General features: G+C 37.4%; 1 protein-coding gene across 1 annotated transcript; it reads right to left on the bottom strand.

The window, feature by feature from the left end:
• Positions 1-20,273: 20,273 nt before the first annotated feature.
• Positions 20,274-51,643, bottom strand: mtnr1ba (melatonin receptor type 1Ba). The gene is made up of 2 exons (XM_067365250.1): positions 51,445-51,643; positions 20,274-21,142 (listed from the first exon to the last, which is right to left on the bottom strand). The coding sequence occupies exons 1-2, from the start codon at positions 51,641-51,643 to the stop codon at positions 20,274-20,276; spliced, it is 1,068 nt and encodes a 355-aa protein (XP_067221351.1).
• Positions 51,644-72,089: the final 20,446 nt, after the last annotated feature.

Raw genomic sequence — 72,089 nt, 5'->3', positions numbered from 1 at the left:
ATATAGAAAAATGATAGGCAGTACACAGTATATAGGCCTACTGTTTGATTTCAAATCCAGTAACTGTTTCCAGCACACTATGATTTGTGATGCACTAATCATAATCTCAAGCAATGTCATTTATGTCCAGGATGTTGCATCACATCTTTCACAGTCTAAATTAACAAAAGGGCTGATGCAATTACAATTGCTGTTAGAACATATATTACTTGAATGTGCCAACCTCTTTTGTTGGTGTAGCTCCATGTGAGACCAGTATTCATTTATATAACTGCACTTCGATAACTGGTGTCTCAAAGGACAAGATGAATGCATTCACAACCGCTCTATTTCCAGCACATGCATATGCTTGTATGCACGTTCTATAATAAAACATATACACTTTTTTTTCCTCTCACCAGTGTTATTCGGGTGAAGTGTCAGGTTTTCCCAAAGGCAGCCTTCAGGGAGCTAAGCTTAAGATCTGCAATGTCATCATGTTCCTCAAAGTTACTGCAACTCAGGTAAGAACTTCTAATATGACTTTTTTCTGACCATTTTTTCATTAGGGCTTTGATCACAGCTGTGCCGTTTTCAGACCTGCCAACAATTACGTCTGTCGCAGAGGTCACAGCTTTGGTTAAATTTAAGGCTGATCACAATCTCTGGTTTAATCAGGCAGGTCAGACATTTCCCCACTGTCAGAAGCCGTTTGTAATCACACACACCGCCAGAGTTCCTTCAATGCGCTTTTAAGAAGATTTAAGAAGATTTTCAGATGAAACCTCTGCTCAACTATTAATCAAGACTTTACATTTTGATTCTGCAAATTGAAGAACTGAGCTGATATTTAAACTTCCATTCACCACAGAGGAAGAAAACAACTTTGTATCCACCCAGAGCCTCAAAGCAGTAAGTTTTGCATATACAGTAATTAACCCTTCTACTATCTCTTATAGATCATAATGGAATTTAAAATGAAAGCTCATGAGAAGCTTGTTAATTTAGCATGTGTCAATCACAAACACAAATATATAAGTGGGCGCTTACCTCAATCCTGTGACAATTCTTCCATCTTGCATCCCGACACGTCGCCTTCATTTTTAATCGTAACTATCTTTAATTAAGTAGTCCTGGTGGAGCTCGAGTTGAATCTCCTGCTTGAGATGCTCCTTTGTGGACAGCATTTGTTTACTCTTTCCAATCTGTTTGCATTTACCACTTTCAAGGACTAGATTAGGACATGCAGACAAATGGAGCTAAGCCCAAGTTGATTTCTCAAACATTTGTTGATAATGACTATTGCATAGGGACTCTGCTTGAAAAAGCAAGCAGAAACAACATGAGGCTAGTAAACTGCTCATGCATTAGTGTGTGCATAAGAATGTGGTTATTTGCCATTGATTATTGAGTGTTAGTTTACCAAGCTAAATTCCCAAGTCTTAAGTCTAAAGTCAATGACAGGATAAAAATCCCAGCAGCCGCTGCAGCTCTGTTGTAGGGACCTTGGTGGTGAATCGAATAGAGTGCATCGAGCCCTTTGAGAGCACAGCCATTGTGTGTTCAGCAAATCACTTTACCTGAGCTTCTATTCAAACCTGAAGTCGGTGCGAGTCCTTTAAAGCTTTGAAGAGCAACAACAGAAGAATGCCTGATGTTTTATGCATTTTCGTACTTGAAAGCAATATTCGCCTTTTTTCCTGAGGTGTTTTGTCGATAAAGCGCATGTTCAACAATTTCTCAGAATTTTACAGAAGGTTTGTTACCTTGAGAAAACTTATTAGAGAATGAGTGAGGCATTTGCAGCACTGCACAGTTGGAAATAATGGGAAATCTTTAAACATTTAGTAGGTTTCTGACTTGCCATCCACAAAAGTTATGCAACAGACAGAGAAATTCAAAAGATATGCCAGGATTGTGTTAATATCCCAAATTTTCACAACAAACAACAAATAATAATCTATCTATCTATCTATCTATCTATCTATCTATCTATCTATCTATCTATCTATCTATCTATCTATCTATCTATCTATCTATCTATCTATCTATCTATCTATCTATCTATCTATCTATCTATCTATCTATCTATCTATCTATCTATCTGTCTGTCTGTCTGTCTGTCTGTCTGTCTGTCTATACACACATACAAATTTCATGAAAAAGTATGGGAACCACTTGCAGAATCTGTGAAAATGTGAATAATTTTAACAAAATAAGAGAGATGCATGTTATTTTTTTTATTTAGTACTGTCCTGGGTAAGATAGTTTACATAAAAGATGTTTACATATAGTCCACAAGACAAAATAACACCGTTCAAAAGTTTAATACTGTGTGTGGTTACCTGTATGATCCACAACTGTTTTTTTTTTTTTTTTTTTTGAGAAGGTTCTACATGAGTCTCTTGTTTGTTCTGAGCAGTTAAACTGAGCTCTGTTCTTCAGAAAAATCCTCCAGGTCCTGCAGATTCTTCAGTTTTCAAGGATTTTTTGCATATTTGAACCCTTTTCAGCAGTGACTGAATGATTTTGAGATCCATCTTTTCACACTGAGGATAATTAAGGGACTCAAAAACAAAGGGGGGGTGAAACCAACCATTGCAACCATATGTTATTGAGTTAACTCACAAACCAATTCAGTCAGACTCCATGTGATGTTTAAAGTATAGTTCTATGTATATTGTTGGCCAATGAGATTTAAAAATGGTCTGAAACAGATAGAAGCCAAGTGTCAATATGACACAAATTGTCGCTGCTAGTTAGAACAAAAGCAGATTTACATAAACAAGATTGTTTTATCACATCTGGATAGGATACAGCACTAGAGCCAGAGAAAAGAAAAAATAGACTGCTTACAAACATTGGCAAATTGTTAGATGAGGACAAATATCACCCTGCTGAAATGTTCCATAAGAATATATGACCAGAGGAGACATTTTTGCTTTCGCAGCAAAGGCGTCATCATTCACAGCACACACTGCAGACAGCCCATAATAACCACGTCACTACTGATGATGATACAGAGGTCACCATGGAACACACACACACACGGAATCTGAGACGAGACCTAGGGCATGAGACAGTGCGTTAAGCAAATAGAAGTCTGGAAGACTGTCATTTTTCACCCTCGAAATGGTTTGGAGTAAATGCTGAAGTTTAGTGTGGCACAGAGAAAGAGAGAGAGAGAGACGCACATACATCACTCATTCACCGGACGTGTGACAAACGGGCACATGTGAAGAGCAGGAACTTAAATTGCTTAAAATGCTTAAATCAACGATCTACAGGCAGGAAAATTCATTTGAAATGTATATTAGACACACATGGCATGTGTGACATGAAATAAGAAAAAGAGAATTAAATTTTACATTAAAACATTACATTTTACATCAAAATACATCATATTCAAATGTAATGGAAAAAAAAAAAACAAAAACAAAAAAAAACAAGTACACTGAAGCATTATCTACACTTCAGAAGTTGCTGTAGGCCTATAGACTATTATTGATTTTTGTGTTTTAGAATAGGATATTGGATAAAGTGTAGCGCATTTTAAGTTAGGCAGTGCTACACAAAGTGTAAAGAGCAATAGATGTTATTTACACTAAGTGAAAATATATTTTCTTAGCGATAAATGCTATTTACATTAAGTGAAAATATATTTTCTTAGCGATAGATGCTATTTACATTAAGTGCAAAGCTGTACATGCTATTTACACAAAGTGAAAATAGAGATAAATTCTATTTACACCATGTAAAAGTAGCAGTATCAGTTCTTTGCAATAAGAGTAAAAAGTAATTAGATGCTATCTATACTTTATATTGGCAGATACTCTTTGTGCCTCAATATTTTGTACATTAACAGGATGCAATAATATCATAGAGTGTAAATGATTATATTTCTTAAAATTATTAAATGGATACTGCCTTATTGGGAGAATAAAAACCCTCCCTACACCTTCCTCTAACCCTACTTAATAAACACTTTTAATATTATTTAACACTCATTCGCAGTTTATTCAAGCTCGGCAAAAGGCGATCGATCGCATTAAAAGCCAGAACTACTAGCCTTACTGGCTACTGCTGCGGCACTAAAGATGTTGAATTCTGTGCATCTTTTTTAAAACTTGAGTGGCCCAGCCAGACATTGGTGGGCAGAGATATAGTAAATAGCGCTTGCCAACAAGGGACGCTATTTGCATTAGTGTAAATAGACACTCTGTTTACATTATTCACAATGTGAGTACATTCTAGCATTTAACTTGAAGATCACATGTGCTTTAATTTCACAGTGTAAATTATTGCTTTAATGCTTATTATTGAATATTTGTAGCTGATTAATCTTGTATAGTGGTTCAGTTAATCAGCTCTCAGCTCAAGCTTTTATTTTTTGGTGTTTTTGCCTTTATTATGATAGGACAGTAAGTGAAGTGGGAGAGAGAGAGGGGAGCGGGATCGGGAAAGATCCATGAGCTGGGACTCGAACTTGGGTCGCCTAAGTGCAGTGGCGCTATATGTCGGCCTGCTGCCCACAAGGCTATCGCCACTGACCCAAAAGGGTGTTTTTGCAGTGATGCCATAGAAGAACCATTTTTGGTTCCCCAAAGAACCTTTCAGTGAACAGTTCTTTAAAGAAAAAAAAAAAATTTTTAGTGTGAAGAACATTTAAAACATGTAAAGAACCGTTTTCCACTTAAAGAACCTTTTGTTTAATGGAAAGATTCCATGGATGTTAAAAGTTCTTCAGGGAACTATCAATGCCAATAAAGAACCTTTATTTTTTAAGAATTCAGCATAATAGGATTATTTGCATGTATACATTCTAAAAAATGACTAATATCTTGTTACACAATTTTTCATTTTGCTTTGCCTATCCCCAAATCACTGTGATATTCTGGTCCCCATAAAAATCTGAGATTTTTTCACCTATTTTGTACATCTGAGTGATACTCAGAAATAAAATAGCAAACCTCTCCATGACAAGCCACCCAATTTGAGGCATCATTCATATCTGTAGTAAATGGTGCAGAATGACACACCGAAGTTTAATACTTAGGGTTAGGGATTTAAACAAACCTCTAATCCTAAGCATGAGCAATAATTTTAAAGTAACTATATGAGATTAACAGAATCACTTCCTGTCAGCGCCTGCTTTCAGAAAGTCAGTCTGACTCAGGAAGTTTGTGCAGCATCTAAAACTTCTGAAGGTGACTTACAAGAAAGCTCTGAGCAAAAAAAGAGCTTTATCCTTTCATTTATAGATCTGAGATTCATTTTCCATATAATTGTGGCAAGTCGTTCTCAGTCACGTTCATTCTTTCATGCATAAGCACACAAACATACGCAGCTCTCAATTGGAAGATATCAACTGTTGACAGATTTCATTTGCATTTAAATCAGACTGGGAAAATCAAGAGCTTTATTTCTGAATCAAAATCTGTCTGTCTGTCTGTCAGTACACCTTGGTTATCACATCACGCCTCTTTTTCTCCCTCTGCCTTCCTGTGATTGAATGGCTTTGGTTTTCTCTCCCACATACAAAATGGATTTGAATTCGGAAGATACTTCAGATCGTTAATATGCAGCCATGGTAACAATGAGTATTGTTGCTAGAACACCAAAGCATATTGTGCATTAACTAGCTACACATACTAGTGTGTTTTTTTAATAGGCCACGTTGGTTAGCATATATGTCTACTGTCAAAAGGGAAGAGGAAATATTTAAACACTTAGCTCAACAACCTTTCTCATTTGTAGCACTGGAAAACCCAGTTTATTTTAATTTATCTATTTATTTTAAACAGTTTCATCTGTAGTATTGGAATATTTGCATCATTCTAAAAAAATCCGTTTGTTCTAAACAGTTAAGTTCATTTTTTTCCTCATTAATGTACACACAGCACCCCATATTGACAGAAAAACACAGAATTGTTGACATTTTTGCAGATTTATTAAAAAAGAAAAACTGAAATATCACATGGTCCTAAGTATTCAGACCCTTTGCTGTGACACTCATATATTTAACTCATGTGCTGTCCATTTCTTCTGATCATCTTTGAGATGTTTTTTTTTTTTTCATTTGAGTCAAGCTGTGTTTGATTACACTGATTGGACTTGATTAGGAAAGCCACACACCTGTCTATGTAAGACCTTACAGCTCACAGTGCATGTCAGAGCAAATGAGAATCTTGAGGTCAAAGGAACTGCCTGAAGAGCTCAGAGACAGATTTGTGGCAAGGCACAGATCTGGCCAAGGTTACAAAAAAAAAAAAATCTGCTGCACTTAAGGTTCCTAAGAGCACAGTGGCCTCCATAATCCTTATATGGAAGATGTTTGGGACGACCAGAACCCTTCCTAGAGCTGGCCGTCCGGCCAAACTGAGCTATCGGGGGAGAAGAGCCTTGGTGAGAGAGGTAAAGAAGAACCAAAAGATCACTGTGGCTGAGCTCCAGAGATGCAGTCGGGAGATGGGAGAAAGTTGTAGAAAGTCAACCATCACTGCAGCCCTCCACCAGTCGGGGCTTTATGGCAGAGTGGCCCGACGGAAGCCTCTCCTCAGTGCAAGACACATGAAAGCCCGCATGGAGTTTGCTAAAAAAACACCTGAAGGACTCCAAGATTCTCTGGTCTGATTAGACCAAGATAGAACTTTTTGGCCTTAATTCTATGCGGTATGTGTGGAGAAAACCAGGCACTGCTCATCACCTGTCCAATACAGTCCCAACAGTGAAGCATGGTGGTGGCAGCATCATGCTGTGGGGGTGTTTTTCAGCTGCAGGGACAGGACGACTGGTTGCAATCGAGGGAAAGATGAATGCGGCCAAGTACAGGGATATCCTGGACGAAAAACTTCTCCAGAGTGCTCAGGACCACAGACTGGGCCGAAGGTTTACCTTCCAACAAGACAATGACCCTACGCACACAGCTAAAATAATGAAGGAGTTGCTTCACAACAACTCCGTGACTGCTCTTAAATGGCCCAGCCAGAGCCCTGACTTAAACCCAATTGAGCATCTTGGAGAGACCTAAAAATGGCTGTCCACCAACGTTTACCATCCAACCTGACAGAACTGGAGAGGATCTGCAAGGAGGAATGGCAGAGGATCCCCAAATCCAGGTGTGAAAAACTTGTTGCATCTTTCCCAAAAAGACTCATGGCTGTATTAGATCAAAAGGGTGCTTCTACTAAATACTGAGCAAAGAGTCTGAATACTTAGGACCATGTGATATTTCAGTTTTTCTTTTTTAATAAATCTGCAAAAATGTCAACAATTCTGTGTTTTTCTGTCAATATGGGGTGCTGTGTGTACATTAATGAGGAAAAAAATTAACTTAAATGATTTTAGCAAATGGCTGCAAAAAATTTAAGGGGGTCTGAATACTTTCCGTACCCACTGTATATATTAAAAAACAAATTGTCCCCTCAAGTAACTTATATGTAGTTAGCTACTTTTAGCTTAGTAGCTGACTACTTCTTTAAAGGGTAAATATTTTATTGAAACTGCTTGCAAATCTACAAGCTGCTTATAGTTTTAAAGTAGCTTCCCCAACAACAATGTCTCTTTGATATTCTAGTCCCTCTTTTCTCACCTTGGTGACTCTTTGCCCATTTATAATCTGCTAGATGAAAATCTGATTACTGTGGAAAGTAATTGCAATCCTCTCCTCAACAAACCACATAACTTTTGGTATCTTTCATGACCGTAGCACAAATGGTCTGGGATGAGTTATGCACCGATATTTGAGGTTATGGGTTTGTTTAAAGGGGTTGTGACACGAGAAATCAAATTTGCCTTGATCTTTTGACATATAAGCGGCCTTTAAATGTCCATAGATTAAAACGTCCTCCTCATTATAAACAAAGTATTTATTTTATAAAGCTCCAAAAACAGCTAGTTTGGATATTGTGGGATCTGTGACGTCACACGAGCAAATACATTTGCATATGACTTTCTCCAGAGCAAGACATCGTTACACCATAAACCCTGCCCACGGATATTCAGTTGCTTAGAGGCTGACACTTGCCTACACCAGATGCGAGTGCCGCATAGCGTCAAAAGTAATTTGAATCTATTATGATCACTGACGCTGTCTACACTGGATACAGTATGCAGATGCGCGTTCACTTTCTGATGCACGCATTGAGTCTGTTGACAGCAGAACAAATGGAAGAGTAAATGGAAGCATGAAGAACATTCGCTTTGACACGTCCACTTTAAACAGCTCATTTCCATTTCTGTACAGACTTCAGAAGCATCCCAGCATCAGGAACAAGTGGATGGTTTATTTTTAATGTCGGCATAGACTTTTGTAAACAAGGCACATTGTAATGGAGAGTTTGCAAAGAAACTTTTGTTGAAAGATGAAGCAGTCAATTGGAATGGATCTGACAGCAGTTACATCACAAACCGTAAGTAAATGATTTCATGATGCTTTGTCTGTAAATGACAATTTTATATGGGTAACGTTTTCAAAACACTTACTCATGTATAATAGCGAGTGGCCATTGATACTGTTTCCTATGGAATGACGTTAGCCAATCATAACAGAGGCAGTTTACTGACAAGCCTTAAAGTAGACGCCCCTTAAAAATGGATCATTCAGACAGAATAATTTTTCCACATATTGTTAAAAAAAACAAAACAAAAAAAACACTATATTGACATTATAAGTGCACTTCAGGGAACATATTAAAATTATAAAAAATGAAAGTCTGTACAGAGATGCAAACAAGCTGTTTGGTAACACTTTAGAATACTGATCATTAATGAACAACTACACAGGAACAAATGAGTAATGCATTATTAACACTATAGTAACTACTATTAAATAACAATAAACTCTGATGAATGAATTAGTAAGTAATAGAGCTCATTTGAAGGTGGTAGTTCACTATTAACTAATCAGTAACTACTGTTTTTTCATACCTCTAGGAGAACTACTAAGAACTACTATATACAGGTTCATAATTAACATGAATAATGCATAATGTATAATTAATTCTAAAGTAAAGGCCTTGGTAATCCACTAGTAATGACTGAAATATTACTAAATACTTAAGAAGGAATTACTAATTATTTGGATCAGTATTCTAAAGTGAGAAACATGATAACTCTCTAGTAACTACTGAAATCACTGTAAACTTTTGAGATTTTTTTTAAAGTATTGGATAGTAATAACTCAAGATTTACTATATAACTCTAAAGTAACTACTTCTTTTGTGGATCAGTATTCTAAAGTGAAGATCATAGTAACCCACTAGTAATTACTTAAGTGTTACTACATCCTTCTAAAGGAACTACTAATTATTTGGATCAGTATTCTAAAGTGAAGATCATGATAGCCCACTAGTAATTACTTAAGTGTTACCAAATATATCATAAGGAATTACTGTACAAAAACCTCAAAAGTTTACAGTGACTTCAGTAGTTATTAGAGAGTTATTCATGTTTTTCACTTCCTTCAATTCCTTCTTAAGTATTTAGTAATACTTCAGTCATTACTAGTGGATTACCAAGGCCTTTACTTTAGAATTAATTATACATTATGCATCATTCATGTTAATTATGAACCTGTATATAGTAGTTCTTAGTAGTTCTCTTAGAGGTATGAAAAAAACAGTTACTGATTAGTTAATAGTGAACTACCACCTTCAAATGAGCTCTATTACTTACTAATTCATTCATCAGAGTTTATTGTTAGTTAATAGTAGTTACTAGAGTGAGTGTTAATAATGCATTACTAATTTGTTCCTGTGTAGTTATTCATTAATGAAGGATCAGTATTCTAAAGTGTTACCAGCTGTTTAAACTGGATGCTGCTGTCACAATATCAGATTTTTCACTACACGATTATTGTGGCTAAAAGAATCTATAAAAAATCTATAGAATCTGTATCTATGGAAATCTTAAAAAATGCTATCAGTCAAATTAATCTTTACTTTGTTTATTTTATTTTATTTATTCATTTATTTTTTGAAGAATCACACCATTGCATACAAAAGGAACAATTACAGTTAATGGCATACAGTTTGAAATAACTTCCTTCTGGGAACTGATGTGGCTTCTTATCACAGAATGAGGCAGAAATTATATTATTTTATACTCTATACAGTGATAAAGGCTGTCGACTGGCATTGCACTATAAATATACATTATCCCCATTCTCTTCTCAGTCAAAATTTCTCTATCTGCATTTTATTCAGCTACAGCGATAGCTGGATGTCTTTGTCCATATATTAGGGATTATATTAGAGATTTCCTGGAACATCCCTTCAGCGTCAAGTATGAATGAAACATAAATTACATTTAGTATTCCATAATGCTTACATTGCGCTATTTTCAGGAAAAAGAAAAGAAAAACAATATTGCTCTCCAAAGATATTTTAAGTAAACATACTATAATCCATAAATTTTTATCAGAATGCTCACACTTTTGAACTAAAAGCCCTGAGGGATGTAAATAAAACACAGAAAGGCATCAGCAGTTAGCAGATTAATATAACATTTCCCATTTCAGGACTAGCAAAATAATTGCAAATTGATTTCTGTACAGTAGCCAAATTTTCAAGATAACGGAGGGGGAGGTGGGTGACGAGGTTGGTGCTATTGCCCCTTGTGCGCTCACTGTTGATCGGCAAATCCTGCAGACTGAGCTGATTGACGAGTAATTTTTGTCAAAAAAAAAAAAAAACGTTGACACTGTTAACTTTCTTGGAGTGTGGGTAGAGTGTCTCGTCTGTCATATCCGACGACATGCTTTTACGCGGCAGTAGCAGCTGCGCGCTGTGTCTGCTTGTCAAGTCAAGTCAAGTCAACCTTTATTTACAAAGCACATTTAAAAACAACAGAAGTTGACCCAAAGTGCTTTACAGAGCAAGCAAACTTAATTTTAAAATTAAATATGAAACATAATACAGTACATTAAAACATTTAAAAACAACATCATGTATTAATCCACTTCAACCTATTAATCTATTCAAAAGCCACAGAATAAATATATGTTTTTAAAGAAGATTCAAACATGGCTAATGATGAAGCTGACTTCACATGGAAAGGGAGAATATTCCATAATTTAGGACCTATCACAACAAAGTCACGGTCACTCTTTAATCTATAGCGGAACAAGGAACCTTTCAGTAGAAGTTGATCAGAAAACCTGAGCGCTCTGGTTGGAGAGTACGGATGTAGAAGGTCACTGATATATTGGGTTGTAGACAAAAATATCAGAAATTAATTTACCCTGAATTACACCAGGAGCCGGTGTAGAGATGCTATGACCAGGGAAATGTGATACCTCTTTCTTGACCCTGTTAAGAGCCTGGATGCTGTGTTTTGAACAGGCTGTAGATGGGATAATGCAGTATGGGGTGAAATAAGTGAGTGGATCACAATTTCCAAATCATAATGGGAAAGAAAATGTTTTATTTTAGCATTAGATCTCAGGTGGTAAAAGCTGCCCTTTACAACAGCACTGAGCTGCTTATTGAAATGTAATGACAAGTCAAAAATCACTCCAAGACTCCTCATGTGATCATGTACATTTGATGACAAAGGACCTAACTGGGCAACCAGGCCAGGTAAGTAGGACAGGAACCTAAAATCAGAAGTTTGCTCAGAATCAGGTTTGCTCTAAATTAATTTAAGATTTTTTTTATTAATTTTTTGCCAGACAATGTTTAATAACTTTGAAGCAGTTTAGGACATTCTCAGATGACCGGTTCTTGTTTACACTCACTGGGAATTAAATTTGGGAATCATCACCATAACAATAATAAGACATGTTGTATTTCTGCAAAATAAAGCTCAGAGGATGTACAGTACAGTGAAAATAACAAAGGTCCTAAGATTGACCCTTGAGGGACACCACACTATAATTGAGTCACCTAAATTTACAGAGAATGTCCTTTCTTTTATGTAGGGGGAGGGGGCTACAGGAATGTGGTTGGGAACTGTTAAAACTAAGACGACAGGTGAACATAAATCAATGAAGAGTAAAATATCATCAGTGACCTTCAATAATGCAGATTCAGTGCTATGGAAGTGTCTGAAATCAGACTGAATGTATCTAAAATGTTAAATTATAGGAGTAGAGCTGCGAAAAAACAACTCTGAAAATAGAATATGAAAAATAAAAATGTGAAAATAAATGAAAATAAAATCTTGAAAATAAAAGGCGAGATTGGTCTGTAATTATTGTATATTGCCAGATCCAATTTTATCAAAGGATGTTGAATTGCATGCTTAAAGGGTTAGTTCACCCAAAAAATGAAAATTCTGTCATTAATTACTCACCCTCATGTCGTTCCACAACCAGGTTCTTCTTCAGAACACAAATTAAGATATTTTTGATGAAATCCAATGGCTCAGTGAGGCCTGCGTTGCCAGCAAGACAATTAACATTGTCCAGAAAGGATGTATTTAAAACAGTTCATGTGACTGCAGTGGTTCAACCTTAATGTTATGAAGAGATGAGAATACTTTTTGTGCACCAAAAAAACAAAATAACGACTTTATTCAACAATATCTAGCGATGGGCGATTTCAAAACACTGCTTCATGAAGCTTCGAAGCTTTACAAATCTTATGTTTCTGCCAAAACTGCCAAAGTCACATGATTTCAGTAAACGAGGCTTCGTTACGTCATAAGTTTTGAAATTTCAATGGTTCACCATTGAGCCATTATTTTTAATCAAAGGAGACGTAGGCATATTATCCAAGCATTTATGGCAAGGAAAGCCCCTTATACTTGGGAGCAGCCAAGTATGAAGTGTTTCTGGGTGTTTCCCCCTATCTGCTTAGAGGACTTGATAAATTCAAATTGTGGCATTTCTTTGTTGTTTAGAATCCAGTAGTCCTATAATACTTTTGTCTTTTATGAGTTTAATGAAGAACTCTCAGCTTCTGTCCAAACATACCGCACCATCTTTACAGTTTTTTCAACTCCTTACACATATTTTCAAAACTTTGCCTCTTTTTTTCAAAACTTTACACACAAATCCAAGAATTGTGCACACAAAATGCGAAATGCCTCACATCTTTTGCAAGAAACACTGCATTCCAAATATCACAAACTCATCTCAAAAGCAAACATTTGTTTTATGTTGCAAACACCTTTGCCATAATATTGTATGTTTGGATATATCATATACACACAGTTATTCAAAACCTAAAGCTCTTCTTTCATGAGCTCCTATGTATATTTCTGTACAAAATTGAAAGTAATTGGCAGAGAGATCGAAACAAAAGCAAGACTGAAACCAAACTATTTTTTTTGCAGTAAGCTTGTGGTTGTGAATACAGTATTATACAGGATGAAAGAAAATAAATACATCAACCATGTGTAGTTGGACAGAAACAATGGTTGTGTTTAAAAAAGTAAATCAAGATACTTTCTGTTAGATTTTTGTGTGTTACATTGAGAATTTTGTGTTGTGTTTTGCAAAAAGTCGAAGGCTGAGAAATAGTGTATGGTTTTGCAGATTTGGTGTGTGGTTTTGCTGTTTGAATGTCAGGTTTCAGAGATTGTGTGACAAGTAAGGATTTTGTGTGAAAGCAGTTGAAAAACTGTAAAGAATGATAGACTTTTACATATGGAAGGTGACCTGTAAATGTGAAAAAACTGTTTCCGTTGCAGTTTTGCGAAATATTCCTTTTTTTCGAATTGCCTGAAAAACCACCTCATGTGAGCGTAAACTTTTTTTGCGATATATGGGAGTTTTCGCGAAAGTGATGTGTTTCCGTTGGGTGTTTTTTCAATTCACAATTTCAATTTGTGCAATTTGAAGGGTAATGGAAGGTTTGCTTTTGATGTGGCGCAACGCTCTCGTCCCGTGTAGGCAAACGTTTTAATGGTACAAAGATCTCTTATATGTCAAAAGATCAAGGCAAATTTGATTTCTCATGTCATGATCCCTTTAAAGAACCATAGGATCTGACAAAGGATGAGAGAAAGACATGAGACAAAGAGTGATTTGAATAGAGGAAGAAGTGATAAGGGAATGATTGTAAAAAGGTGTGACACTCCGAGAGATTGAGTGATGATGGAAAAAGACGTTTGACAAGAAAAGGGGTTTGAAGGGGAGAAGGAGCAGGAAGAAAATTTAAAAGCCCTTTACTTAAGAGATGTTTTCAGTCCACCGGTTATAATGGTGTTTTTACTCCTTCGCCACATGTGATTCTTTAAGTGGAGCAAAGAGTCAGAGTAAAGCACAAACCAGACATCTCTTAAAAATAAAAGTTTTATTAACATGTAAAATCCTACACCAGCAGTCTTCTGAAATCATTTTAAGATCATGTCACAATAATACATTATTTTTAGAGCCTCTTGGTCCTGTTCTCCATCGGTCCATTCCTCTTCTTAGCAATTTATCACTTATGCCTCATTTGTCCTAAGTCTGAAGATAAATGCCGTCTTGTTCCTTAAGCGCACAAATTCAAATAAAACAATCAACGTTCATGCACATTCATTTCGCAGTATGAAATATCACAAGTGTTTGGGGCTGTAACAGTTTGACCCGATTAATGCTTTGTTTTACTAAGTTAAGTTTTTACAAACGTAGTACATCAGTTCAAGTTCAACACTACAGCAGCATTACTAAAATAAGAGAACTTATCCGAGTACTAAGACACACTGATAAGATGCACCTGTTGGTTGAGATTACTTCAAGGGTTTATTCATTTATTGACTTAAAGTCAACTTAATTTAGTTCCATAACTTGAGGTAACACAATCTGCACAGTGTTTTTTTTTTTTTTTCTTTTTTTTTTTTCTGGGGATACACAATTTAATAAAATTGCAAGTAAATGAGGAAAGATAATCATTTGGCATAAACCATTTAAGTAAACTCAGTTAAGAAGACAGTTTAGTACTTTTAGTACTTTTGTACAATACAAAAAAAAAAAAAAAAAGAGAAAGAAATAAAAATGAAACTGGCCCAAATACAGTACAATTACAGTGTTTACTGTAGATCAAAATTGACACCCACAAACTGGGAAATGGTATCAAAGCACAGAAGGTTGCAATAACAACAAAACTATTCAAAAATAATTCATAAAAATAACAAATACATACATTAATAAATCGATTTCTTCACTCTCAGCAAAGCACATCATAATTATTCCACCATTGGGAATATCACTGGATAAAAGCTCTTCCTTAATTTTAAAGTAGGAGTACTCATCAAAAATTCCAAGACAAGAAACTGCAGATACAAAGAAGCCAGCACTCATCAGCTTTACCAAGACAAATAGATTACTGAACAAGCATTTGTCATAAATACAGAGATTATTCATCATAGTCATCAAAGGTACCAAGAAATGAGCATATGATCTCGCCATAGTAAGAAGGGGCGAGATACTCATTGAAGTTACTAAGATTATTCTACTCTCATCGTAAATACTAAGATCGGGTTACCCATGAGAGAAACCGATATAAAATAGGAATACCCATAGAAACAGTACATTATGCGAGCGCTCGGGCACTCGGCTGGAATACTAAGATACCGTGACTGATGGTGTGACGTGTTTTAAATGCATAGAGACACATGGAGTCATTCACTGTCGTGCGACAAACTCCATTATACTAAGATAACACTGGAACTGTAAACAGAACAAGTATGCCACTCTTTTCTCACGACATCTTTATTGTGCTTTTGAATCACCCTTTGGGGTGACTGCAGTCTATTGTGTTTGTAATATTCCAGGTAAAGATGTCAAAACCCCACCTCACGTGGTCTGATATGAACTCACAGTTAAAATAGATGATTGTTACTAAGAACTTGAAGTAGTCAGGTAAACTTGAACTTTTTTTTTTTTTAACACCCTGAGCACTCTCGGAGCATTTGGTGTTTGTTTGGATTTCACTAACTTTTTTTCCAATTTTACTAGGATGCAAAATGGAAACTATTTTTAACCATGTTAAATACGAATAATGTTATAGAAGCCAAAGTGCACTATGGTTTAGTAGATTATAAAATTAAATGACATGAGAAGTCGTACAATATTTAAAAATCGTAACATCCTTAAGATTTCAATAAGTGCATAAATGTCTTTCATTAAGTTTTATTACTCACTGCAATAAGAATTGAAGCTCCTTTGGTAAAGTTCTTCCCAATAAATCATTTAATCATTACTGCTACTGGTATTCATTATTTGAAGTATTCAACATTTGAGGCTTAAATTTGACCCTGAACTGGAAGATCCACTGACTAATGTGAATGAAAGTAAAGCCATGTCAATTAAAAAGCCAGCAATTAGCGCTAAATGTAATTTAAAAAATGCAATTCTTGACCATGTCAGTTGGTTTTGAGTGCTAGATGTGTGGTTAAACTGAATTGTGGGAGCTTATAATGAGGGATTTTGTGCTGAAATGTTTTGAGTATCTGTTCAGTGAATTCACTCCTCAGTTTTGTTTTTGGCAGATTCTAGTTCTTTCATTTTTGAGGCTTAAAGAGTTCACATACACTCAAACAATATACACATCTATTGTTTGACGCTAATTACATCCGTGGAAACTTAAAAGAAACTTAAAAGTATCTTAACAACATTCTTTTCAGAATAATGAGACAAGAAAAAAAAGATGTGAGCACAGGTGGTGGAGATTCACTTTTTTTTTCATGAATGTCAGGAATAAATTGGGGAAAACTGCTAAGGCATTTGTAATGCTAATATAAATATTCTATAGAAAAAGCTAAGAAGTTTTCAAAGGACAGAAGTCCTCAATTTTGCTGAATAGTTACCTCTTTGTATCAATGACGGTTTGTTGAAACCTGACAGTTCCACGTAACGGTCTGAACAGGTACTGTTCAACAGCTGGCTATATAAATATTGATGGGCTTTAAAACTGCGTTTAGCTGAATAAATGTGCAAGGGGCCATTTACACAGAAAGCTTTTTTGTTTTCAAGTACGCAAGACACAGCAAAGTATGATGGAAAAGAGCGCAGGGTCTCGAGAGACGTGTTTTTAAAAGTTGAACAACATTTAAATTGACGGCGATTTAAAAATGCTGCGCATAGGCGCGAGACACTGAAAAATTTGTGTTGAATGCGTCCGTCAAGAGCATAGAAAAGCAATTCAGAACGCAAACGTGCACTTTTTTTGAAACGATAATCTACACTGTAGAAGTTCTAAATAAAGATTATTGTAGTAAATTTGACGAGAAAATACTATTTCAGTCTTTCTACTTAATAAAAAAACATGTTTAATTCAATGTGTTACTTGTTTCTTTGTAATTATTTGTGAAATTTATTCAATTATTTGTGAATTTTTTCTCAGTGTTTGTATCACGGACAGACGGACTAGGCTACTACTGAGTAGTCAAAGTAAAAGCCATAAATCCTACATTATTTGTGAAGTGAAACGTGAGTGAATCTTTAAAAATATCAAATGCTTTGTATAATACATCACGGACAGCCACCCCCCTCCTCCCCATACTCAATGCCACTGATATATTTGAGATGGAAACTTTCCTCAGTAAAAGTATCCATAGCTTAAGTGAAGATGAATGCAGTTTTGACTTTCTTGACCTAAATGATTATATCAGTATGCTACCTCTATATCTGGTATTTAATGAAGAATTAGGTCCTCCTTAAGTATTGTGGTTTGACTGAGACCAGAAACTGGCACTTTGAAGTGTGTAAATGTCTACTGACACATGCTGGTATATTAATGAACTTTCTGTATAATAATAATTATTATTATTATTAATAGTAATGATAGAAATCGGCCTGTTAAGGAAGAAAAGATACTGACAAATAGTCTATTTATCATGTAACATATATGAAGCCCTATGCTCATGACATAATGTTTTATGTTATTAAATTGTGATGATCATTTGAACCCTGTTAATAAATCCAGTTATAAACTGGTGCATTACTTTCCTCATTTAAAGGGATAGTTCACCCATAAATGAAAATGATCCCATGATTTACTCACCCTCAAACCACCCTACACTGTAAAAAAAAATCCCAGTAAAATTTGCGGTAACAAAACTGGCAGCTGTGGTTGCCAGAACTTTACCGTAAAAAATACAGTAGCAACGTAAAAAAAAAATCTGTTAAATTTACAGTAAAATAACATATTTAATTAACTGATATAATGTTAATTTACCAACCTAATGAAGTATTAATATCTGTTTTGTACCTTTATAATACAGTGACAGTCACCAAACACAGTGGTGATATGAGTCACATGATGAATCGAAGTTTATCACAAGCAGATTTTCCACAAGCTGAGACAGACAACACTAACATATAGAAGGTGCACAGAGTGTCATTCACACACACACTAAACACCATCATGGTAACATGCATGAAATTTTAAATTGCATAAACATTAATTTAACAACATTACATGTAACATAAAACCCTAATGTACATAACTGATTAGAAAAAAATGAGAAAAACTAAGAAGAAACAGAGTGATTTCAACGAAAATATATCAAATGTGAAGTGTCACGCAGGGAATTGTGGGAATGTCAATTTACGGTTTTTCACTGTACATTTTTACAATGAATTGTTATTTTTCACTTCCAAAAACTGTGAATTTAATGGTATTTTACCGTAAAATTACATTAAATGTACCGTTAGATCTATTACAGTTATCCACCGTATATAGTACGGAAACTTTTTGTAAACCAATTGACAGTTTTTCACCGCAGCATTTTTACAGTCTTTTACTGTTAAAATCACGGTCATTTTTTACAGTGTAGGTGTATATGACTATCTTCTATCAGACAAACACAATTGGAGATATATTATTACAGTTGTCGGAAGCTAGTTATTTGAATTCATAAAGTTTTAATTATGGATAATTTTCTAAGATAAACACATCCTTTCTGGAGTCGTATGAATTACTTTGATTATGGATGGATTTTTATTTTTTAAATTTGGGCTGCCATTCACAACCATTATAAATCTTGGAGGAGCCTCGGCTGCCCAGCCAACAACGCTGTACTGTGCGTTCAAACTGCCGCCGGCGGGAGGGTCAAAGTAAATGACAATTTGTGTGAACCAATCGTAATGTAGAGGTCCGCTTGAGATGATTCCGATTGATTGCCACGCTGAACCACGTCATAGCTCATTACCATAAAGTTGACCTGACTTCAACTCTCCTCGACGCTCTCACCATCCAAGACGTGCCGCACCGCTCTCGCCGGAGTGCAGTGTGAGTGCACGGTAAGGATATTTTTAAATATATCTCCGATTGTGTTCATCTGAAAGGTGTCATATACACTTACGATGGCTTGAGGGTGAGTAAATCATGGGATAATTTTCATTTTTGGAGGTACTATCCCTTTAAGTAATGTTGTCTAAAGTTCATATAAGTCATGCCGTAACACGATAATATACGTGCAGATGTGTTCTGCTGGTGTACAGGCATAGGGAGCGTATGATGTTTGTTTAAACCTATAGAGAATATAAAAACGTGTTCTTGCAGCATTTGGGCATATTCCCACATGGCTGCATTCACAGACTTAATTGTGGAATGTTGTGGGAAGGTTACAGGAAGATTTCAACACTGGGAGTTGCTCATGTTGAGTTTGCATAGCAATAGGGGAGTTTTACAAGAATGTTGCTGCAGTGTTTTAGGGGAACGTTTGGATAACCTTTACTGCAAACCTAAGGGAGTCCTAGTTTTACACTTTCTCCATAGAGTTTAAAAATAATTGGTTGCATAGCACAAGGGGAGGCTCTAGTGTACTTACAGTGCCAAAAGTGCTAACGCTAATGGACAACTGGGAAAACGTATGTCAAGGTGCTGAACGGTCACAAATGTGTGAGCATTTGGGGAATGTTTCTTTAATGCTGTTATATCATTAGGGAAGCACTTGTGAAACTGTTGTGAGTCCTATGGGTGCAGCCTTCTTGTGAGAGATCTGTTTAGTGAGTATTTATGGATGGCTGGAGAAAACAGCCTCCAACTATCAGTGAGAAAAATAAGTTGTTTTCAAGGGGCGCATGTTTGGAGAAGACGAAAATGTTCTGCAGTCTTTGTCTTTCTCGAGCTTGCACCTTTTGTCTGGTTATGACTTATTGCACGGTTCTCAATCATTAGCATGCATTAATTGAATGTGATTGTAATGCATGTGAGATGCAATTATTTTTTGTAATACTGAAGATTATTATAATTTTATGGTTTTCCAACAAATGAGGTATTTTTTTTTTCTTTTTTTGCAGATGGTGGTATCTAAAGTGAGGCATAAAACGTTATTGTTAAAACATTTGTGGGTGCAGTTTAAAACCTTTTTGCAGCATTCTCTCTTTGATATCTGTGTATATATGTATTGTGAGTGAATTATATTGTGTTGGCTTTGGGCTGATCGTCGTTGTTGTTGTTGCCAGGTGACTGTTTGTTGCTGCGCTCAGTCCCACCTCTAGATGTCTCCTGCAGGAAGAGGCGTGGCTTACAAAGTGACAGAAGTATTCTGCGGTATTCTCTGCGGAAGTTCTGATTGAGCAGTCCGTACACTACGGCGTTCAGGCAGGAGTTAAAGTACGCCATGAAATAACTAACCACAAACAGCCAATCAGGGACCATGGGCGCAACACGGGGAGGGTCCACAGCTACAGCCAGTCCAATCAAATTCAGAGGCGCCCAGCAGACGGCGAACAGCACAAAGACGACGAACATGGTCAAGAAGTGGCGCAACTCACTCGGACGTAGGCGTGGCCTGACGTCGGTTTTGACCCGCCTCCTCACACGGAGCACCAGCACCCAAATCCTCAGATAACAAAACGTAACTACTGCGATAGGAAGCAGGAAATGCACGGTCACCACGGCGATGGTGTATCCCGCACTTGTCGTCTGACTAAAGGTGCATGAATAAACGCGGGGGTCGTACGTGAGTGACCCCAGCGCCAGGTTTGGAAGAATGGCTAGGACGGTGAGTACCCAGACTAACATCAATAGGGCCAGGGTTCCAGCACGGCCGTAGATCTTCTCGTAGGTGTTGGTCTGACAGATGAAACAGTAGCGGTTGATGGCAATGGCAGTGATGTTGAAGATGGAGCCGATGACGCTCGCTCCCATCAGGAAGCCGCTGACCTTACACTCCATTTCCCCCGGCAGCCAGCCTGCGTGCAGCATGGCGTGCAAGACCAGAGGGTAGGGATAGCAAACCACCAGAAGGTCAGCGAAAGCCAGACTCACTACAAAGGCATTACCTACAGGACACACACACAGAGAAGGATTTCAAATACAATGAACTTTTTTTCTGTCATTTGTTTCTGTGATGCAAAGCTTTTCAGCATCATTACTCCAGTCTTCAGTGTCACATGATCCTTCAGAAATCATTCTAATATGATGATTTGCTACTCAAGATAAATTTCACTGTTGAGAACTGTGGTGCTGCTTAATATTTTGTGGAAACCATGATACATTTTTTTTTTTTTTTCTGGATTCTTTGATGAATAGAAAGTCAGCATTTATTTGAAATAATTTGAAACAATGTAAATGTCTTAATTGTCAATTTGATCAATTTAATGCATCCTTGCGGAATAAATTATTAGTTTCTTTAAAAAAGTAAAATCTTACTGACCCCAAACAGCTTCACTGTTCACATATTATCATTTTAAAAGTATTTTATTATTAATATTATATATATATATATATATATATATATATATATATATATATATATATATATATATATATATATATATATATATATATATATATATATATAGCAATGAGGTACTCAAGGCTAGTGCTGTATCATGAATAAGTCACGGCTAAAGGGCATTGCTAGGCATGACGAGAAGCGGAGTACAAATATTAAACAATACAAATATTAAAGCCAGAAATATGTATCAATGCAACTTTCATGAAGTAAACTTTTTCTAAAAGCCTTCCTTCCGCCGGAAAAAATAGTCCCTGACTGTGAACAGCAACAGAAGTTATATTATTATGCCATTAGATGGCAGCAAAGACTGTCTTTATGAGTGTGTCAGTCAGTAGCAAAGACTTTTATATTGAAAAGACTGAATTGTTTTGAAAATGGAACAAGGCGCAACTGACAAATGCTTTAACTAGTGTTATCAGTCATGGGAAAACCCCTTAAATGTGAAAAGGACAAGATGATACATCGGACATTTAAACCAATTTTTTATTGTGAACATAGGACCCTTATAAACTTGCTCAGGTGCAACCAATCAACTTCCGGTCCCACTTTACATTAAGTGGCCTTAACTACTATGTACTTACATTTAAATTAATCATTTGATACAATGCACTTATTGTGTACATACATGTTTTTACATTGTACTTATATATTAAAAACACCTGCATGTAATTACATCTGTAATTAATTTCTGTAATTACATTTATAATTACACAGTTGACCAATCTCTTACACCTTACCCCTACCCTTAAACCTACCCATACCACCAAAGCTTTCCCTAACCTTACCCGTATTCCACCTCAATAGCAGCAAAAGTGTTTTGCAATTCAATATGAACCCAATAAGTACATTGTACTTATATTTTGATGTAAGTACATAGTAGTTAAGGCCACTTAATATAAAGTGGGACCCAGCTTCCAGATCAAACACCAGGCTAATTGCCCCACCTGACATCAATTGTAGTGGTTTTGATTACTTCAGAAAAAAAACAGCTGTTTCTTGAAGATTTCCACTTAGTAGTGCATTGTACTGCAAATAATTCACCTTGGTTGGGAAAGTGTTTTCGGAAGGCCTCCGGGATAAAGTTGTGGAAAGGCACAAATTAGGAGAAGGCTACAAAAACATTTTGAAGGCTTTAGCTATCCCCCTGAGTACTGTTCAGAGCATCATTAGGAAGTGGAAAGCTTATGGCACCACCAACACATTGCCTAGATCAGGCCGTCTGTCCAAACTGGATGACCGATCAAAGAGGTCATTGATCAGAGAAGCTACCAAGTGGCTTTATGGCTGGGACTAGTTGGTCTGTGCATGTGACAACTATCTCACAAGCTTTACACAAAGGTGGCCTGTATGGCAGGGTGGCAAGAAAGAAGGCTTTCCTGAAAAAGTGCCACATTCAGTCTCATTTGCACTATGCAAAAACACCCTTGGATGACTTTGATGCCATCAGGCAAAAGGTGCTATGGTCTGATGAGACAAAAATTGACATTTTTAGACTGAACTCCAAGTGCTATGTTTGTCGAAAAATAAATACAGCACACCACCCAAAACACACCATATTGTGAAGTATGGTGGTGGCAGCATTGTGCTGTGGGGGTGTTTCTCTTTAGCAGGGGGCGATTGGCGAGGATTAAAGTAAAATGGATGCCGCCAAGTACATCCAAATTCTTGAGGAAAACTTGCAACCCTCTGCTAAAAAGCTAAGGATGGGCAGGTCATTCAGCTTCCAACATGACAATGATCCTAAACATACCGCCAAAAGAACAACGCAATAGCTTAAGGATAGGAAGATGAATGTCCTTGAGTGGCCAAGCCAGAGCCCTGACTTAAAGGTGCCGTAGAACGTCTTTTCAAAAGATGTAATAGAAGTCTAAGGTGTCCCCTGAATGTGTCTGTGAAGTTTCAGCTCAAAATACCCCATAGATTTTTTCGTCATGCATGCTGCATGCATGGATCGGATCATGTAAGTATAGTATTTATTTGGATGTTTACATTTGATTCTGAATGAGTTTGATAGTGCTCTGTGGCTAAAGCTAACATTACACAGTGTTGGAGAGATTTATAAAGAATGAAGTTGTGTTTATGAATTATACAGACTGAAAGTGTTTAAAAATGAAAATGGCAACGGCTCTTGTCTCCGTGAATACAATAAGAAACGATGGTAACTTTAATCACATTTAACAGTACATTAGCAACATGCTAACGAAACATTTAAAAAGACAGTTTACAAATATCACTAAAAATATCATGTAATCATGAATCATTATTATTGCTCCATCTGCCATTTTTCGCTATTGTTCTTGCTTGCTTACCTAGTCTGATGATTCAGCTGTGCTGCTCCAGACGTTAATACTGGCTGTGTAATGTGTAATGCCTTGAACATGGGCTGGCATATGCAAATATTGGGGGCGTACATATTAATGATCCCGACTGTTACGTAACAGTCAGTGTTATGTTGAGATTCGCCTGTTATGTAAAGCTGGAAAAGTTTTTTTTTTTTTTTTTTTTGAATGGGTTTGATTTCAGGCTGTACGACAAATAAAGTAACTATTTCAAAGGTGTATGATGTTTTTCTATAGACACTGTGTAGAAAGTTGTAGAAAGGGAAGTTAGGAGAAGGCTACAAAAACATTTTGAAGGCTTTAGCTATCCCTCTGAGTACTGTTCAGAGCATCATTAAGAAGTGGAAAGCATATGGCACCACCAACACATTGCCTAGATCAGACCGCCCATCGAAACTGGATGACTGCGCAAGGAGGTCATTGATCAGAATTACTTTGCAATTATGGTAATTCTGTTTTTAAACATATATACAGCATACTTTGCACCATATCCTATGCAATAAGTTTCCACTGTCACGCAATTTGTCTGTTCCCACTGAAAGAGAAAATGCTGTGAATTGCAACACATCCAATGTATATGTGTATATAGCTGTTTGGAGCAGGATTTTAAATGAATGAGAGTTAACTGTTGGCAGGACTTCTCAATGTGACACCACCTGGTCAGAACAATCATTTCATATGGAAGAGATGATGCCTGATTCTTTATCACATCACGTCTGATTAGGACACAGTGTTATAAGAAACATGCCACATGACAACAAATTGTAAATTTCATACATAAGGTTCCTCAGAATTAGATTCCATGAAATTATCACACTGATGCAGCATTTATCTGCTTCTAGAAAATAAAATGAATGTGTATTTTTGTTCACAGTTTTACAAAAGATCCTTGTGTAGAAAACACACAAACACAAGGAAGGTCAAGCAAGCAAGGAAGGAAACTTGCACCAGCACCTGAACTGTTGTTGACATATTGCATGTCTGGGAGTGTAGAAGCATTTGTGTGTGAATATGTGCATGTGAGTGTAGGACAGGCTCAGGTGCACTAGTATTTTAACTGTGAGGTTCACACAAAGTTCAGATCCATTAGATTAAGTGTGGTGTCTGTGACACTGAGTTCTCCTCTACAGTATATGTGTGTGCATGTTTGCCAGTCGGTCTCTTGCATGCATGTGTTGGGTTCCGGTTTGTTGGAAATGGAGAGTACGTTTTCTTCAGATCAAGTTAAGCGTTTATAGCACAGTTGGAGTTCAGATGGAGTTCAACACAGTACTCTACACACACACTTGTATGTCTACACCAATGCTTTACAGACTTACAGATAGGTCTTATAATGGATACATAGATTCAGTGCATATTGATCGGATGCATTTGGGAAAAAGAGTGCATATAGAAAGTAATAATTTTAGGTTAATATTTCATCCAAATGACTAATTCACAATGATTTTCCAGGTTGCTAGTAGCCATTCCTGTAGCTCTAATACGCTGATATAGATATTGCAGCAATGCATTATATCTCGAACAAGATGAATATCTATCAATGCATGAATCAAACATGCTTAGAACAGCAACAATTTCTGACATAGTTTACATTCTGTTGCTGCTCATTTAAACTTTTTTTAAACTATTGATTCACAGGACACGCCCACATTGCATCACAAATCGAATGAAAATGAATGACAAATGGTCCATGCAAATCACTGTCAACTTTCACAGCGGCTCGTTTCCTCTTATCTCTCACCCTGTTCTTCTCCATTTTGCCTTCCTCATCTGGATCCGTCAATGTCTGCTATCTTTCTCTCGCTCTGTGCCAATATCTCTTAGCGTATCTGATTTCCGATCCATCTCTTTTCCTCTCACTTATTACAACTTAATTCGCCTTCACTCTCTTTCGTCCTTTCTCATAAGAAGATTAAGAGGCAAGAGGAAGAAAGCAGCTGGACTTTTAAATGTTTTAATTGGTATGTTGAAAGGCTTTCTGAGAGAGAAATTTGGTCTAATCTCTTGTCTGGAAGCTAGGCCAAAATGAATGAATGAAATTCTTGAACCTGAAAACAGAGTTTAGCTCGACAGAGATGCCTAAGCAAAGAAACAAACAAAAATCTGCTTTAGTAGAGCATCATACAACCACCCACAGACACACACACACTTGTGCTCATTACTTCTGTGAACCTGCCACATGCTGATGTGAGGAAGAGGGTGTGAGGAATACGTTTTCAGAGATGACTATTGTGCCAGGTACACAGATGCTTCCCATAGGCATTTGGGCTTTTGCATTGGGAACAATATAAAGTTTGTTAGCTAAACAGATGAATGTGTAAACTGCTGCCTTCACACACTCACACAATGGTCCCCTTTACACCTAAGCATTTACATGCTATTTAGATATTCTACCACTAAATCACATCAGATGTTGTTTCAACCAAAACTATTATATTCAGAATATTTCAAAAATCATTTCCCAGGGAATGCATGAATGTTAAAAAGTAGGCCTATATATTCAAAACTAAGTTGCTTTGGATAAAAGTGTATGCCAAATGCATACATTTAAAATAAAATGCTTTCCGTCATTTGAGAGACAAAAAATATCTGGTGTCCGGTCTACTGCGTTTCCCTACTTTAGAAACATTCCCAGTAAAGGATGCTAATAGGGATTAGAAGTTTTAAAGCACCAAATGAAACCGAGAGAGAGATTCCAAGTGTATTCCAGTAAAAAAAAAAAATCAATTGGATTTTGTTTTGGATGACCAGATCCGCACTGTCTGTTTTGCATTGTAAGCATTCTGTGAAAGCATTTTAAAACATTATATAAAACATTTTCCCTAAAAGTTCAAGTTATAATAGTTTGCAAGAGCGCAGTTATAAACACAATAAGGCTGTGAAAGCGACTAGTGACTAGGGCTGCGTCCGAAAACTGAAAAATGCTGCCTTCTGAGGACACATTTCAAGGTAAGAAGGCATCAAGGCACGTCCGAATCCAAAGTTAGCTTCACTTCCTCTCTCATGAGATACCTTCCTCAGATCGATTTTTGAAGGAAGCATAGATGTATCCTTAGCTGCCTTTGATATCCCACAATCCTGTGCTTTCCATTCTGTGACAGTTGAGCTAGAAAAATAAAGATGGCGTCCGAAGGTTGCGTTTGCTGCTCAGTTTGTGTATAAATGTACAATTTTGATCAACATATTTCAATTTTGATATCATTTCTATCGAGAAATTACTACTGTAGTAATTAAATATTTGTTTAGTTCTCACCAAAGCTCGTGCTATATTGCTGTAGATCATTAAACTGTTACGCTGCCTCAGAAGTCTGTCCGAAATCAGTTTCGTGAGGTGCCTTCATGCACAAACGCTGCCGTACAAGTCATTCTCTTATAAGACAGCGAGGCAGCAAGACAGCTACCTAGGTTTTCGGACGCAGCCTACATGTACGGTGTACATATTAAGACTTCCTCACACCTCAGTCATACAATGAAAAGGCGTCATGCCTCAGACAAAAAGGCTTCAGTCATCGGACAAAACGGCATCGCGCCTCAGACCGAAAGGCTTCAGGTCTCAGGAAAAATGGTGTCAGGTGTCAGGTCTTTTACAATTAGGCATCGAACGTAACAGCCTCAGACCAAAAGGCATCAAACGAAACAGCCTCAGACTAAAAGGCATCAGATGAAACGGACTTAGAAAGAAGCGAACTGCCCTGCCTCAATGTGATGTCAATTGTATAAAACATATCCCAGTGACATTAAATTTGTATTATTTACTAGTTTTATTTGCATGTATAAAAAGCTAGCAAAATAACACATTGCAACTAGCTTGCATTGCAAATTGTCGTGAACACATACGAAAATTAACCATGGTTAAAAGTGTTAACTATGATTTTTTTTTGTCGGATTGATAGGCTACTATTTGTATAACAATAATTTTACTACAAATACCATAAACTATTAATGGAGCAAAACCATTTGTGGTTACCATGGTTAAAGGGGTACTTCACCCCTGGAAAGATGGATGTGTATTTAAAATTGGTCATTTATGTAGTAGAAATGTGAAATTATTTTTGAATTTGGAGCTTTCTAGACTGAGAAAAGGCAGAAAATGTATTTTTGACTAATGTGGATGAAAGACAACAACTCCCAGAATGCACTTGTTTTGCTGCCCTTGCGAGGCCACGCCCAAACCACGCCTACAGGCGGCATTACCAGGAAAATTCAAACAAATAAATCGTGAGTTAGTTCATACATTTACAGCGAAATGGTGCTAAATTGCTTTGTACCTGGATTTACACCCAAAACCAGGAAAGGACAAGTAAGTTTACATCATTTTCCGATTAAGTTAAAGATTTGGAGCGATGTAAACAGTGGGTGTGGGCCATCAAACACCCGAAGTTTGGAGATGACACCGTTATAGAAAACCTAAAAAAACGCAGAATATGTAGTCTCCATTTCAAGCACGAGGACTACGAACCAAATATCTTTGCAATGAAAAGAACCATTCTGAAGGACACCACAATACCATCTATTTTTACTTTCCCAGAGGACGAACAGCCTGGGCATCTGGTACTAAGCGTATTCGCCTAGTGGTAAGACTCGCTGATACTAGACTGATAACACAGTAGCCTATGTAGTGTTGTAGGTAGCAGTAAAACTGCAAACGTAGCAAAGTAACGTTTGATAGACAATTACATATAAGTTGCATATAAGTTGACTGTTATCAAAGTAAAGCCTCTGTTCTGTAAAACTGAGTTTATTTATCTATTTATGCTAATGTTACCACAAAAGCCTGTGGCTGTATTGGTTGAGATGACTGCAGAGACCAATAAATTTGCGAGATGAACCACTGATGTAGTGCAGACAAAATAAAGTTAATTACTGTAAGCTTAAAAATATAATTGGCACCCACTTTTGATCTATGTCCGTGAGTAACCTCAAACGCGCATATGTATGGGCGTGGTGAAAAAATACGGAACTACCTGCTATTACTGGCAGTAGTTTTAAGCCTCTGGCCAAAAAAGCCTCCGATGACGCAAAATGACAATTTTTGCGTCATCGGAGGCTTTTTTACAGAATAAAACTGCATAAATCTCTCATCTCGGGCTGATATGAAGGGGGAAAGCACGCTAATTCGAAAATACTAGTGGTATTCTACTAATACAAAGCTTAATGCTAAATCCTGAAGTAACCCTTTAACTACAATAACCATTTAGTTTTATTTGTAGTAAAACCATGGTTTATTTTAATGAGAGGTACAATAAAAATAACAATAAAAACAGAATACCACTATCTGGATGGAGTCACATTTTACATTTTCATTCAGCCTGTTGCTGTTTTTTCTGCAGACCAATGTGAAAATCGCCATGTTGTTTTCTGTTCTTTTTATTTCTTATTCGCCAAGGGATTACAGAAATAGCCTACATGAATACCATCAACAGATAGATTCTAATTAACATGCACGCACACACACCTTACATTAATTTGGGAATAATAACAGTAAAGAAAAAGACAACTGAAGGACGGCATTATGATGGATAAAAGCCAATAGAAAGTTAGGCTATACAAAAAAGCAAACAAAAAAACAAACAAAACTGATGCCTTTTGGTCTGTCCGTTTCATCTGATGCCTTTTCGTCTGAGGCTGTTTCGTTCGATGCCTAATTGTACGAGAACTGACACTGTTTTTCCTGAGACACCGTATAGATGAGTTTACTTGTTCATCTGATGACATTTAATGTCTCTGAGAACCTCTGTAGGCCCATTTAGACACTTGTTAGCAACCGCCTTTTACAAGACAAGTGAAAGCTTTAAAAAATCACAAGAGGGTACTACTGATGTATTTTATATTGTAGAAAGAAAAACTGTGAAAATATCTTGAGCTTGTGTTTACCACAGACCTTATTTCAGGCATTTAACCAAAGACCCATTCAAAAAACCCATCGACTTCAGGACGATGGAACCGGAATCCGAAGTGCTAAAATTCTAACTTGTTTTCGGGTTTTGGCCTACCAAAATACGTCATCCCTGCAGCGCTTGATTGAGTGTCAGTTTAACCTTGATTTTATCTACACTGATGTAGGTTTAAACTCTTGTATGTCACTTTAAAGATCTATCCACACTGACAAGAAAAATTACTAAAGATCTCATCATGGGTGTAGCTTTAACTGCAAAATAAATAATGTTAACTAACACACTTTAGTTAATATGAAAAAGTAAATACTAATAAATCAATCCTACTTTCTGACCCCTCCCCCAGTCTTGTTTGCATATTGAAGTTGAATCTGCTTTGGTGGTTCATAGCCTATCAAGACAACAGTTAGCCTATGTTAGATCGACAGTTGTGTGGTACAGAATAAATGAACATTCAACTTCCAGTGACTCTGGTTATCTTTGCGGGTTGATAGATAAGCGTTATATTTCTAAACTAGGAAAGACAGCTTCATCCTCAAAAACTAAATGTTGTGGGGGGTTTCTTGTAATTTTCACACTGCATTAACCTTGGGATATTGTGTCTTTAAACTAGAGATGCACTGGTGCACGGCTGATAAAAGCTATTATTTTCACCATGGGCCATTAACAGTTTAAAAAAATAGCAATGTTAATAATAATAAACAATAAACGCCATTTTGACACATCTTTTCTTCCTCTTTAATACAACTTAGAGCATGAAAAAACATGAACATCAACATTGAAAGATACAGTACAACTTACCGAAATGTATCATGTGTCATGTAACCGCTCAGTTTCAACCGCAGAAAGACAAAAAAGCTTGTGAACAGTCACTTAAATAAAATTGAGTAAAATTATCCAGTGTTCACAGTTCGCTAGTTAGCTATAAACTTACTCCACTGAGTTGGGAGAGCTTAAGAAAAATCTAATTATTGGCAGATATCACTCTGAATAATCAGTATTGATGGAGAAATTTAGTATTGGTGCATCTCTACTTTAAACCCGGATTAGCAGGATTAGCCCCACACTCTAAAAAATAATTCAGTGGCTTTGTAAATATCACAATAAACTATGCTTCCTTAATAAAATCTCTGAATATCACTTAAGTAAAAATTAGTATTTGTCTAACAAATTTTAAAATATAGAGTATCTCACAGAAGTGAGTACACCCCTCACATTTTTGTAAATACTTTATAACTTTTCATGTGACAACACTGAAGAAATGACACTTTGCTACAATGTAAAGTAGTGAGTGTACAGCTTGTATAAAAGTGTAAATTTGCTGTCCCCTTAAAATAACTCAACACACAGCCAATAATGTCTAAACCGCTGGCCACAAAAGTGAGTACACCCTTAAGTGAAAATCTCCAAATTGGGCCCCAAGTGTCAATATTTTGTGTGGCCACCATTATTTTCCAGCACTGCCTTAACCCTCTTGGGCATGGAGTCAAAGTCCCTTTAAGACAAGTCATTTCACTCTGCGGCCATCTTTGAAACGCCTCTCGGGCATCCTGGGCATCATGCAATCTCTTTGAATGGGGAAACATCAAATTCTCCAAAACTGTTCGCCAACCTTACGATTGTATTTCATATTTTAAATCACCAATGAAATCAAACAACAACTGGCTCATAGATTTAGTTTCTAAACGCTTGAATCATGACAAAAAAAAAAAAAAATTTTCAGGCTGGATAAAGCTAATGCGCATGCACAGACCTAAATGCGCGTCTCTTTGGAGGCGTGCGTCTGACTGTTTCTATAGAAACCGGTGATTCTAACGGCCGCTGAAGTGACGCGATGACTTTACCAGTCGGCGATTGGCTCTTATTTAGAAGGCGGGACTTATTCTGCCATTCTGCCATACCCATTCAAAACAATACGAGTGACACGTCTTGTGTTATTCTATAGTCTTTGATGGAGTTCACCAGAGCTTCACAGGTTGCCACTGGAGTCCTCTTCCACTCCTCCATGATGACATCACGGAGCTGGTGGATGTTAGAGGCCTTGCACTCCTCCACCTTCCGTTTGAGGATGCCCCACAGATGCTCAATAGGGTTTAGGTCTGGAGACCTGCTTGGCCAGTCCATCACCTTTACGCCTCAGCTTCTTTAGCAAGGCAGTGGTCGTCTTGGAGGTGTGTTTGGGATCGTTATCATGTTGGAATACTGCCCTGTGGCCCAGTCTCTGAAGGGAGGGGATCAGGGTCTGCTACAGTATGTCACAGTACATGCTGGCATTCATGGTTCCCTCAATGAACTGTAGCTCCCCAGTGCTGGCAGCACTCATGCAGCCCCAGACCATGACACTCCCACCACCATGCTTGACTGTAGGCAAGACACACTTGTCTTTGTACTCCTCTCCTGGTTGCCACCACACATGCTTGACACCATCTGAACCAAATAAGTTTATCTTGGTCTCATCAGACCACAGGCATGGTTCCAGTAATCCATGTCCTTAGTCTGCTTGTCTTCAGCAAACAGTTAGCGGGCTTTCTTGTGCATCATCTTTAGAAGAGGCTTCCTTCTGGGACGACAGCCATACAGACCAATTTGATGCAGTGTGCAGCGTATGGTCTGAGAACTGACAGGCTGTCCCCCCACCTTTTCAACCTCTGCAGCAATGCTGGCAGCACTCATACGTCTATTTCCCAAACACAACATCTGGATATGACGCTGAGCACGTGCACTCAACTTCTTTGGTCGACCATGGCGACGCCTGTTCTGAGTGGAACCTGTCCTGTTAAACCGCTGTATGGTCTTGGCCACCGTGCTGCAGCTCAGTTTCAGGGTCTTGGCAATCTTTTTATAGCCTACGCCATCTTTATGTAGAGCAGTGGTTCTCAACCTTTTTTTCCAGTGGGCCGCACTATGTCCAAGTTCAAGTCTTAAGGGCCGCACATCATTTATATTTGACGTCACCAATGCAAACCAACCAGATGTCATATTATGGCATCTAGACAATTACGATTACATTTATTATTATTATTATTATTATTGGAGAGTAATTCTACTCTATACCTGATGTTGTCGGGAGCTGACCAATTTGATGAAATTTCTGTCTGTAAGACGCACACAGAAACGTGACTTGATTCGCGTCATTACAGAAAATGTGCGTTCGCAAATGTATGTTGTTTCAAATATGGAAAGCACTCTCAAATTTAATAATCTGAGATTTTGTCCAGGGATGTTTCGCCACATTTCTGCAACTGATGTTGATTGCTGTGCGTGTGTGCCCTCTTGCCTGAACATCCATCAATTCATCTTCAAGTGCGCAGTGGGGCAAACCAAAAGTTGCTTGATATTTTCCACAGGGAAAGTGAATGGCTCTCTGATGAAATGGGTAACGCTTTAGATTACAGCCCGGAAAGTACTGCGTAATTACAATGAATTTACAGCATAACTTTCAATAATTATAGTGTAACTATACAGTAAGTATGTGTAAGTATAGGGGAACAATATGTAAAGTATTGGGAATAAAGGGGGAACAACCAGGAAAATAACAAATTATTTATACTGTAAATATTTTATATCTAAGGGGTACGTATGACATATAGGCTAACTAAGGGGTAAGTATGACATTACGGGCCGTAAATTAAAGTGGTGCTTGTTACCCTCTTATTTCATTTAGTTACAGGGTAAGTAATTAATAAAATGCAAACAATCTGATATCACTGACTCCGAAACCTTTATTTGAAAAACAACTTTATTAAAAACAGGTCTACAACACTTATTATTCATTTTTTAAATCAACTTTTCATTTCAAACTCTAAAGTCCTGACAGAAAGTAACAAGTTTTGTCCGTTTTTTGGTTGTTGTTGTTTCTCGCTTGGCTTCCACCTGCTCTTGTTTCTCAGCTGATGAATCTTAAGAAGGAATCCCGTTGCTATTCTGTATTATAAGAAAATACAGTACACCCCGAAATTTTCTCATGGTTTAGGCTATTCATCTTTTCGCTTCTGACAAACTGTCACCAGCGCCTGCATGAGAGTCGACTTCGCGACGCGTTCGATGAAGCACATTGAAGCTTTCATGATGTTCTCGCGGGAGATTCGTGTGAAACTCGCGCAAGAACTGCCGTCTCTGTTATTCTGTCTTGTTTGTTTCTCATTCTCATTATCTGTTATTCTGTGTATTTTGTTGTGAGCATTACTAAAATAATAATAATAATAAAAAAAAAAAACTGACGGCATCCAACATCTGCGTGAGTTTCTCGGCATGCCTACGTCACGCTTCAAGTTACGTCACGCATGAACTCTCAATCCTCGCATGCACGCGCAGAAGACAGCTGGTCGAAAGTTTTAAAATATTCAAATATTTGGCATTTTTATTACAAATACGAATCGTTTCACTTCAGAAGACATCGATTCATCCATTAGGGTCGTATGGATTACTGTAGTTAATACTGTTTGTGCTGTTTGATGCTTCGACTTTTAGGAACACGTGAGCTTGCATTATAAAGCGTTCCCAGATGATTTATTTTTTTCCTAAAATCCTTTTTGTGTTCATCTTAAGAAGGAAAGTCGTATATATCTTAGATGGCATGAGGGTAAAAGATGAGTAAACGGTGAGCACATTTCCGGGTGTTCTGTAATTTTTAAATACAGAATAGCAAATGGGATTCCCTCTTAAGATTCATCAGTGGAAAGAAAGAAAAAGAGGAACAAGAGGAGGAGGAAGCCAAGCAAGAGAAACAAATAAGAAGTGTTGTAACTTTAAATCTGTTTTGAAATAAGTTGTTTTTCAAATAAAGTTTTCCAAGTGATATGACTGTTTGCGTTTTTATTTATTTATTTATTTGTATTAATTACTTACCCTGTAACTACATGAAATAAGAGGGTAACAAGCTCCACTTTAATTTACGGCCCGTAATGTCATATTTACCCCTTAGTTATGTCATACGTACCCCTTAGTTATAAAATATTAAAAGTATGAATAATTTGTTATTTTTCCTGGTTGTTACCCCTTTATTCCCAATACTTCACATATTGTTCCCCTATACTTACACATACTTACTGTATAGTTACAGTATAATTATTGAAAGTTACGCTGTAAATTTGTTGTAATTACGCAGTACTTTCCGGGGTGTAATCTAAAGTGTTACCATGAAATGTCCTGCAAATTTTATTTTCTCAAAATCTAAAAACCAGCGATGAATTTTTCTTGCATTTGATTGACAATTGTAACGAATCGTTCTTTCTGTTGTATGTCCAGTACACCCTCACACGCGTCATTCAGAAGTGGAAAGTGAGTTAAATCACTATCTTTGAGTTGTGCAATGTAAAGTCCTAGCTTCATTTTGAAACTCTCAACACAGACTAACAGATCTCAACACGTTTTTCGTCACCTTGAATTTGCAGTTTCAGCTTGTTTAGGTGAGCTGTGATGTCTGCAAGAAAAGCAAGGTTGGTTTTCCACTCATTGTCTCTCAAGAATGGAAATCTCTCTCCCTCGCCAATATCATCAAGAAAGTAACCTCAAACGTTCCTGAATTCACACATCTCACCCAAATGCAAAGCTGGGCAACGTCTCCGATGCCTGTCGATTCATCCGCCGCTAAACTGAGTGCTGAAGCAGTGGCTAGTTTAGTTTTTAGTTGTACTGTCAAATCCTCATTTATTTCAGAAATTCAACATCTAACTGTGTCATTGCTAAGCTGTAAACTTTTTATCCTGCGGATTTTCTCGCTCTTGTTGCTCAGATCATCAAACAGACATTGTGATTCCAGAAAACAGTTCTTAACTAGCTCCCCATCACTGAATGGCTTGCCGTGTTTGGCAAGGAGCCACGAAATTTTGAACATTGTTAATGTCACGGCCTGGGACACTTTTAAGATAGCTCATATTGTATTCTGTTCAGCGATGGCATTTCTTACAAGACTAGTTATCTTGAGAGCACTTTCCTGTGATCCAGGTGGATATTTCTTGTCAAATGTTGCATGGGTGGTATCGAAATGGATTTTGTAGGTTTTGCAAATGCCCAGTGTTTTACTGCAGAGCAAGCAGTAAGGCTGCCCATCGTGCTCATTGACAGCAAACTGATTCTTCCACTCTTCAAGCACTCTCCTACCTTTGCTATTGATGCTACGAGTCTTCTGTTTTGGTCTTGTTCCTTCATTGGAATTTTCCTCACTTCTTTTTTCTCTTCTAATGATAAATTTATCTGTTTTGATCGCTAATTGATAACTGTTTTAAATCTGCCAAAGCGTGCGCTCGTAATTGTGTGTGTTAACTGTGAAATTGCGTCAGTGTAGGTCTGCGCATGTCGGAAAACAATAGCTAGGCCTATATGATCACCAAAATTATTTTATGTGACAAAAACAATTATTGTTCAAACATTTATTTCTTTAATACATTTTAAGTTAGGCCTGTTTGAAATGAAAAAAAAAAAAAAGATTTGTAAAACTAGAAGGGTTTTTTTTTTAACGTGGTCAGCATCACGAGCCACATTCGCATGCAGCCCATGGGTTGAGAACCACTGATGTAGAGCAACAATTATTTTTTTCAGATCCTCAGAGAGTTCTTTGCCATGAGGTGCCATGGTGAACTTCCAGTGACCAGTATGAGAGAGTGAAAGCGATAATACCAAATTTAACACACCTGCTCCCCATTCATACCTGAGACCTTGTAACACTAACAAGTCACATGACACCGGGGAGAGTAAATGGCTAATTGGGCCCAATTTGGACATTTTTACTTAGGGGTGTACTCATATTTGTGGCCAAAGGTTTAGACATTAATGGCTGTGTGTTGAGTTAATTTGAGGGTACAGCAAATTTACACTGTTATACAAGCTGTACACTCCCTACTTTACATTGTAGCAAAGTGTCATTTCTTCAGTGTTGTCACATGAAAAGATATAATAAGATATTTACAAATATCTGAGGGGTGTACTCACTTCTGTGAGATACTATATATATATATATATAATTTTTTTTTTTTTGAGAATGGATAATTATTATATATAACAAGTAATAATTGTGATTCTTGAAACTGATCAGTATATTATTAATCTTTAGCAAAAACTTAAACTCAATTTAATCAATCGCTGACAGTTAAAACAAATGCACCCCTCCCCCACCCTCCAACGTAACAACCTAGTGGTTGAGTTACTGAGCATGGGCTTTTTGCATTCTCTTCAAAAAGCAGCTCTCAGCAGGGCTCTGAACCAAATGTACCACGCATGTCCTGAAAAGTGAAGCCAAAACAGGACTACTACTCATTAGTCCTGCATTACTTACTGCATTGTTACTTATTAACAAGTGTTACCCATAAAATAAATGACTTTTCTCCTAAAGAGAATATAATTACTTTGGATGTTAAAATATGTTCTCAGAACTGTGCACTGTTTGTTTATGGGCAGCTTATGGAAGTTAGTCACAGCATCTTTAGGCTATGAGTGAAACGCAGGGTGGCGGTCTGAGGTTCGCAGTTCCCCCATCAAACACGACATGAAAGCCAACACCAATGGAAATGGGATAGCAGTGATTACACTTGACTTGCTTTTAATTGTTTAATTTTTACTTATAAAATGTTTGTTAAATGAGATAAAATGTATAATATTGTATACATGTTAAAACGGCATAAAATATGCTGTAATATGAAATATGTCCTGAAAAGTGAAGCCAAAACATTTCGATCGGCCCCTGTGGCTGGCTGCAGTATAGGCCAAAAACTCCGCCCTCTCTATGTAATCAAATGGGATTAATGTGAGCCAAAATGTGAGCCAAACTGAAAGTACACTTAAAAATTACACTTAAAAGATGTTTTTTTTTTTTTTTTTTTTTGTCATTTTAAGTAGTTCAACAAGCAGATCACGTACATTCGTTCATATATATTTTTTTTTTTTCAGTAAGTTTGATTTTAATTAGTTTTTGATGTTATAAAAACGGGGTGTAATGTCATGATTGACAGCCGTGTTAGCGAATGAGTCTACAGGAGCGAGAGTATGAACAGGACCTTGATGCTGCAGTTCCACTACTGGATCACTACTGTGCAGATTCAGGTTTTGAATGATGTAATAGGCAATGATAAGGCTTGTTTGAGATGCATCGGTTCTGCGCAGACTGATCGGCATATGGCATCAAAGTACCGTGAGAGTGTTTTGGAGAGCTATATTCGGTCTCGCGGTACTTTGATGTCATATGCCGATCGGTCTGTGCAGTGGCGATGCATCTCAAACAAGCCTACTGTTTCTGGGATATTTTGGCTTCATTTTTCGACATTGGAAGGAAGTGGAGATGCACCATCCATCTTTTTTTTTTTTTTTTTTTTTCTTCACAGTCTATGCTCTGAACCATGTCCAAGGAATGAAAAAAAGCGAAATTTTAACAGGAACATAAAAACTGCATGTTAGAGTAGAACTGCTACTATTCTTGGAAAAAAAAAATACTATTTTTTAAATAATTAAACATCATGTTGTCAAACTTAGTATTGTGGCTTTATATATATGGTCATTACATTATTAACATTTTCCCAAAATCAAGCTCAGATGGAATTTACAAGGTTTTTCACCAGCAAATTGTTTTGTCAGTCATTAGTTCGGCCGCATCTAAGGCAGTAAGTGCATCGCATTACATTTTCATCATCTTTGTAGGGTGGCCTCAAAAAGTCAAACAACAGTCTGGATCTACAGTATATACAGATAAAAAGGGGTTCAAAAGCTCCGACCATAAGAAATACCCATAACTTGACAATGAAACATGGCATACAGTATAAGCTCAAGGCCTAAATCCATAATCACATGAGAGGCAAACGTACGAATCAACAATAATCCACCTAGGGCAAGACAGACCACATGATTAAATAGGCCTACCTGAAATAAGAAACACCTGGAACTAATTAACATGAACAGAACTACAAGGACCATGACAAGAACTACAAAAGAACATGAATGGCAAATTGCAAAATAAAAAAAATAAATAAAAAACATGACAAAATACAGAATCCTGACAAACTTACAGGTTACAAAGTTCATTGTAGCTATGTGAGCAGTCAGTTTTTCCCGCCATTTAATATATTGGCCCAAATCTTGTGTTATAAAAGATGAAGTGCTATGCATGGGCTGTATTGCTATGATGGCAAATACCAGACTAAGACACTCCTCAAATACATAAAACATCATCCTTTACAAACACTGTGTTTTTTGAGGATCTTTATTAACCCTTGCACAGCAAACAAGCAAAGGGGGCACTTCATTCTAAATGGAGGCGGGTGGAGATACTGAACAAGGTTTTGCCGACAGTTTGAGAATCCACTGGAGTAACAAGGTTTAGTCACAAGCTATTTTCAGAATAAAGTCCTCTTCAAGCTTTTGTATTATAGGCAAAAAAGGTAAAAAAATAACATTATTAATGTGTTGTAAATCACTATATTTAATGCAAAGCAACACAGGGGTGCGATGTCAGTCACCTAAACGAGTGTCACATCTTTTCCACATGATGGAAACGCTTGATTCCTTGCTGTAACACTTTAGAATAAGGGTCCATTATTAATAAGTAACTATGCAGGAAGTAATGCAGGACTAATGAGTAGTACTACATTAATACTTCAGCTACTACTATTACCTAATATAGAAACAAGCTTAACTAATCAGTAAGTAATATCAAATTTAGGACTAAGATAGTTCCTTATTAGGTAATCAATAATTATAGAATGAGATTGGAATCATTAAGAACTAACAGGTAACTATGGCAAATTATAAAGAATTACTAATTAATTACTAATCACAACATTCAAGTGTCTGAGATGTGAGCAATTGTCTTGTTTTTTACTGTCAACGTGGTCATAAAATGCATCATTAATTACTCAAGTGTTACCTAGTCACTATGCAGGAACTACTAGTGATCTGGACCATTATTTTAAAGTGAAAAAGATGTTACAATTCGTCAGTTAGTTAGTTATTAATGATGCTAATCTCATTCAGTAATTATTGATTACCTAATAAGGAACTATCTCCTAAATTCGATATTACTTGCTGATTAGTTAAGCTTGTTTCTATATTAGTTAATAGTAGTAGCTGAAGTGTTAATGTAGTACTACTGATTAGTCCTGCATTACTTACTGCATTACTTATTAATGTCGGACCATTATTCTAAAGTGTTACCCATAAAATAAATGACTTTTCTCCTAAAGAGAATATAATTACTTTGGATGTTAAAATATGTTCTCAGAACTGTGCACTGTTTGTTTATGGGCAGCATATGGAAGTTAGTCACAGCATCTTTAGACTTTAAACCCAGATTTTGATTCAACTCGAAGAGATTGAGTACATATTACTTAAATGTGTCTAATTTATTGACATTACTTGTTAATTCTGATTAAGCTGAACTTTTTCTTGTCCTTTCTTATTGTAATTGAGTTTTTAAGTCCAATCAGTAGTGTCTACTCAAACAAACTGAGTTTGTATTACTTAAACATGTGTCATGTATTACTTAAACATGTATTAAACATGTATTACTTAAACATGTGTTAATTATGAATTCTGAGTAAACTGTACTTTTTAATGAATTATGTGTTTGAGCTAAAACAACTTAATATCATCAAGTTTTGCCTGTCCAACGGTATTACTTATAAAATATAAGTATATTCTACTAATTTGTGGGTGTATTTGAATGTGTTAATAAATGTAAGTTAAATGTAACTTAAATTATGAAGTTTTTCTCCTGACGACGCCTCCTACACACTGGTTTGCGGCAGGTAATGACGCCATTTTGTCATGGTGTGTGTGAATTCAAGGAGCTGTTGATGAGCAGTTGGAACATTTGTTTTGGCTGTTCTACAGACATTTTTTCCAAACATTTACCTTTTTATATTTTTTTTACTAAAGGAGAAAATCACAATTTTTAAGTTACCATCATCGAGGTCAGGGTTTGTTTTAGATGAGCTCTTGACCCTTGACTTTTTAATATTAGATTTTGTTTGGGCAGTTTTAACTGCATTAAAACCAACCAGACAAGCAAAGTTAAAAGATAATCAGGTGGTGTTGATTATGTTTTCACATAATCATTATTTGATCTGAATCACTGAATTCATTTAGAGCCCAATCTCAATCTGAGTTAGATTTACATTATTGATTACAGCAGCACTGTGATTCTACAGCGGAAGATCAACTTTATCGATACATTTTTTTTTTTTAAAGTTGTCCTTATCACAAAAAAAATAAAAAATAAATAGGCACACACAGACATCAAGATTCAGCCTGTGAATCTCAACGACGGTGACAAGCAACATATTCTGATCAACAGATCAACTCTGAACATTAGAAAACAAGCTACTAAAAAGTCACAGAAAACCGGTAAAATTTATATAGTGAGAATAAAGAAAATTACTAAGACAATTCAGCTCATAATTTATTCATGCAGCAATGCATGATGGGAGGCATTGATGAATTTTGATTGAAGTTAAATATACTAGGTGAAATAACTACATAAGTAATTAATATTACAAAACATTTTAAGTTAAATTAACTTGAATTATTAAGTTAACATTACTTACATTTTTTAGGGCAACCAGTTTCCTTAAATTTTTTAAGTCAATTCAACTTAAATGTTCTATTCCATTCCATTATGGGCTTAAGTACATTGAACGTAGTCCACTTCACTTATTCAACTAATGCTTCATTAATTAAACATTTTAAGGCAACGAGTTACCTTGGTTTTTTTAAGTAGATTCTACTTATCCGGGTTTACAAACACAGGGTGACGGTCTGAGGTTTGCAGTTCCCCCATCAAACATGAGCCCAGCTCCAACATGAGAGCCAACACCAATGGAAATGGCATAGCAGTGATTACACTTGACTTGCTTTTAAATGTTTAATTTTTGCTTATAAAATGTTTGTTAAATGAGATAAAATGTATGTGGTTGTGTGGATTATTTTACAAAGGATTAGAGGAAATAAGTTTAAATTATTGTTTTTCTTAACTCACTGGTTTTATTTGTCATGGTATGAAATGTAGTTACTCGGATCTACTTAATTTTTTTTTTTTTTTTTACTTATGTTAATTTTACTTACATTTACACAATTTATAAGGTATATGTAACTGATTTCACTGCTTGAAAATGTAAATTTTAGGTGTAAAAATGTTTCACCAAAAAAAAAAAAAAAAACCTGAGTACATTAATTTTTAGAGTGCTCTTTTGCAGGGTTAATTCCTCACTGCCTCATTAGCTATCCACATGATTTGTACAGTCAAAAAAAATTGTGACTGAAAATTATTCTCAGTTTGGTTGAAAATCTACATGACAAACAGTGGAAATGGAAAATGGGCAGCTGATTCGCAAAGGCATTTAAACAGGTTGCATGAATGTACAATGTGAATCAGTGATTATGAAAAGACCAGACTCTGACTCAAGTCCAAAACCATATTTCAGAAGCATTTAAATTCGGCCTGGCATAGGATTCGAATGAGCTGGTCTCAACTAGTCATAGAAAATATGGTCTTGAACTTAGACTTAAGTTCTACAACACTGATGTGGATTCTAGAAACCTGAATACCCAGTATCATGGTCTTCCCCCATTAATTCATTAATGCTCCAACTGTTTGTCTTAGGGAACCAATGAGATCAAATGGACAGTAAGAGGAGTCTCTTGATCTCTGATTTCTCCAGTACAGTTTCAAAAAAGCTGTATTGTGATCAGATTTCCCAAGGTAGAGTAACAGCCGATTTAATTTCGCATCATGCAGAAAATCCTGAGAGGAATTGAATATTTAAATGGGACATACCTGAGAACACCATTAGGCTTTTTGAGCCACCACTGAGCATTAAAAGTTTCCTCTGGGTCTCTCTCTCACACATTAACATACACAAAGCCTTTCATTAAAAACAGCAGCATAGCAGACTGCTCACACACACAACCATTAATGATGGCAGCGAAAGGTAGTGCTTAGTCAACATGAATGTTAATTAAATCTCTAATGACCCCAAACTAACATGGACTTCACCAGCACAATCACTACTTTATTGGGTAAAAACAAGCATGATGGGTTCTACCACGGTAGCAGCTCTCTTTTGCCTACATAAGTGGATGTGTGTGTGCTGAAGATAAATGAACGTGTAAAGTGCTTCCATTGTAGCAGCTCCGCAAGCAATGTCCTCAGGGACTTTGTAATCTCACTTGGCACCAATAACCCTGTATCTGAGGAAATTTTAGTGTGTGTGAAAGTGTGTATATGTAAAAAGGAGTGGCTAGGATGATAAAAAGGCCTTGTATCAAACGACCACACACACACTCACACACACGTGCACGTGTAGAAAACGCTACATTTTTCTTTGTCAGCTACGGATCATGTTTCACTGCACGCCGCTGACGTGGCCAGTCTCCGTTGACACTGATGCTGTTTTTGACTGACCTCTGCAGCCTGTGTTCCATAACTTTTACACTTCGACCTCTACGTTTTTCAGATGCACCAATCACTTTTATAGCTCTTAAACTCTGATCTCTACCTCTCAGGCTTTTTTACTGAAATGACAGGCACATCTCATTGCAGATTTTATGATAATAAAGTGGCTTAGAACAGAATAGTCTTAATGATTGCTTCAAAGAGAAAAGACTTGCAGAATGATTTTTCTAGGAATGTTACATTTCTATTCAGTGTTGTGCTGTATATTCACTGTATGGACGAATAAACACCCACTTTTTTCCAAAATAGCTTCCACTGGAAAAAAAAAAATGGTTTTCCTTTAAAACATGTCTTTAATACTTCACTCTTCAAAGTTTAATGCATCAGGAAACATTGTCATAAATCATGTGAAAAGGACTATAGAGATATGACCTTCATTTTTACGAGTAATAATATCTTAAATGCATCCCCTTCTTTTTCTCTAGAGAATTACACAGGTGCAAGGGCGTGATGGAACGCTGCTGGACAGAAGTATGGGCGTGGTCTTGTTATCTCATTTGCATAGTTTCCCTACTCTCAATAGAGTGCAACAGTCGGCTTCTGCAAGTAAGAACTCCATTCATTTTCTCCACAGGGAAATTAATTTTATACGATAACTTATAAATCTTTAAAGGGCAAAGTTTCAAAAAACGAGTTGGATGTATGATGGAGTATTTCTGCGCCAAATATACTCCTTCAGACTCCTTCACAAGTTTTGGAAAGTTTTTGTTCAAGTATTGCCCTGTATTACGTGATAAAGGGTGGAATTCCTTGTATGGGCACTTCTCCCAGAAAAGCGGAAAAGCACGCCCATCAATGCGCTTCGTTCGGGTTACGGAAGTCGTTGGCAGTGCTGCACAGGACTTGCTCGAGTATAATTTGTCACTTTGTTTTTAGACCACAAAAATCAACAATGTCACCAAAGAAGTGTGTTTTTGGTTGTGAGGGAAAGATAGCCTTGTTCAGCTTCCCAAAGATCCCAGCGTTAAGTGGAGCAGAGAGATTTGTGCTCACACATTACATTGATGCGCTCTTGACATTTGTCAAAAAATAACCATAGAAACCGCCTTGAATTAACTATCAAAATTAGAATAAAGTTGTGTCATCTAGTCACTTTTTTATTGGTTAAAATGAATGGAGAATATCTTTCTGTGGCTGCTCGAGCCCTCAGGATTGGCGCTAATTGTTTTTATAAACGATGTTCAACGCTGGATCATTTGAAACTGAAAGATGGAACCAGAGATGGGGAGTAAAACTGCATCAAATGTGTGTTTTGTTGGCAGTTGGTGCGTAAGTGCATATAATGTAAATAACACGAACGTATAATGAATCAAAAGTTATCCAGGGATAATGCAATGGTGTATTGTGTGTGTTTAAATACATTTGTTTAGCTGACCATTGATAGCTTCTCTACACAAAAGCTGCGCATGCTCCTCTTTCGCTTCGTCTACGGCACGCCTCCAGGAGCTCGGCTGTTTTCGGAAAGACTTGGTACAGCATATCTGTCTTTTATGAATCTGATGAAACTAAAACTCTTCGGAGATATGAAGGATGCTGTACTACTCTATAGGTACTCAAAATTAACATGAGATTGGCCGAAACTGTGTGTGTTATGTACCTTTTAAAGACAGACCTACTGAGAGCCATGAGATTGTTAATCGATGGTATTTGCTTCTCCTGAAGCCGTCAGCCTGCAATATTTCAGCTTATTTTTAAAATGATCCTGTTTAAAAGTGCAGTATGTAATATTGGTTTCATTTACATGCACCCAAATAATCCATTTGTAATCGGATTGACGGATTCAATTGGATTAAAAAACGTTCATGTAAACACCTTAATTGATCCGATTGAGCTCGATCCAAATGAGATTTCAATTGGATTGGAAGGGGTGGTTTATTCCTTTTCTAATCCAATCCAAAAGCAAAAAATGACCATGTAAATGCTTGAATCCAACTACTACCTCAATCATATTCAGAAGTCTCTGGAGCACATGTGCAGTGCAATGTTGACACGCATTACGCAGTGTGCAAGTTCACATTCACATCTATAGTTGTAAAGATGTATGCCAAAAGACAGTGGCGTATGTATCTCTTCATCACAATATTGAAAATCTTTCCGATTTAAAACAAGTAGGGGAACCAATGGATATCACAGCGGTGTTATGCCGGTGAAAAAGTCGCAACCTCAGTCAGTATTCAAAGTGAAATTAAAAAGTGACGGAGCTGCCTGACGCTGCATTAACGGACCATATTCTCTCAGAGACGAATTTCAACATAAAATGCTTAAAACGGTATATACTGTCTTCATTTATTCCATTATTTCTCATGTAGCTGTACATATAGGCTTGTGAAACAAATGAGAATAATAGTATTTCGTGTTAAACAGGTTGTTTTCTTTTAAGTCGTGCTTGAAGTAGCCTAAAGCTGTGCTAATTTTGATTGATGACTGCAGTGTTAGGAAATATTATAGCCTATTCTCTTAATAATTTTAATTAGCTATAGGCCTTTAATTCATCATATAATAGACCTAAAAAAATGTTTAAACCATTTTCAAAGATAGCCTAATCTTTTATTATCCTCACAGCACGTAGTATAATATTAATTTAATAATAAAAGAAGCCGAACCTAATAGTAATAATAATAGACTAGAAGAATGTAACAGGCCTACATTAATTGGAAATACCAAATCCTCTTAATAGTGCCAAGATTTGATGCTTTGTACAATATCTCTGGCTAGTCGATACATAATCATCGTCTGTTGACGCAACCCGGGTTACCGCAAGTGTGATTGATATGACGTCACACGCAGAGCATGTGCTCTGTTTAAGAACATGCAACAGGAATGATCACAATTGATAATGGAAGGCAAGGAGACTTGCACACTTGAAAGTTGATGAGTTTTATACGGGTTTTAATATGCTCCTGTTCATAGAGATTTTTGCTGAGGCTTTTTAGGTCGGGTAGAATCTGCGATCTCCGACCCAGTTTGTTTACACTCTTGTGTTTTCCGCCAAATGGCAACCGGGGTGTGAAAATACTATTGGGTAAATTGGCAGTGGGCGGGATCACACAGTCTAAAACAAAAACAGACATTCTGTCACTCATTTCAAAGTTAGATAACTGGCTGTAGCTTTGTTTTTCAGAGAAATGTGCATGTGAACTTAGCACGTTCCTAAATTTCCGTAAACATATTATCAAATTTTTATGCTTTAGTACAGTCAAAAAAATTACATACAGCACCTTTAATAGCAGAATTCCTGGTGAAAAACTGCATTACCCTTGATGCTGCACAGAAAGTTACACCAATCAGAGTTGAAAAAAGCGACACATTCCAAAAGATCTTGTCAGCTCCACCCACTCCCTTGAAGCACTGCGAATGATGTAATCGAGTTGATCTCTCTATGCTCTCAAAATACTGGGTGTTAGTTCACCCAAAAATGAAAATTCTGTCATTAATTACCCACCCTCATGTCGTTCCACAACCGTAAGACCTTCGTTTATCTTTGTAACACTAATTAAGATATTTTTGATGAAACCTGAGAGCTTTCTGACCTCCGAGAGAAGTAGTAAAAACATTGTTAAAATAGTCAACGTGACTACAGTGATTCAGCCTTACTGTTGTGAAGTGACAAGAATACTTTTTGTGCGCAAAAACAAAACAAAAATAATGAGTTTAAAGGTGCCCTAGAATGCTTTTTCAAAAGATGTAATATAAGTCTAAGGTGTCCACTGAATGTGTCTGTGAAGTTTCAGCTCAAATACCCCATAGATTTTTTTTATTAATTTTTGTAACTGCCTATTTTGGGGCATCATTAAATATGCGCCGATTCAGGCTGCGTCTCCTTTAAATGCTTGTGATCCCCGCCCCCGAGCTCGCGACTCTAATACATTGCATAAGCAAAGTTCACACAGCTAATATAACCCTCAAAATGGATCTTTACAAAGTGTTCGTCATGCAGCATGTCTAATCACGTAAGTATAGTATTTATTTGGATGTTTACATTTGATTCTGAATTATTTTGAGGCTGTGCTCCGTGGCTAACAGCTAATGTTACACTGTTGGAGAGATTTATAAAGAATGAAGTTGTGTTTATTAATTATACAGACTGCAAGTGTTTAAAAATGAAAATAGCGACGGCTCTTGTCTCTGTGAATACAGTAATAAATTATGGTAACTTTTAACCACATTTAATAGTAAATTAGCAACATACTAACGAAACGTTTAGAAAGACAATTTACAAATATCAGTAAAAATATCATGTTATCATGGATCATGTCAGTTATTATTGCTCCATCTGCCATTTTTTGCTGTTGTCCTTGCTTGCTTACCTAGTCTGATGATTGAGCTGTGCAGATCCAGACGTTAATACTGGCTTGTCTAATGCTTGAACATGAGCTGGCATGCAAATATTAGGGGCGTACATATTAATGATCCCGACTGTTATGTAACAGTCTGTGTTATGTTGAGATTCGCCTGTTCTTCAGAGGTCTTTTAAACAAATCAAATTTACATAAGAAGGAGGAAACAATGGTGTTTGAGACTCACTGTATGTCATTTCCATCTACAGAACTATCACTTTCAACTATTATTCAACTATGCCAAGGTAAATTAAATTTTCCATTCTATGGCAGCTTTAACAATTGCTTCTCTTCAGTATCAGTCTCCTGTGATGTTCAGGTAACACAGTGCAGCGCTTCCGGGATCTGCGTCAACATCACATGCATCCATTTCAGTGCTCACGTGAACAGTATCAGCCAATACTGAGCCGGCATTCTGACATAGAACCTGGAAACGCTGCACTGTGTTTACATGAACAGTATAGGAGAATGAAGAGAAATTGTTGAATAAAGTAAGAAAGGTCAGAAAGCTCATGGATTTTATAAAAAATATCTTAATTTGTGTTCTGAAGATGGTCTTACGGGTCTTCTGAAAGGTGTTACGGATGTGGAACGACATGAGGGTGAGTAATTAATGACAGAATTTTCATTATTGGGTAAACTAACCCTTTAAATGTGTGTGTGTGTGTGTGTGTGTGTGTGTGTATATATATATATTGCAATAAACTTAAAATATATTGTTTTTATATGTAACCCCTCACCCAGGTCCTACTTGCCCCGCTCTGCACGGGCCTTGAACCTGGGTCTCCGGCGAGGGAGTTAGATGCTCTAACGAGGAGGCTAAAAGCTACAACCTCTAGTGTTAGTCGCTGGAGTATCTCGTGAGATCAGAGGAGTGAGGTTTACTCTCACAGCGACTACTAGCTGGCCTCCTTTACATATATATAATCAACATTTGTATATGAGTAGTTTTATATTTCTTCTTAGTTTTTCATTCAATTATGCGGTTTACAATGCTTCATGGGATTCTTCCCCTCAAATAAAACTGTTAAATACAGTCTTGTACCTTTGTCTTTTTCAAAAACCTTTTTTCTCCAATTCAAAGTTTGTAGTGTCGTGATTCACCTCGAAGCTGGTTGGCTTGGTTGATGGCTTATACACACTTTAACAATGACTATTTTAAAATCCCTATGGGAAAAATGAATGGAAAAAATACTAGCGCCGCTGAAAAAGGGGAAGGGCGCTAATGCACTCTATAGGATTTCACTCTGACCAGCACCACACAACAAATGGAACCTTTAGGAAAAATAAACACATCTGATGTATTAATCAATACTACCCGCTCCTGTGGTTCATCTGGACTCAGCACGTCGGGCATGTAAAATAACAAAAACGCAATCATGCCATTGTTTTAGCACTCCAATATTTATGTTACCTTAATGCAAATTAATCATCACAGGTCAAAGTGAAGGATGCAGTCAAGGGTGACAGACACACGCAACATTTATGGCATGTCCTTCGAGTATCTATATAGAGCACCAGCAAACTCATCACTCTATGCTAATGAGACACTGAATGTCACCTTGTGGTCCACACAAACACACACAACCAATTGCCCATAACATGTGAGGTCAAAGACCAAATCTAATTGTCTAAATAAACACCAGCTCAACAGATATGAACTTTAACACTGAAGGATTGGATTGAAAGCACGATAGAGATGAAGAATAAGAGAGAAAGGTAGAGTTTAGGGAGGAATAACAGTAACATTTCTGTCATTTTGGTCTCTCTTCATCCATTTGTAGACAACAATGTTTTATTTGAGAGCTGGAGTGCAGGGCTGTGCTGGTAAATGGGCACATTGCCGTGTTTACCGTGGCTTTGTTAAGACAGTGATGGGATGATGCCACCTGCACATTTCAAGATAAGAAAATGTCAAAAATCTCCAAAGACACAATGACATGCATAGAAAAGCCCTCTCTTTCAACGCTCTCTCTGTGTTCTCACTCTCACACACTCAGTATTACTGATGACTATTACAGAACACAGCCGACACATCAAACTCTGACCTAATAACACAGCGCTGTCGAATGGTTTGACAGACAGCCTGTTTGGAGATATTGCGGTTCACGTCTGTGTTTACCTACTCTCACTTTTTTCTCTGTCTTTTCCCTGTTCCCATTGACAGTTGTTCATGTGCTCTAGTGAGCAATAAAAAGCTGAAATTAAAAAAAAATGCATTTTCAAACCCCATCTGCCTTTCAGAAATCACTGAAGACAAGAACTCTGGCATTCTGAGGTCAGATAATGCAAATTACATAGAGAACAAAAGAATATTTTAAAACAGCCCCAGTAATTTCACTGTTTTTTTTTTCTCTCTGTCATTGTTTTCATCTTCCTATTTTGGTTTCTTTCATAGTCCTTTGATTATCCCTTCACTTTCTCTCACATCTCAGTTTGTGACCTTTATTAAATAAATTATTTTAGAGAATGAACACACTTTCTGGAGTTTTATTTCGTCTCTAACGTTTGCCAATATAATGACGTTATAGCTATGTGAAGCCTGAATCTGAGAAGCATTGCCAGATTGTAATAAAGACTGTGAAAAAAATGCAAATGACAATCCATAATTTAAAACCATATGGTACTTCATATTAATGAATGAGGGACTTCAATAAAATGCTTCTTCTGAGTGGAAATAACTGGAATAGCTTAGCATATTCTCTCACACTCATGCCAACACAGCAAGCACATAAGTGATAGATATTGGTGGTAAATTAAATCTGGGCTATTGCTGTTTCAGACATGCAATTCACACTGGAACTCATTCTCAGGTACTAACATATGCGTGTGTAAATTGTATTTCACACCAAATGCGTTTAGATTTTTATGGAATTATAATATATCCAAACACACATTTATTATCTTCACGAGCATATCGCCACTCTCTGGCTCACATGGTCTTCAAACATCCGTTAAAGTATCACTGTCAGACAGCCTTGAGTGCACAGTGTTATTCTCAGGCTCTGACCGTCTTTGATATCTGCAAATTATGTAATGCAAACCCTATGTCCATGAAAAATAGGGTTTGAATATTGGGTTAGGGTTAGGCTAGTCAATATTGTTTTAAGTTTTGTTTTGAACAAATGAACATAAAAATGAATGAACAAACTAAATAATTAATGTATTTAAGAGGAATGAATGAATAAATAAAAAAATAGCAACTGAATGAAATAATTTCCACATGTACATGCATAAAAGTTATTCAGTGTCTGAAAATAAGTAAGCTTGATTTTCTTGACTAAATGAATCAGTGGGCAAATTAGCAGGTTATTATATGTCATTTAAAACTAAAGACTAAATTTAAAGACCCCAAGTATTCAAGTAATCAAATGCTCAGTTTGTTTTTATAGCTCAGTACATAGGACAGATGGTGGAAATCACCACCTCAAAATTATTTTAGACGAATTCTTATTTTTTCTCTGTATGAGACAGTCATTCATGCTCAGGCCAGATGTGCACGTGAATGGTTGGTAACCCTGTGAATGAAGCACTAGGTTAATTCTTGAATTTCACAGTGTGGCAAGACAGCTGCTGACCCTTCTCTGAAGCTGCAAATGAGTCATACGAGTATTATCCTAATAACTCCTTGTCATGAGCCAGTGAATGATTCTCATCCACTTTTAGGGGCCGTTCACAAGGGACGCAGTTTTTAAGTTTTCTTGCATTGCATTCTCACCTTTGGAATGCGTTACCATTAGGTTACCTTGCGTTTAGCTGTTTTGGATGCAAGAACGCGTCCTGTGTTAACATTCCCTCATCTTTCAGTTAATTAATGTGGACTAAACGCGCGCACTCACCCGCGTTTCTCAGTTTTCTATTTCTGAGCACCGAGATGATCACCAGCACGTTACCGAGCACATCCACCACGCTCGTGAAGATCAGCACACTGGCCAGCACCATGACGACCCATGCTGGCCGCGCGCCTGCTCCGCTACCCCAAGCGCGACCCTGCCCGACTTCCGTCCGGTTCCTGATGAGGGAAACATTCTCGGGCATGTCGAATAAACTTCACCCTCTCCCACAAAAACACGCTCGGTATCTTTCTCACAAAGCTTCTGTCATCTTCACCTTCGTCAACAATTACATATTTCCATATGCTCAACAATCCTTGGGAAGCTCGGCGATGGGTTTTGCTTTCTCATTAATGTGCCACACGAAACATAAATTTTCCACCCGGCTATTGTCTTGACTGACGAATATGTTCAACTTCACGGCGCTTGTTCTCCCCCTCGCGCGCCTTTTAAAACTCACTCACGGTGAGCGCGGCGACGCACGAGATGGTCTCGAGCTTCTCTGAGCATTTCGCTCCAGTCGCGTGCGCTCCGTTATTTCCCATTGATAACTGAAGGATTCTGCTGGTGTGGGTTCACTCCTTTTCCTCCTCTTCTCGTTCGGCGTATTTAACGTTACATTGGCGCTTGAGCTGAGTTGAACCGAGACGCCCCCAAAAAGCTGTCAAACGTGGGACGCGTCAGCACGCCTGTATGTCCAGTCAGTCAGACTTTATTTATTTATTAATTCACTCGGCGGCGACGGAATCCGATGCGTGAGATCGGATGATGGGCTCCCGTTTCGGTTGAATTCCTGCCCCAGGAGTGTGAAACCTTTTAAGTGCAATATACGTGACTGGTTTTGACACCAGCGTTAAAACGGCTATCTTTATCTACAACGGTGGTCTTCGCGTTTAAGGAGCAAGACAGTCGTTAAATGAAAGAATCCAACTTAGAAAATGAGCATTTCTGAACAGTATTCCGGTGTTTTCCCGCCTCAAAGGGAGTCCCTCAGACACTCGGCTCCCGCCGGGTGCACGCGAGCAGAGTTTCCGTTCCAGTTGTCGGATAAGTACAGTTAAACGACAGCTGGAGAGACGTCGCCTTCGACCCGCTCTGCACGGCCGGTCTCTTTCGGTCTCCTCATTGAGGACCAAAATGCGTGAGCGCGCGCCACCGCTGTTTACAGCTGCCCCGTTCACATCACGCTCTGGGAGCCTCCGCGTGCGTCTTAACTTGTACTGAGAGCGCGCAGGTGCACGTGAGGGAGTCCTGTCACAAATAACAGGTTTGAATGAAAAGGCCTCGAAGCGTTTTCTCTGCCGAGCGATAGCCTACGTTAAAGTCAACAACGAATTACCAAACACCATGAATGTAGCCTATTTAAATACATTATATCAAATAAATCAAACTCGAATAAAATGAATACATAGCAAATAAAAATATCCTTTGAATATATCATTAAATTAACGTGAAGAATTGTTGTTCCAATATTATGTAGTGAATGCTGGGAGCAGACATCACAATACAATACAGCTTATTCTAGCTACAAACCTTTTACTTAGAGACATCTGACTGACATGATCAGTCACAGTTTGTTTAGTGATGTGCCATTTAGGGGATGGTTTTTTAAAAATAAATTATAGCTTAAAAATAGGTTTTGGAAAAAAAAAATTATTAACAAATTAAAAATACATAAATCTAGCTGAAAATGTGCTAGGTACACTAGGCCTATACAAACATTTGACCCTTCGCAGGGAGTTTGATTGACAAGCGACCTAACCAGTCAGAATGCCGAATCCGCCATTTTGTCTGACAAAGCAGTCAGGAGTTAAAAGAATAACCTCAGTGGATATAAACTTGAAAAATGGATATTGGTGGATATTAAACTTGTATTGACATCTTTCCACGTTTGAAACAACATTCCTTCTCATGTTCATTCATATTTATTTGACGCTATAAATGGACTAGTAGGAAGAGATGATCGGTTTACGAGCCTCTTGAGCTGAGGCGCTACAAGCGATCTGTCACGACCATGGTCACGACACATTAAAGAGCCACAAAACGGTTTTTATTGTTAGAATTAAAAAAAAAAAAAAAAAAACTACACAGTTTGAAAGCTGGGACTTTGTTTAATATTATAAGTAACCTGCTTTGTCTAGTCTGTCAACGTGCTGTCAATGTCCTATTTGCTCCGCGATGCATTTTTCACTGCGTGTGGCGTGACAGCGCCACGGCTTGTCGGACAAAGCAACAGTAACTAAGGGGGGCGAGTATTTGCGAAGGGTCAATTCAGAAAAACAAAGCAGAATGTTTACACAATAGGCTGTATTCTGTTCAGGCTGTTTACCTCAAGTGCCTCAAACAAAACTGAATCTTTAAAAGTGTTGGCACCAACCTGGCAAACCTACCAACGATCCATTATTTCTTCCTCAAAAATGCTTGTGTATCTACACAGTAAACATGACTTTGTTTTCATGCAAACTACAAATGAAAAATATGTGCTCAAACTTGCAGAAGTCAGCCAATCCGATTAGAGATTACAAGGTCGAGAAAGTACTATCCAGTTTTATTTGCAAAATGCATCAGACGGCCAGTAAACAGACCGTGGGCAGTCTGTGGGCATGAAGCCTGAAACTGAGACCAGCTCAACATTGTTTAATTCTGAGACTACTTCTATTAAACAACATTGAAAATTATTGTTTCACAAAACAACCTAATTAAAAGCTTACTGGCGACCATCTGCACTCGCTGCTCCAAACTTTCTGGCTCACCCTCGGTCACCACCTGCCGGTCAAGGCTAAAAATACTACAATGTTTGTTACTACATACTAGGAGATGCATCCTTCCCCATGTTCATATGAAAACTATACCACTGGGTTTGATTAATTTGACCTTATGGTGTCTACCAATTAAAGAGACCTTTTTCCCCCTTCATTTACCTTATAACATTTCTATGGTGCAGACGGATAGCAGCTGAAATGAGAGAGTGCGGAGAAATATAGCCCAGGGAGCCACACAGAAGGAAAGTTACCCACTAGGTCACAATTCATTTAAGGGCACAACCATTGTAGAGTATGTCCCACAGCTATGTGATAGGGCGGGTTCCCATGCCACCACAGAGTACACTAGTACCTGATTTGGCTGCCCATATCTCTTCTATGCCACACACACACACACACACACACACACACACACACACACACACACACACACACACACACACAGAGAGAGAGAGAGAGAGAGAGTCAGAAAGGAAGATTATCCAAGCTTAACACAGCCATGCTTCACCTTGTGAATTTCCTTGCAGCTTGGGAAAAAGGGTTCCAGCATATCATTAACTATTACTCAATTAAACCATATCATGGATACATGAAAATAAATTTGCTCATATGAGTTTTAAAATGTATCTGTGCACAGTGTTAGGAATACATCAAACCTTTGCACTCAGAATGAAAGACCAATGTATATGGACTGCCATGTGTATTTGATTTATGTGCATATATGGATTTGTTTGTGTTTAAAAGATAATAGATAGCTTTGTCTGCACTTTTTTTGGGATGTCAGAATGAGAACAACAACTAAGCAGTATTTACAGAAAGATACAAATTGCATATCTATTTTTTCCTGTTTACAAATACAGATACGGCACAGAAATGTAGAGATGTTTGCTGGCGCGCGTGCGCCTTTATTTATCTCCGCGAGCCAGCGATGCCATCCAGCGTGCGCGCTAAATCTGCACCAGTTTTTTTTTTTTTTTGGGATCCAACACATCTACACGGTTCAACAATAACAGATAACAGCCCTACCTACGCAAATCAGTCCAATGCGAGGTGTTTGAATGATTTTTTTTTTACTCCCACAACATCACTGCTGGGAATAAAGGAGGCGTTTACCGCGTGGAAACCTGACTGCGACTTTTTGGTCGGGTATGTGCGTGGGTATACGGTCTGACTGTTTGAGCGCGCGGCTCGTTAGGAGAATCAGGTTATGTAAGCGGGTGTCTGGTTTCTCCGGGATAGAGAGAGAGGCCTTGCCTTTCTTTGATGTCAAACTGCAGGAAACCCTCTCGAGACCGGCGGTGCTTGTCACTGTCTGTGATTTGGTTTAATTTGTATGGCATGTGAAAAAAAATCACATGCGTGTCTGTGCAAGAGTGAATGAATGTGGGTGAGTTTAACGGTTTGTGAAGTTCTGAGACTGGTTAATGAGTAACATGATTAGTTTAACCCGGTCTAGCCTTTCTCAGTAGAACAACAAACTACAGTGGCCTGAAAAGTTTACATTTGTGTCAAGTCTTTTATCACACTCTCTATATAAAGTTGGATAGGCCTATATATAATATCCAACTTGATCCGCATACATAGTATACTCATGCATAGCAAATCTGAACTGATTTTGTTGCAAATATCACCCAGCTCTTATATAAAGCTGGATATAAGTAAGCCCAGCTTTCCTCATTCATACAGTAACAAGTTCACATTTACATATAATTAAGTTATGCGTATTTGGCGTGCTGTCCGGGGGGAGGGCTCCGAACTTGGAATTTTGGCCAGAACCAAGAGTACTCCCACTGGTTGTGGTAAGAATAGATAGAACTAGAAGTGAGGGTAGAGGAGGGATGCTGATAAACTGTCAAACGAGCAGAGGTAAGTCTGATGTATATATACTTCTTGTCATTGGTTGAGTTGATTAACTGAATGCTCTTCACTTGTGCTAATTAGGTTAATTATCTGAACCTGCTCCTCCCGAGCTTTGTTAATAAAACATCATATCTCAACTGCATGATCTTTTACAATCAACGCAAGATGTAAACTATATTATCGCCCAGCTCTAATCAGCTAAATGCTACTATAAGGCATGGAGATATTACAATATCACATTAACATCATGATTTTCTGTTTTGAAACAATGTGTATTGTGAAAAGCGCTATACAAATAAATCTGATGTACATTTACATTTAGTAATTTAGCAGATGCTTTTATCCAAAGCGACTTACAGATGAGGAGAGCAATAGAAGCAATCAAATATGCAAGTGCTGTGACTAGTTCCAGCCAGTACAGTCCATGGGTCAAGTGGAAGTGATTTTGAACCTCTTTGTGATGGCACCACAAGGTGGTGTTCACTTGCAGAATGCAAGCTTCTGGGTTCTGAGTTCACACTTACATGTAATTAAACAGAGTAAAGGTTATGTGTACTTAGTGTGCTGTCCAAGGGGATGGCTCTGAGCTCGGAATTTGACCCGAACCTAAAGTACTCCCCAAAAAAGCAAATGAGACATCCACCAGACTAAAAGACCTCCCCAAAATGAGCTGAAGTTTTGTGGGCTGGCGTTTCAGGAAGAAGTCTAGTCATTTTGACCGGGAGGTTTTGACCATGCAACCTCCGACTGGAGCAGTTCACAGCGTCGGACAGGTGGGCCCTACCGGCCATTACACAAGGACTTGGAAAGCCTGATCAGGAGCTCAGCTTCCCACCCAGCCGGGATAGCTCTTGCAGTGTTTGACGCAAGTTCAATACTCACAGCATCAGACGGGTATGTCTCGCGGGACAGATTAAGGTATGGTTGCTTGACTGGGAGGCTCTCGTAGCATCCGACGGGAGTTCAGTGGTATTGGATGGGTAAGCCTCGCCGGAAGGAGAAAGGGAGGTTGCTCAACCAGGAGAGCTTTCACACCATCTGATGGGAGTTCAATACTCACGGCACCAGACAGATGAGTCTCTCCGGTCGACGAACAGAGAAAGTATAAGTGTTTGACCAGGAGGGCCTGCAGCATCCGAAGGGAGTTCAATACTCACAGCTTCGGATGGGTAAGCCTCGCCGACCAACAATTGGGGAAAAGCATACTTGTTCGACCTGGTGGGCTCTCACAGCATCTGATGGGAGTTCAATACTCATGGCATTGGATGGGTAAGCCTCTCCTGAGTTTGTATGGAGAAAGCGTGGTCGCTTGAATTAATTTTTTAACCGATTAGTTACCGATTAGTTCTGATGTAACTTTTGAAAGAGTCTGAAGACAATTGCCTGGATCTGCTGCTGGGAGAGGCCTTTTTGAGCTGCTGTGGTTGCTGTCCCAATGCGAAAAGAGTGACTGGAGAATTTTTTTTGCACTGATGCCCGATTGTAGGAGAACAGATTTCAGGTGTTTTTGGAAACATAAGCGGGTAACAGGTTTGTCTCATGGAGACGCAATAAAAGCGACCTTAATAAAATAGAATTTCCCCTGCCAGCGTACTCTGAATAAATGCTATGAATCCAGAAGAATAGTCAAGTGATGTCGACTTTAGTGAGCCAAGCGTCGTGACCAATGATTTTTATCATATCGATGCATGATCTATGTTGTAGTATTTAAGAGAAAAATGTGTTGTGAGGAATCAAGCTGTTTATGCTTGAAAATGGGAAATTATCCAGAACTGACAGATCGATTATAAGGCGTTTTTTACCCAAAAATTTCCTAGTAGCCACTCCAGGCTAATAAGAAAAACTTAAAAGGGGGAGCATCGAAAGGGCCAATCCTGAAGCCTGGCTTGACTTCTTATTAATCTCCTGATTTCAGAGGAAAAGCTTCCTCTTTTGCAGACAGCCCTGCAACAACTGTGGATGTAGGTCTTGGCACATAGCTGGTGGATTTAACTAGGGCTGTGTCCGGGCACGGGGGAATGGAGGGGTTGATTTGTGGCAAGGACAAGGTGAAATGTGCCATTGACCTGCAGATGTGCTTCTGCATCCTAGAAACACCCTGTTGTGGAGATCGGGGTCGAGTGCACCCCAGTAGGGGCATTGGCTCCATTGGTTCCTATGACAATGCAAGCTTAGCTATAAATGCCAAATAATCATTCAGTTTGCGCCACCTTTGGTGACAGCGTTTGATGGGATGGGCAGTGGTGTTGCTGCGAAATGAGAAAATTGTGATTTTGAACTTAGGAGAGAGCTGTAAGGGAGAGAAGTTAGGGCTACAACTGTCAGTGGATGCTTGAGTCAGTCTCTGGGACTTGGGGAGGGAAATTGAAAGAAGCATTAGAGGAAAATGGAGGATGAAAATGAGACATGTAGGCCTGTGTTGCAAGTGGAGTCAGTCTCATGCTTGCTTCAGCTGCTGGAGCTGATGGCCATGGGAAAAGGGGAGGGGTTAGAGACAGTCGAAGAAATATGTAGAAATGCCTGTGCCTGCACCGCTAGTGGAAGCAACCTCATGCTAGGGTCTGCTACAGGAGCTGGAGGTCACTGGAAAGGAAAGGGGTTAGAAACAGTGGGAGGGAAAGTTTGGGAGGCTGAGGGGGGACCGGTGGGCCGGCTACATACGGCGCTGCGGCAGGAAGAGCTGCGGTGAAAGACTGAGCCGAAGTGGGAGGCAAGAGAGGTCTTGCAGTGGTGGAATCTGGGGTGTGGCCCAGGCTCACTGAAGGCCTGTCTTGTGCGGGAGGAAGATGTTGAGCGGGAGGAAGGTGTTGAGCGAAGCAAATTTGGGCCCTGCGGGCTTTGCTCTGCTCATTGGCTGCCTTGGGGCCTGGAGTGGACCTAGGAGAGAGGTTGACAAATTTTAAGATTACGTACAGATCGTACAATTCCTCTTTGTTAATCCTCTGCGAGATCTGTACATTGAAATTAATCAGAGCTTGCCTCAGTCCCAATACTGTCCATTTTCCAATAGGAGAAATCATTGGCACAGCTGGGGAGGCAGTTGGATGTCTCACCGGTGGAGGCGAGGGTAGGCATCAGCATCTTGGCGAGAGAGTGGCTGTTCAAGCAGGCCGGCACCACGAGATGAAGCCTGGGGCTCGTTGGCCATGCCAGGCAGAGAAAGAGTGGTCTTGGGGCCTGAAGATTGTGGCGGAGGATCCAGAGAGGAGCTGGACTCATCGTCAGATGGAAAGAGTTGAATTTGAGACATAATAGAAAATGGGTGAACCAAATGCAGGAAAACTGTCACAGAACAGAGGTAATATAATTATATAATTTATATAATAGACATTTGAAGTGTGTTAAGGTCACTGGAACTCGAAGCTTCAGTCTGATTATGTCTTCACGCATCACTGACGTGTCATCAGTTTGCTCTGCTCCTTGCTGACATGTCGTCTCCATTAACAGGTTTAACTATCTTACATGAATCTTTTATATTACATCAATCTCTCTGTGATGCTCCACTGATTCTGATGCTGCCATCGCACAAGGGTATGTACTATCTGTATCCCAAGATGAATTCTGTCCATTCTGATGTAAGAAAACTTTGCAAAGACATTTAGGACAGTTTAGTCATACATGACAAATGTCTGTCTTTATTCTCAGATGATGTAGTGTTTTACTTCTGTTTACACTAATTTTGTTTATCTCTATTTATCTACATGCATTAGCTCTCCACCTGCCTACCTGGTTAATCGGTGGATCTATCTCATCCACTGAGAAGAAGAAAGGTAAAGAGAAAGAACAAAAACAAATATTACACAGCAGAGTTAAAAAGAAAAGACAGACAGAAAGAAAGAAAGAAAGAAAGAAAGAAAGAAAGAAAGAAAGAAAGAAAGAAAGAGTGATTTGAAGGGGAAAGAACAAGGCAGAGTAATGCACTTTCTACTTGCTGTCCTGAAAACACAACTGTGATCTATTGCTTCATTTACAAATTACAAAGAGCTATTGAGAGAACATGCACACACAACACTTGACATAACGAGGACAGCATATAGCCTTTCTGTACATTCACACACACAGGCATAGTGATATATTGAGAAAAACATCCGGGTGCCAATTCGGTCTATCAGAAAATGAGGAAGCAAGCAGCACACAGTTACACACAATGGTTCTCAACTGGTGATTCACAGTTCTGTTCTTAGTCCTTGACAGTGGAAGAAAAAAACAATGTTAAATGCTAATAATAAAATGAAATATGATATAATCATGCACAGTTAGAGCAGTAAAATAAACATTATCAACCTTTTAAAAGGGAAGAAATACACTTTCCATTTCTTTTATTTTTAAGGTCAACGGTCGTGCCTCCAATCAAACTCTACAACTGTTGTACTATACATTTCCATTTTAAGTGCAGAATCCTAAATATTTCATAAGCAATTTTCTTATAACTATAGAAAATCCTTGTAACGTTTGATTGAATTTTGGGTATATAGTTAATTAGAAAATAATTTAAATAAATTACAAATTAATTTAAATCATTTAAAAAATGAAATATACTTTATAGTGCATATCTTAAATATTTTGGAAGCAATTTGTTATAATATTTGTTAATATTAATATATATACCTACGTAAAAAAATATTTTTCCTCTCCTCAAATTTGTCACTACTGAAACACAATAATAAATAATTTAATAGGAAGTCTTTTATTGACCCAATAAGATTTTATTTACATCTACCTTATACTTACCTAAATATTTTTTTTGCTATTTTATTAAAAAGTTTTCAAAGGTAAATCAGTAACAATTACAATTTTAACAATATTTCAAGTCTAATTTATGAGATTTGTCATACTGTCCTACTGGCATACATAACTTCACTATGTTTCGGGCATGACTGTTTTGGTAGTGACAATTTTAAATATGTTTGAGCCTAGCCTAGCACATAATAACAGCCAAAAATGTTTGCTTATTTGCAGAAAAAAAGGTGTTTGGTAGTGATGTTGCTTAAAGTTACACACAGATTGTCAGACATTTGAACACATTTACCTCAAAATGATGGGACCTATCTATTCACCATGTAGCTATATGAGAGAGAGTGTCACAGCAATATTTCCTGATCAAAAATGTAGGGGTGTGGATAAAATCAGGTTTTGGTAGTGACATGAAAATGCGGGACAAATTTTTAAAATACATTTTCAGGATTTACAAAGAAAATATGAAATAAATATTTTTTGAACTTCAATTTTTTTAAAAATCAAAAAGATATATTCTATATCTACCTAATAAATGATGATTATATATATATTAAGCTTACTTATATTTTATTATTGTGGAATGCAATAGATAAATGAAGGATCTTACTTAACATCTTAGATTTAAATACTTAAATGCCTTTTAAATGTGGAAATTTATGGATAGCAGTTTGCACCAATTCTGTAGAATGGCCCATATTATATATGACAATAAGGATAAAAAAAGCTGGAAGAATTACAGTATAATCTCGCGCTTGTGACAAAGACAAAGAGACTGAGGTGTGCATACTAAAACTGAAAAAAGAACAAGAACTGGGACGCTTTGGGACGGCCATCCACCTATGGAAATGCAGCTATTGACCTGTTTCAGATCTCAGGGCTGGATTTATCGCCTTAATAAAACACCCCTTCGCACAACACATCAGTTCTTTGTTTTTCTCCTAAATACCCCTCTCACCTTCCTCTTCAGCAGTCCTTTGTTTGATTTCTCTGTTTTTCTGCCAAAAGCCAAAAACATTTGCTGAGAAGCTTAAAGACTCTCTTAAAGAAGATGAGACAAAGAGAGAGTCCGAATGAAAACAATCCACAAACACACTTCAAAACAGACAGACACAAAGCCAAACAGAAGCGCATCTGCAGTCACACACAAACTCGCACTCACCTTCATCTCTTCATCTTTCACTTCATCTCCATCATTCTTCCTAATGACAACACTGCATGTGTGGTGTTTGCAAGGTCAAATCAATGTGTGTGATTAATTTCATCAGCTACCTTATGCTCCAAGGGAATTCTGGGACACGGCTGGCCATCCAAGTGGTCCCTATCAAATAAAAAATTAATAACATCGCTCCGTGATAGTCACATACTTCTTTCACAAAATGCAATTTGAAGTATGCACATTTATTTAGTTTTAAATATTTTTTTTTTTTTAAAGGTAATGTATATTACATTGTAAATACATTTATTTATACAGCATCATTACTTCTGTCTTCAGTGTCACATGATCCTTCAGAAATCATTCTCATATGATGATTTGCTGATTCTACACCCTTTATTTAAATATTATTAACCCTCTGGGGTCTGAGGATTTTTAGGGCCTTGAGAAGTTTTGACATGTCCTGACATTTGTGCAACATATTAATGGCAAAAGTGTCATTACACTGTATTCAGCACAAACTAGGCTACAATAATATATGAGGAACATGTATGTACATGTTTGTGTTTTTGAAGGAATAATGTTTATGCATGGTTATTGAAAAAACTAAAAACTTAAGTCACTGAAATAAGGCCAAAAAAAGTATATTAAATCTGTGTTCACAAGACTTCTGGTTATCAGAGGTTGTAGACTAGAGTTTTTGCTTCAGAATTATGTAAAATTATGCTGACTACTCTTTCATATAAAACAACAGAGAGATTGAATTTTTGTAAGACACTTTTTGTCAAGAAACACAGTATGCGTGGAGGCGTGAATCTGCATAAATAATGGGTCATTTACACCTGAGAAGACAAAAGAATCACATATTAATGACCTGAAATGACTTGCATATTAATGAGGCCTTTCAGTCAGGTAAGGCTGTGAAAAAACCCTCTGTAATCATGTCTCAGCTCATCATAAACAGCAATACTGTGAAATATTATTACAATTTAAAATAATGGTATTCTATTATATTCTTTAAAATATAATGTATTTCTGTGATGCAATTATGTTACCTCTGTGGCCTTTCATATAGGCTTTTAGCTTAAAAGCGTGCACATTTGGAGAAATACTGATGGATTCTTATATATTTATGTCAAATTTTTATACTTAGAAGTAATATTTATTGTCATCACTATGAGTGCTGGATACTTAATTCATACTTGCAGCCAGAGGGCGCTCTATGTGCACATTTAGTCCACAAATTATTCTAAAGAAGAAGAGGACATTTCAGGAATGGTGTTTTTAATTCATACTTGCAGCCGGAGGGCGCTCTGTACACCTTTAGGCCACAAATTCATATAAAGAAGAATAGGAACTAGGAACTAACGGCATGTCTTCTAGAGATCGCTAACCATGGCTTTAACATCCAAATAAACACTTTTCAAGACAATAAATACACGATTGAGATGATGTATGCATGTATTGACTGAATTTGCGTCTGAATAGCGCTGGCTTTGTGGGCGTGGGTGTGGCTGCATTAGCGGATAATGAGCTGAATCACAGACTTCTGACATGGCTCTCTTTTCATACAGATTACATAAACACAGAATGTTTATTTTCAATGTGACTTGCACGATTTAAAACCTGACATTTCAACGTTTCTTTAGACGTAAGTGTCATTTTTTTTGTCATTAGTATTCATAAGTTACAGTTCATTTTCTGAGAACTATCAGATTGGACTTCGTTCAGAGGGAGACGAGAGATCACACATGTTAGTTTTCTTTATTTTACAAAAAGTACAACATTGTGTTTTTACTCTGAGTGTATACAAATAAAAGAAGATATTCTATAGTTTCAATTGATATATTACTTATGTCTCTATGACAAGAAATGACGGAGTAATTTAAGTCTGTTTTGCTGCAATGTGAAACAAATCCTACAAAACGCGCTGACGCGTTTTCAGACCTCAGGGAGTTAAATCTGTGTTCACAAAGACTTCTTGGTACTGGAGGTTGTAGACTAGAGTTTTTGCTTCAAAAATTATGTAAAAAATATCCTGCCTACTTGTTCATATAAAACAATAGAGAGATTTAAATTTTAAAACACTTTTTGTCAGGAAACACATGCGTGAAGGCGTGAATCATCATGAATAATGCTGTAATTCACACCTGAGAAGACAAAAGATTTGAATAATGACCTCTAATGACCTACATATTAATGAGCTCTTTCAGTCAGGTAGGCTTTGAAAAAAACCCTCTGCAATTCATAACATGATTTTTGTGATCTCATGCATGCACGTATTATTAAAGATTTTGTAAGCATATTGCATAAATACATAGAAATAATGAACACATCCAAAAACAAGAGAGAACCAATTAAATATTAATGACTGAACTGATCATGCATGCTTTTTCCTGTGAGCATTTTGTATTTCTAAATAATTGCCAAATAATTTTGTCAGAAAAATACGTTAACCAAGTTTATTTTATTATTTTTTTCGATTAGTTTAGTCAAGTTTAGTTTAGTTTTCTTGCCCCATATTTAAAATATAAAATATTTTCCTCATATTTTGATGGTTTAATCAAACCTGTAGACTCAATAATAAGAAATATCCCCTCTGGACATCACTTTTGGCCACTACTGTGTATGTGTATATCTATATACAGTGAATCTCTGGCAACCACAGCTGGATTATCTTACAGCAGTGACCCATTTGTTAAATAGGGCAGGACCCCACATGGACCAGCTTGACATGATCAAAGTCCAACTGAGTGTAGTCTCACGTAGCCAGACCTTCAGACTGATGACAGAAGGTCTGGACTCCATTGCAGCTTTCATTGGCCAAGGACCACCCAAGAGGACATCTGACTGACATGAAAAGCAACCATTGACAGTTTATTTTGTTCCACGTCATATTTAGGGTATGTAAATGTAATGTTGATGTACCTACGATAACAGCGTGTTGGACATATTTGAAAGAGCCTGTGCCATGAACTTTACATACTTCTGAAAATCTGGCGTTTAGTTGAGTCTGATAAGAACTCGTTGTCACAGTTGTAAACACAACAGCATTCTTTTTCCATGAGGGGGTTTGGCTTCACAACAGCTTTGTTTTCAGGTGGACCCAGAAATCCTGTAGAGTGTTTCCCATTTTGTTTGACTTATGCATCAGACACCTCAGCCTTTGATCCGTGGGCATGACGTCTGAGGCTGAGACTAAACTGAGCTAAGCTAAGGGTATGTTTACACGACAACAATGTACTAAAAACTGAAAGGTTTTCCTTTGCGCTTTTCTTGTACAGATGACAATGTTGCCCAAACGATCCCCATTAACACAGATCCACATAAAAATGGCCAAAAAAAACTGTATTCTGCTGCTTGGCCAGTAGTTGGCGATGTCACTTTGTATAGAAACACCACGCACCTATAGAGTGAACACGTAATACACATGTGCGTAACGTCACCGTTACTCAGAAATTCACATTTTTGTAGTTTACACAGCGACAATAACTATAGAATTTTGCACTTGGAAACCCGTTTTCAAAAGTTTGCATTTTTAGACTTTCAAAAAGCCGTTGTTGTGTAAGTGAAAGGCCAAAAAAAAAACAAAAAAAACCCACACACACATTAAAAGTGCCAGAAATCTGCAGCTATTTGCAAAAACCCTTTAGTTAGTGATCATAAGAACAATTATTAAAAGTTCGTTGCACCTGAGCCTAATGATTAATGAGCTGCTTCATAACTCCTGCAACAAAACTTCAGTGAGTTCTTTGACAGCCAGTGACATAAATGACAATAACACATCAGCAATTACTGAAGCAAACAAGAGAAGATAAATATAAATTAGATGGAGAAGACCACCTGCACATGACACACTCTGACACAGTGTCACACCACAACACATTTCAACACACATTAGCAAACATGTCCTCATCTGCCTCATGTGCATGATTAGATTCAACTCATGAATATCTCAGCAGAGGTAATGAATAATACTGTTGAGTACTGAAACTACAACTACGCTCGTTGCATTTTTAAATACAGTTGAGAGAGGAAAAATTATCAAAGTGGACAGCATGGTGGAAAATGCAGATATTCATTTATAAACCACAATTAAGCAGAAGGACAGAGATGTAGAAGCTATTTTCATTTTTTGAAATGCAATTATGCATTACATGTAACAGAACAATGAACATGTAAATGGGCAGTGCTATCACAATCACTAGTTGTTCCTCAAGGGGCTTGCATCCACATTTCTAGGTGTTTATGATAATTGAATGAAAATATATTTCCAGGCAAATGCACAAGGACTGGATCAGCCCTAAAAGAACATAATGTACATGTTGTATGTATTTGCACTCTTATAGCTTCTTAGTTTGCCCATCTGCAATACTTCCCTGTTGGATGTGAGAACAACTTTCAGCACCTGTTTTTTTTTTTTTTTTTTTGCGGCATTCGTGATTTAGAATGTGCGTGAATTGGCTCTTGAGATGCTCATTAGATGTTTGCTTGCAAATATGCACTACTTCCCAGATGTTGCACTCTTGGCAATGTGTAAGTGCTTGCCGGGAGGCAATACTTGAATTTAAAGGGTTATAGAAAATTCTGACATCATTTTTACTCATCCTCATGCCGTTCTAAACTTGTAAAACTTTCTTCTGTGGAACACAAAAGAAGGATTTTGAAGAATTGTATTGCTATTGTACTGAAGTTTCCAAGAGGTGTTATTTAGTATTATTTATTTACTAATATGGTATTTCTGTCATGACAACTCATGGTAATAGGTATGACAATGTTAATATGTTTGGTCTTGGCAGAATAGATCTGCTACGCTGCTGCTGCTGTTATTGCTGCTGCTGCTGCAAAGCAAGTACAGGACTTGCTACTGCCAATACATACACAACACACTTCTGTGAGCAAGTAACACATGCTGCTGCCGTACAATAAAGTGTACATGAATTACCCATAACAGATCTATACAGGTGGAGCTGGGGAAGGTTGAGGGTTTCTGAAAGCGTCCTGCACTGCTAAGGCAAATGCTATTCATGTATTTGAAGATCGAGCATGCAAGCTTGAGTTGAGTTGAGGACCTATTAGCCTGCGCCTCTAGAGTTTCATGACAGAACTTTGTATTTATTAATATTTTGAATTCTATTTTATTTTTCGCTTTTAATTTTATTCATTTTGATATGTACTTAAGGCTACGTTTACATGACGACGATGTACAAAAAAAATTTAAAACGTTTTTTTTCTTTGCTTACAGATGACGTTTCAAAACGATCCCTGTTCAAACAGACCCATGAAAAGGGTGTGTAAATGGCCACGTTGTCATTTTTATTATTATTTTTTGGGGCAGTTTACACAACACCATTTTCATCTAAAAACGGAAACTTTTTCAAACGTTTTGGCTGTTCATTTACATGACAGTGGCGTTTTGGAAACCTAAAAACACAAACTTTTGAAAACGTGTTAAAGGGTTAGTTCACACAAAAATGAAAATTCTGTTATTAGTCGCCCTCATGTCGTACCAAACCCTTAAGACCTTTGTTCATCTTCGGAACCCAAATTAAGATATTTTTGATAAAATCTGATGGCTCAGTGAGGCCTCCATTGACAGCAAGATAATGAACACTTTCAGATGTAGAAGATAGTAAAGACGAGAATACTTTTTGTGTGCCAAAAAAACAAAATAACGACTTTATTCAACAATATCTATTGATGGGCAATTTCAAAACACTGCTTCATGAAGCTTCGAAGCTTTACAAATCTTTTATTTCTAATCAGTGGCTTCGTTACGTCATAAGTTATTCGAAACGTTTTGAAATTTCAATGGTTCACCACTGGGGGGCCTGGCTTTGTCAGTTTGATACACACTCTGAAGCACTGATTCGAAACAAAAGATTCGTAAAGCTGCAAAGCTTCATAAAGCAGTGTTTTGAAATCGCCCATCACTAGATATTATTGAATAAAAGCTGTTATTTAGTGTTTTTGGTGCACAAAAAGTATTCTCATCTCTTCATAACATTAAGGTTGAACCACTGTAGTCACATGAATGGTTTTAAATATGTTTTTAGTAGATTTCTTGGTATCTGAAAGTATTAATTATCTTGTGGTCAATGCAGGCCTCACTGAGCCATTGGATTTGATCAAAAATTCCTTAACTTGTGTTCTGAAGATGAACAAAGGTCTTACATGTGTGGAATGACATGAGGGTGAGTAATTAATGACTCTTTAAGTGCAAGTTTTTGAAAATGATACTGTTATTGTCTCCGTGTAAACTACAAAAATGCAAATTTGTGAAAATGGTGACATCATGCGTATTCATATTACATTTTTCCAAGACTAACTTTTTAGTTTTTTGTACATCATTGTCTTGTAAAGGTATCCTTAGTCGTTTTAGTTCTCCAATTTAGTTGCCAAGGCAACATTTTTAAAAACAACACTGCTTTTAAGCTTTAAAAAGGCCAAAAAAAGCTACATATCACAAAAATACTCCATGTGACTTTGTGTGAAGAACTAATATAAATGTGTTGTTTTTGCTTAATCATTCAGACTGATTTACTGTATGAACAGGTTTGACCGATTCTTCTAAAAGAACTGAATCAATCATTAATAATAACTGATCCTCACTATTGCTTGTGAGCAAATTTTATTATACAGAAAAGTGATATACTGAAATATTTTAACTGGAAAAACTCATCACTATTATTACATTTCCATGACTTTCCTGAACTTTACTTCATGAAAACCAAATCCCTTGTGTCATCGAACCAGTGCAGTAATCCTGAAGTTTTGCACTGTTCCATGGCCACCATCCACCTGGTTTAATCGGGAGATTTTCTCATTAGAAGCCCATGAAGAGGTGAGAGCCACCATTTTAAAAATCCACCAATTCTTGTGGTCTCCGAGAAGACATGTACATCAGTTCAGCTGAATAGGCCCTTAAAGTCAGAGGCAAAAAAAAAAAAAAAGATTGAGGACAAGAAATCGAAGCACCCTGTCCGCTCAAAAAGCCGCAGCAGTGGAGAAGATAATGAGCCTCAGAAGCTCTCAAAGTGAGAGCCTGATTACACTCTAACTACACACACACACACCATACAGACCTGATTAAATATCAAACCATGTACATTCTCCTCCTTCTAGAAAGACTCTGACGAGTTATTATCGATCTCTTATTATACACACACTGATTGTAAACATCTGAAGTGTTATTGAGTTATTGCACTTACATTTTCAATGCTTTTAGGAACAACATGAAAGAGCATTTACCTTCTCTAACAGAATGCATTTCCTTGTGAAACAATTTTCAACAGATAATGTAGGACAGTGTTTAAAATGTGACTAGATCATGAAAAGTAGAAACACTTGGCCACAATATTATTAGTTAAAGGTGATACAGAGGATCTTTTCGTCGACTGAGAAACCAAAGACTGTTACTGATTTTTTGAAGTGAGCGCATGCGTAATAACATCCCCCCTCCTTCGAAGGAACGCCTCCCAAAACTTGTACACGAGTATTGGAACACGAATGTTTACCACCGGCTTTCGCTGTGTCGTGTTAGTGGATTCATTATGTTGGACTCACCGCAGGTAACTCATAATCTGCAGTTGTTACTCCTGTCTCCTGACAAAAACATTGCATGCGGCGCCTGTGGAGTGTGGAAAGTTACTGGAGTGCGCAACCGCGCACGTCACTCACAAGGAACGTCATGGCAGTGATTGACAAGCCAGATGATGTATATTAATATTATTCCTTTCAGTGCACCTAATAAATAGTCTTTTATCAGTTAGTAAAGACAGTTTCAAGTAATATTGCAAAAATGTATAAAACAAAACATCCTCTTTAGCACCTTTTATGTTAATTGGTAACCCATTAGTTAAAGGATTAGTTCACTTTCAAATGAAAATTACCCCAAGCTTTACTCACACTCAAGCCATCCTAGGTGTATATGACTTTCTTCTTTCTGATGAACACAATCGTAGAAATTTTAATAAATATCCTGACGCAGCCGAGATTTATAATGGCACTATCTGTTACCAAACGAGTCTGAGTTGAAGAATTCCACACGGCTCTGGGGGGTTAATAAAGGCCTTCTGAAGCAAAGCGTCTGTGTAAAAAAAAAAAAAAAAAAATCCATGTTTAACAAGTTATGAAGTAAAATATCTAGCGTCCGCCAGACCGCCTTCCATATTCTACAAAAAGCTTACGCTGTACGTACTACGCCTATTCAACTTATGAAACTGATGCGACGCCAGTTCTGTTTTTTTTTTCGTATTATGAATATGGAAGGCGGTCTGGCAGAAGCTACATATATATATATATATATATATATATATATATATATATATATTTTATAATTTGTTAAATATGGATTTTTTTTTTTTTTTTTTTTACACAATGCATCGCTTCGCTTAACCCTCCAGAGTCATGTGGAATATGTTTATGATGGATGGATTTGGATGGAGACACTTTCTTCAGCTCAGACTTGTTTGGTAACGCAAAGTGCCACTATAAAGCTCTGATGCGTCAGGATATTTATTAATATATCTCAGATTGTGTTCATCGGAAAGAAGAAAGTCATATACACCTAGGATGGCTTGAGGGTGAGTGAAGTTATGGATCATTTTTATTTGAAAGTGAACTGACCCTTTAAAGCCTTTATGTATAAAACTTTATAAAGGTATTCATAGTGTTATAATGCATTATATCTTAAATAATTGTGAACGAAGTTAAAGGTAGGGTAGGCAATTTCATAGAGGCTAACTATAGCAAGCTAGCATTGGAAGCATTAGATCCCTTCAGACCCTCCCTTTCCTTCGGTACAAATCGTGTTTCAGGGGTTCCTCTGGAAAAAAATGGCTCACTTCAACCCGCAGAATAAAAAAAACAACCTTCTGCAACAGTGTAAAAGTAGCCCAATTCCGCGGGAAAACCGTGGACTTGGCAACACTGGCACTTGGTGACAGCTCTAGCCTCATGAAACACGCTGATGATGTGTGATGTCTGCGCGGGCAGGTAGGACATCCTATCATTGCCTTCAGACCGAATGCATTGATTGGACGAACATTTTTTGGGACTTTTCCTGAGACTTCCATAGACGATATATGTAGTGTTGGCGAGATGAAGCCTCATGAAGCATTGAAGCTTTTCAGCAAAGTGGTTCACAAAAGGGTTCATTTCTCGAGGCTTCATTTGCTCACAATACCACCTGGTGGTTAAAGAGTGTAAAACAAGTAGATACATTACAGATGACCTGATGTGATCTGTGATACACTTTATTTTGCGGCAGTTATGGCTTGGAATAACGGTGAAGAAAAAAATCAATTTCCACAATTTCCACTTTATATATTTATTTGAATATAATGTGTATTTTCTGGTTGTATATAATGATTGTATAACATAACTGTGTAATAAACGTATTGGTTTTTAAATTAATGGGGCTATCAAATGTGTGTAAACAAATTCTTTGGTCATAACAGTCAGGACGGGCGATATTATTATTCTAAAACCACACATTCTGAGGGTGGGTTTATATGTCTGTCAAAATGTCGCGCCAAGATTCGAACCGCATCCATTTGAACCATTCGAACCAGTCAGGCAGAAGCGAGGCTTCGAACGTCATTATTGACGTCACTGATCTAAAGCGATACAATCTTCGATAAGTTTCAACCAGTATAATAAAGTGTTTATGAAAAAAATTGCCTCCCCTATCTTTAAAATGCATTATAATATTTGCAGATTGCATCTGGAATTTTTTTTTTTTTTCATGTTTTAATACATTATACTTTCTAAAGGTGAAACAATGCAGTATTATAATGTATTATAACTGTGATTAATTATTCATGAGGCCATACAATGCATTATAAGGTGAATTACAATGTTTAATTAATGCATTAAAATACTTTTATAATGCTTTATAAAGCCTTAATATTATATATAAAGGCTTTAAGTAAGGTGTACCAAATCACTTTTTTTAAGAATGTGAACCAAAAACACAGTATCCTGAACAATAAGATTAGACATTTAGTAAAGAGGAAGTAAATAAAGGGTTAAGGCCCGTTCACACCAAGAACAAAAACAATAAAGATTACCTTTAAGATATAGTTCTAAAAATAATTTAAAATATAAAAGAATAGTAGAGTCCACACCACATATTG

Source organism: Chanodichthys erythropterus, chromosome 17 (assembly GCF_024489055.1).
Source record: "Chanodichthys erythropterus isolate Z2021 chromosome 17, ASM2448905v1, whole genome shotgun sequence".
In the NCBI taxonomy this organism is placed as follows: domain Eukaryota; kingdom Metazoa; phylum Chordata; class Actinopteri; order Cypriniformes; family Xenocyprididae; genus Chanodichthys; species Chanodichthys erythropterus.
The sequence above is the reverse complement of the archived record's forward strand: the minus strand, read 5'-3'. Positions and strand labels throughout refer to the sequence as shown.

Bases quoted from the DNA above. Each gene is read 5' to 3' on its own strand.
- mtnr1ba (XM_067365250.1), bottom strand. From the start codon at position 51,643: ATGCCCGAGAATGTTTCCCTCATCAGGAACCGGACGGAAGTCGGGCAG. The intron at 21,143-51,444 runs GTGAGTGCGCGC...TGTGTCCTGTAG, and splicing joins TAGAAAACTGAGAAACGCGG to GTAATGCCTTTGTAGTGAGT.